At 45.3% G+C, this 71,468-nt stretch overlaps 5 protein-coding genes across 5 annotated transcripts; 3 read left to right on the top strand and 2 right to left on the bottom strand.

The window, feature by feature from the left end:
• The first annotated feature begins 25,274 nt into the window (after positions 1–25,274).
• Positions 25,275–26,709, top strand: LOC125527091 (GDSL esterase/lipase At2g27360-like). Its single transcript, XM_048691667.2, has 3 exons — positions 25,275–25,534; positions 25,610–25,825; positions 25,924–26,709. Exons 1-3 carry the CDS (start codon positions 25,276–25,278, stop codon positions 26,559–26,561), a joined length of 1,113 nt encoding a protein of 370 aa, XP_048547624.2. The 5' UTR covers position 25,275; the 3' UTR covers positions 26,562–26,709.
• Positions 26,710–30,580: 3,871 nt separating this feature from the next.
• Positions 30,581–31,469, bottom strand: LOC125527092 (galactosyltransferase family protein). Its single transcript, XM_048691668.2, has one exon. It carries the CDS (start codon positions 31,397–31,399, stop codon positions 31,022–31,024), a length of 378 nt encoding a protein of 125 aa, XP_048547625.1. The 5' UTR covers positions 31,400–31,469; the 3' UTR covers positions 30,581–31,021.
• A 3,538-nt stretch (positions 31,470–35,007) lies between these two features.
• LOC125530878 (small ribosomal subunit protein uS11x) lies at positions 35,008–37,291 on the top strand. Its single transcript, XM_048695300.1, has 6 exons — positions 35,008–35,172; positions 36,217–36,336; positions 36,428–36,473; positions 36,563–36,648; positions 36,732–36,861; positions 36,989–37,291. Exons 1-6 carry the CDS (start codon positions 35,170–35,172, stop codon positions 37,054–37,056), a joined length of 453 nt encoding a protein of 150 aa, XP_048551257.1. The 5' UTR covers positions 35,008–35,169; the 3' UTR covers positions 37,057–37,291.
• A 48-nt stretch (positions 37,292–37,339) lies between these two features.
• On the bottom strand, positions 37,340–38,258 carry LOC125530877 (early nodulin-like protein 18). The gene is made up of 2 exons (XM_048695299.1): positions 38,019–38,258; positions 37,340–37,922 (listed from the first exon to the last, which is right to left on the bottom strand). The coding sequence occupies exons 1-2, from the start codon at positions 38,194–38,196 to the stop codon at positions 37,480–37,482; spliced, it is 621 nt and encodes a 206-aa protein (XP_048551256.1). The 5' UTR covers positions 38,197–38,258; the 3' UTR covers positions 37,340–37,479.
• A 30,352-nt stretch (positions 38,259–68,610) lies between these two features.
• Positions 68,611–69,156, top strand: LOC147964372 (protein SODIUM POTASSIUM ROOT DEFECTIVE 3-like). The gene is made up of 2 exons (XM_087529948.1): positions 68,611–68,641; positions 68,768–69,156. The coding sequence occupies exons 1-2, from the start codon at positions 68,611–68,613 to the stop codon at positions 69,154–69,156; spliced, it is 420 nt and encodes a 139-aa protein (XP_087386074.1).
• Positions 69,157–71,468: the final 2,312 nt, after the last annotated feature.

Raw genomic sequence — 71,468 nt, 5'->3', positions numbered from 1 at the left:
ACCAAATTCTTCATATGGATCCAAGTCTTCATACGGACAAAACTCCTCACATGGATCATATTCCTCAAAAGGATCAAAGTCCTCAAATGAACATCATCGTGCTAACCCGTCTGTTTCGCAGGAAAGATCTAAGGATTATGGATATGTGCATTATTCTTCAAATTATTATGTCCATAAGTCCTCGAGGAATTTCTCTGCTTACTCTTATGCTTATTCTAACCCCTCTTATGTGAAACGAAATGGACTGGCTTCTATGTCATCCTTCTTGTATGGAGCTCGCAGAATGATGAACTCTTTGCCACTCCTTCAGATGTGGGTGGTGAAGAAAAAGAACTAATCTCTTCTGCAGGGTCAGGTCTCCAGACGTACGTAATCGTCTGAAGAATTTGCTGGAGACCTGAGTATGCCTGATAGGACGCAAGCTAATCATTAAGAAATGAACTTTCATTTCTCACGTCCTCATATTGCTTTATCTGTTCTTTTGCTTGATGAAATTGATCTGATGAATTGATGTCATATTCTTCACTGATGAAGTATATGAGTTTGTAAGCTGACTAATTCATCTGTGGGATGATCAACCCAAAGCCACTGAGTGGGTCCTCGATAGTGGATGTACAAACCACATGACTGGTGACAAGAATCTATTGATGGATGCTCCATTATCTCCGTCGCATCTGAAGCATATCATCTTTGCTGACAAAGGCAAAAGTCAGGTATTGGGTCTAGGTAAGGTTGCGATCACAAAGGATCGACACATGGACAAAGTCATGCTTGTTGAGTCCTTAGGATACAACCTTATGTCTGTCTCAATGCTTTGTGATCTTGATATGGTTGTTGTCTTTGGCAAGTACCGTTGTGTTGTGGTTATGGAAGCTGACAATTCCAAAGTCTTCAAAAGCTTTAGGAGAGGAGACCTGTATATTGTTGATTTCTCTACAGGACCACAACCAGACGTGTGCTTACTTGCAAAAGCTTCAGAAGGCTGGCTCTGGCATCTACGACTTGGTCATGCAGGCATGAGGAATTTGCACACGCTTGCAAAGAAGAAGCATGTCATTGGCATCGAGAATGTCAAATTCCTCAAGGATCACCTATGCGGAGCCTGTGAAGCTGGGAAGATGACGAAGGCCAAGTATCCAGCGAAGACTATCATGACCACCACTCGCCCATTTGAATTGCTTCACATGGATCTCTTTGGTCCTAACCATTATTCTGCTATTTCAAATGAAGCATCTCAATATGGCTTTGTTATTGTTGATGATTATTCTCGCTACACATGGGTACACCTTGTCACTTACAAATATGAAGTGCGGGAAGTCTTCAAACGATTTTCCTCGAGGGCTTCAACCAACTTTGGTGTGAAGATCAAGCACATCAGAAGTGACAATGGCACTGAGTTCAAGAATTCCGGTCTCGATGACTATCTTGATGAACTTGGTATTACTGATGAGTTATCTGCTCCTTATACTCCTCAGCAGAACAGCGTCGTGGAGCGTAAGAACAGGACTCTTGCTGAGATGGCTCGCACTATGCTTGATGAATACAAAACACCTCGTCGGTTCTGGACTGAGGCAATTGATACTGTGTGCCACATCATCAACAGAGTGTATCTTCACAAATTTTTCAAGAAAATTGCCTATGAACTCCTCGCTGATAAGAAAACACAATGTAAGTTATTTCAAAGTCTTTGGTGCTAAATGTTGGATTAGAGATCCTCATCACAACTCAAAATTTGCACCGAAAGCACATGAAGGTTTTATGCTTGGTTACGGAAAGGACTCGCACACCTACAGAGTCTTCAACAACGTTCTTCATAAGGTTGTTGAAACTGTAGATGTGCGGTTCGATGAAACTAATGGCTCGCAAAGAGAGCACCTACCTACTGTGATAGATGAACCAGCACCTGAGGAAACTATCAAGTTCAAGGCTACTGAGGATGTCATTCCCACTGAAGAATCTGCTGAAGAATTCATTCCAGAACATGAAGAACGTCGAGCTAATGCACCTGAAGAAAATGCTGAAGAAAATGGTGCTAAAGAAAATGTTGATCAAATTCTTCAACGGCAACCAGCTCATCCTCGCATTGCAAAAGAAGTGCAAGTTGAAAAGATCATCAATGACATCAAAGCGCCAGGTCCTCTCACACGCTCAAAAGCTTCACATTTGTCTAACTTTTGTGGGCACTATGCTTTTGTCTCTATTATAGAGCCCACTAAGGTAGATGAAGCATTTCTGGAGCCTGGGTGGATTCAGGCCATGCAAGAAGAATTACATCAGTTCGAGCTCAACAATGTCTGGGAACTGGTCAAACGTCCAGATCCTCGCAAGCACAATATCATCGGCACAAAGTGGATCTACCGCAACAAGCAAGATGAAAATGGCCTTGTGGTGAGGAATAAGGCACGGCTTGTAGCTCAAGGCTACACACAGGTTGAAGGAATTGATTTTGATGAAACTTTTGCACCTGTTGCTAGGCTTGAGGCTATTCGCATATTACTTGCTTATGATAACCATCATAATATCACTTTATATCAAATGGATGTGAAAAGTGCATTCCTCAATGGTAAGCTTGAGGAAGAAGTATATATTGCTCAACCCCCAGGTTTTGAAGATCCAAAGAATCCTGACAAAGTCTTCAAACTCAACAAGGCCCTCTATGGCCTCAAGCAGGCCCCACGAGCATGGTATGATACTTTGAAGGAATTCCTCATGATGAAAGGCTTCAAACCCGGTTCACTCGACCCTACTCTTTTCATTAAATCTTATGATGGTGAATTGTTTGTGTGCCAAATATATGTTGATGATATTATCTTTGGCTGTACTGACCAACGTTATAGTGATGAATTTGCCTATATGATGAGTGAAGAATACCAAATGTCTATGATGGTAGAGTTGAAATTCTTCTTAGGTCTTCAAATTTGTCAACAACGCAATGGCATATTCATATCTCAGGAGAAATACCTCAAGGATGTACTGAGGAAATTTGGCATGCAAGATTGCAAAGGCGTCAAAATTCCTATGCCCACAAATGGCCATCTATGCACTGATGAAAATGGTATTGACTTCGATCATAAGGTATACCGCTCCATGATTGGTTCTTTATTGTACTTATGTGCATCTAGGCCAGATATAATGCTTAGTGTTTGCATGTGTGCCCGATTTCAAGCTACACCGAAAGAATCACACCATAAGGCTGTGAAGCATATTCTTCGATATCTAGCTCACACACCAACACTTGGATTATGGTACCCCAAGGGCTCGGCTTTTGATCTCATTGGATATTCTGACTCTGCCTATGTTGGTGATCGTGTGGACCGCAAGTCAACATCTGGTACATGTCATTTCCTCGGACGTTCTTTGGTCTGTTGGTCCTCGAAGAAACAGAACTGCGTATCACTATCTACTGCTGAAGCTAAGCACATTGCCGCTGGTTCTTAGTGTGCTCAACTGCTATGGATGAAGCAAACTCTCAAGGACTACGGCGTCAACATGATGAATGTGCCTCTCTTCTGTGACAATGAGAGTGCCATCAAGATTGCTCACAACCCAGTTCAGCACTCGAAGACAAAGCACATTCATATTTGTCATCATTTTCTTCGTGATCATGTGTTGAAGGGCGACATTTCTATTGAGCATGTGAAGACTGAAGAACAGCTAGCCGATATCTTCACAAAGCCCTTGGATGAGAAGAGATTTAGCAAGTTGCGGTGTGAGCTAAATATCCTAGAATCTTCGAATGTTCTTTGAAAAGGACACTCATCCTAACACTTATGCAAAATTGATGACTTAGATGTGCAACACATGAAGAAACGTTTTTCTTCAATTCAATGAAGGACAACACTCTTAGTGTGAAGAAATTAACGAAGAATTTGATTCTCAGAACCCTACGATAATTGTACGCGGTGTCTGAAATCATTATTCTTATACGGTGGGTCACGCCACCACCAAAAGTTGAAATTCCTCAATTATTCATATTCTTCAACTTTGCATTGTCTTCACTGCTTCCGTCGTTTTTCTTCATTGACTATATATATATAAGTTTATGTCCTCTACATCATTCACTTATTGCTAATTCAAGTTGGTTCTTCTGCTAAGTGAATGTGATCAGACCCTTCCCCCTCTATGCTATACTCAACCCAATCTATTCACAAATTCTTCATGTGCGTTCTATTTGAAACTCGTTCAAAATCTTCACTGTGTCCTTGTCAGCTGAAGAAATTGCAAACGGAACTTTAACCATTCCGCATCCCACGTTATACTTATCCACTCACCCATGATCGCACACGATCTCCACCTCTCAGTACGTGGGTGACACATGTCAAGCGAATGAGAAGGGTCAGGGGCATGTTCGTCCAATTTCTTCGGGCGAGCAGTTTTTCACCGTGGCTATAAATACCCCTCCGCCCCTTCCTCACTTCTTTTACTCCACTCGACCTCTCTCTCCAGCTCGAGCTTCTCAAACCCTAGCGCCGCCTCTACTTCATCACCGCCGGTGAGGAAGAGTTTCACTGCCTCGACCTTATCGCCAACGTACTCGCGCCGACTGCGGAAATCTTCACTCCGCCGCCGCCGTAGCCGTCTTCCTCCGCCAAGTTAGGGCATGGAAGATCTGCACAGACGAACTTCACATCTCCTCACTCTAGTTCGTCATGTTCTTCGTCCAGGGTAATTAAAAGTTACTGCCCTCGTTGATTCGAATGATTATCTTCAAAATTTTCAAAGGTGTTTTTCTTCATAGTTTCACACACTATGTCAGGACCCCGATTCCAAGTCACATTGGTCTAGCCGGTAACACCTCATATCACTTTGCGGCCTCACGCACGGTATTCCCACGGGTGTCGCCTTATCATGGCCCGGGACCGTTTGCGCTTTTGGCTCACGTATATGATAGTGTCTCTAGCATCCATGTGACAGAGAACCCGGGCCGACATGGCTAGTCGTGAACCCAAAGAGGCACCAACCTATGGGGACAGGCATACATGAATCACATCGAGCATGTCGGTCAGCAGCGTGTGAATCCGGGCTATAGCACTGGGCTAACAGGACTCCAGGAACCCGGGCTGTAGCAGGCTAGGCAGGACTCCGAATGTCACCGCGTGACATTTCCCCGAAGGGGCAGACACAGGAACGAAGTGAAACACATGCCGGCCAGTCAAGTGTCCTGAGCAGTAGTGCTGGGCTAGCAGGACTCCGATGAACCGGGCTGTAGCGGACTACTATGGCTCATGAAAGCACAAGACTACATTTCCCCATAAGAGAGGCTACCAAGGATAAATAACTAGGTTGTCGGATCCCACACATACCAAGCATTTCAATCATACACACAATATGCTTGATATGTGTGAATACAACATGGCATCACAACGTAACTCTACGACTCAAGTATTTATTCATTAGGCTCCGAGGAGCGAGATATTACAAACATGGGTCTCATGACCCAACAATCATAGCATACAAATCAAAGCACATGCGGAAGCTTAACATGTCTGAGTACAGACATCTACAATGAAAGAGGCTAAGAAGCCTGACTATCTACCAGATCCTGCCGAGGGCACAAGATCGTAGCTGAGGTAGCAAGCTAAACGTCGAAGCCCACACGGAACTACTAGTGAGACTGACGTCTCTCTGCAAAACATAGTGAGTACAATTGTACTCAGCAAGACTTACATCAGAACTAACTACATATGCATCGGTATCAACAAAGGGGTAGTGGAGTTTAACTGCAGCAAGCCAGCTTTGACCCAGTGGCTAACCTGAACTACGACTACAAGCAACTCTTTTGAGGTGGCGCACACGAGTCCACATATTCACCATTCAATACACCACTATGGATCCGCTCCCGTCTCCCTACGAGAAGGCCATCCATAGCACTCACACTTATCTTGCGAGTTTTAGAGTATCCACTTTCACTTGTCTATGAACTATGCAAGGGGTCCAAGTTTCCATATCCGAGGAATCCGGCTATTCGAATAGATATTGATAACCCTGCAGGGGTGTACTTCTCCACACACGCTCCCACCACTTACCGTCGTTTACACGACATGTACTCGGCAACCTTCAAGCGGAAGCCCAACTAGGGTGTCGGCCACGGCCTACCTAAACACTTAAGTCTTTAGTCCAGGTTTATCGCCTATCCAGGTTCCATCCGCAGGGAGTCCGGCCGAGGTTTCCACATACGGCCCCGAACGATGTGAACAGGGTTCCCGAGACACCAAACGGGCGCCCGGTACACCGTGCCACGGTGTATCTACCACATCATAGCCCACCCCTAGGCTCAGCGCTACGCACGGCCGCCAACACATAACCTACAAACACCAGAAACTAGTTGCAACTCCTGAACAGAGTACTAGGGTGATTAAGAAGCCGAGAGGTTCAATTAAGGATCCCAATGAGTGGTAGTAGCTGTTCATGGATCACAGACATAGAACTCAGTTCCTGAGGACGGTTTCAATGAGACAATCCACCATGTACTCCTACATGGCCTCTCACCGCTACCTTTACCAAAACGTCTTCACACACTTAGCTCACACACAGTAGGACATGTTCACACACCTCCGATTCATTCCCGATGAATCAGACCTGACACAACTCTATGCAATAGCAGGCATGACAAACAAGCATGAATGAGTAGGCACATCAGGGCTCAAACAACTCCTACTCATGCTAGTGGGTTTCATCTATTTACTATGGCAATGACAGGTCATGCAGAGGATAAGGGGTTCAACTACCGCAACAAGTAAAAGATGAATCGTTGTTGTCCTAATGCAGTAAAAGAGAGCAGGAGCGAGAGAGTGGGATTGTATCGGAATGAACAAGGGGGTTGTGCTTGCCTGGCACTTCTAAAGATATTATAGCTCTTCATCGGTGTCATCGAACTCATCTTCCAAACCATGTCTATCGAGAGGGGACAAATACCGGCAACAGAGAAAGAAACACAATCAATGCAATGCATAATATGATGCATGATCATGACATGGTAAAATGAGTGTGTTGGGATAATGCAACTACAACCAGATGGGTTTGAGCTATTTTGAACCAAAGATTCAAAGTTCAAACTCATTTGTGATCTTAAATAGTGCTTATCATGTTTTTGCACTAAACAGCAAGTTAACTTGTTTAAACATGCATGAAACCAGTACAGATGGATAGATTGGATTTTTCTGTTAATTTTCCATATATAAATCTTTGCATTTGGAGTTACAGATTAATTTCTATGAATTTTTGAAGTTTGCAACATTTTCTGGAATTTCCTATATAAAAATAAATCTAGAAAATACTTATTGCGTCAGCATAGCATCACTATGACGTCAGCAGGTCAACTGCGGCTGACCAGGTCAAACCTGACCAGTGGGGTCCACTGATCAGTCACACTGTGCTGTCTGGGTCACCGACAGGTGGGGTCAGGTCAACAGCCACGTCAGCAAGTCAGCACTGACGTGTGGGGTCGGTCAACGTGTGACGTGGCCGGGTTAAACTGACCTGTGGGGCCCGTGTGGTTAGTTTAATCTAAACAAAAACTAAACCAGAGTTAATTAGGCAGCGGGGCCCACATGTCTGTGAGTCTGTGGGTCATTAGCTTAGTGCTAATGAGTTGTTAGGCCGGTGTTTAGCTGCCGGCGACAAGCAAACGTGGCGGCGAGGCTCGGGTTTCGCCCACGGGCGACCAAACCCGCGGCGGAGGGCATCTACGCGTTGCTCGTGCTCGCCCGCATCGAGCAATGCAAGCGGAAGTGGCTAGGGCGGCCCGTAGCAACGGCAACGGTGACAAGTGCGGTGGCCGGAGCTCGGTGGTGCATGAGCGTAGAGCTACGGCTCGCCCTCGAGGGAACCAGGTAGCTAGGCCGCATCTAGGGGGGGCTAGGAGGATGAAGGACGGCACTGCTGGGCCTGGTAAGCTCAGAGGTGAGAAGGAGGTCGGCCATGGCGGACGGCGGCCTCGGGAGCTCATGGAGCGGCGGCTAGAGGAAGCTAGCGAGAGGGGGAGGCGAGGGAAAAAGCTCAGGGGCTCACGGCGAGTGCAGGGGAGCAAACGGCGAGCTCGGGGAGGCACGGACGACGACGGGGCATCTCCGGCGATCTGGGGAGGCAGAAAGTTGAAGACGACGGCGTCGGCGGCGTTTGGCGGCGGCCGGGGTTGCTTGACTCAGCGAAGAGGGTGTTGGCGACGAGGCGATGGCCGTGGACACGTCGGCGAGGCAAGGGGGAGGCGGTGGCTGCGGCAACAGCAAGCAGTGGTGACGGCTGCGCTCGATGGAGAGAACAGAGGAGGGGGAGACCATTTGGGGAAGAGAGAGAAAGGTCCAGGGCAGTGAGTGGAAGCGAGAGGGAGCGTTGGGCGTCTCCGTGGCACGTCTGGAGGGCCAGGGTCGTGCGGCTGAAGCAGGAGGTGGCAAGGCGTCGTCGGCGCGCTCGCCACGCACCTGCCAGTCCTCCTGGCAGGAGGAAGAAGACCACCCAGCCCCTGGTGGGCTGGGCCTCTTCTGCCAGGTAAGGCCCAGGTATTCCCTCCTCTGTTTTCTATTTACTGTTTTCTATTTTTTTTCCTCTCTGTTTTGATTTAGTTTTAGCCACTAAATCATTTTCATAAATTCTGTAGGTTATTATATGGCTTGCTAAAATATATACAAAGCCACTCACAAACTTCCAGAATTATTGAAGTTATATTTAATATATATATTAAATATAAATCCAAATCAAATAATTATTGGATTAATTCAAATGGCAAAAATAAATGTTTCTGAGCTCATAAAAATATTGGTTTGAATTTTAGCTCCTGCCAATAATTCTATGGAATAACAGGAACATTTTATTGGACTCATTTGAGAAGATTTTTAAAGTTGGTTAGTTTTGAACTGATTTCTGAGGGTTTCAACAAACCTCAATTTAACTTTCAGAAATTAGACATGATGCATGGATACTCTCTTATGCAACTATTGCAAACAATTCTAGGGCTGTGACAACTCACCCCCACTAAACAAGAATCTCGTCCTGAGATTCAAGACGTGAGGTAAGAAGACAGAGGGGACACAAAACTAATGCAATCCTCATGACCCAACTGCTGTTCTCGAATATATTGATCCATTGCATCATATTGATCTTGGCGTCTTGCTTTGAGAACTACGTCCAACATGACAACGAGTAGAAAGGAACAATTTTTAGAAGAATCGATCTTCTTGAGGTTCGAGCAACTTAGGATCATCTTGATGATCACAAGATCAACTCACGGAATGAGACATAGAAACATCTCTGGAGCTGAGAGGCAAAACTTGCATCAGGAGCGATAGAAGAAACAATTTGACGAGGGTTTCAAAGTAGCGAGGGAAATTGCCATGATTCCAAAACGGGGCACCTCGGGGAAGGTGACTCGAAGAACTATTCCCTTAAGTGGCAAAAAGAATTACTTTTGATACAAGATCATTGAAATTCTTTATACCAGCCTAAGGCATTCACAAATGATTGTGTGAACAAATTCGAAAGAATGGCATACCCATACCAAAATGGATGATGTGGACTACCTTGTTGAAGACAACACAATGGATGATTTTGCTTATCATCGGGGATGGATGGGACCCATAGTAAGTCCACTTTTGAAGATGATCTTGGACAACAAGTGCTGAGGAGGGCAGCCCATGGGAAATTGGCACAATGGTGGTGCAAGCTGGGAACAAAATGCAACTGTTGGGAATGTTCCAACCATCATATCTGCCTGAGATTCAGATCTGGTTGGTGATAGGATACTTCAGACTCAGCATGTCTGAAAAGAAAGTTTGCAACACAAATCGACGAGATGACGTTGCGATATTCTCGGGAAATGAACTACGATAATAAGCTCCAAAAATGAGTTGGTTCTGCTACACACATGTGAGCATGTTGTCCAAGACAAGAATGACCACATGGTAGTCTTATAATAAAACACTATCGAGTTCTGGTCGGGAACCATCATCAAGGATTTCGAAGTCTTTACGCAAGTCCATGGATTAGATCCCAAGTGTAGACTTCTTTGCCTTGAACAAGTCAATCAGTGGCTTGGTGGGCTACGAAATACATATGGAATGGAGGTAATTAATCTACCAAACCATAGAATACATTCACACATGCATAACTGACTTGGGATGGTACCAGGGGAAACAAAAACAATCTTTCTCGAACTCACGGTGGCAACTTGCACCAAGTGCACATGAATTCGAGGAAGTCACTTCTTCCATCCAAGCATAAGATTCATGAACGGAACACGAAGGCATTGCTTACAAAGTTTCCAACACTAGGTTGATGTTCAACATGATTCATGGGGGAGACAAAATGTTGTTGATGGACTCAATAGCAACTCATCGGAATTTCCATATCACTGGACTTCCACCATCAGGTGAACACGGTGATAGTGTTGGTCAGACCAAAAGATGTAATGGTGTATGCTCGAGGAATCAGCCACAAGCAAGACAACATTATGAACATCGTTGGTTCTGATTTGACTTGACGATAGCCCATACTCGAGTCAAAGTTTTGACAATACAATAGATCCAACAACCGGTCACGAGGAACAATCGATGAAGATATCATCTTTCTTCAACACACACACACACACAAAGATATCCCTTAACACGAACTAAGTCAGACAAGGTTTTATCTTCCAACTCTCCAAGTTGTTGTCTAGCTCAACCAACTAGCTCAGGGATATCCAACACAGATTCTTGGAGAAGGGGTGATTTATAAGAAAACCAACTTGATCACGAACTCAACATAGCGGTTAGGTGACAGCCAGGTAATACTTCCGAGAAGATCTTCGGAAAATCACGAACCACCGATATGTTACTAAGATCGAGAACAATCTTGCTCTTCAGAGCAAGACGACATGATCAAATAAGCAAGGGATTGAATAATCCTAACTCATTGATCGAAGAGTGCATCGGAAAAAAAGACTAGGTAGCACGATCAATCTCAGAACGATGGTTCAGTAACCAACACGCTAAGGATGAGAATATTGTCCTTTAACTACCAAGCAACGAAGTTGCTAGGAGTATTGATTTCACACATCACGATTCACTTGTCGGCATTCCGGTTACGATAACACAGGAACCGAGGAATGAACAACGATGGCGAGGAGTATCACTATATCAAGAATTCATGAGAGGTTGTGCAATTCTCATGACATTCTTGGCATAAGACGGTAATACTTTAGGGTAGAACAGAATCAAAAGCTGGATTGGCATTTTGATCTGCGGAGCACAACTATTTTGACCCAATCCTAGATATGGATGAGGTACTGGAGTTTTTTTTCTCCTAGTCATTCCGAGATAGAATGGCTTGACGGACCACAAGAATAATAAGCATCGATAGCACGAATGCATAATTACTCCTGACTATCAATTGATAGACGAAGGTCAGAGTACAACTGAAAAGGGACAACTCAAAGGAACATATCACTTTCTGAGTTGTTGATGCATAGGTTAGCATGTCGAACGGGTTCAACATAACTCTTCTGGATAACCCATGCAGAAAGGTAGAACTGGCAGAGTCACAATGTAGAACGGAGAACTCATCGAGAGCACTCTTATTGTGATCTTTTGATCCAACAAACTTCTGCCATAAGTGGTTCATAGTATTTGGAAGAAGGAAATACCACGGACCTCGAGGACTAATGCAAAGGTTACTAATAACCTAAAGGAACGAGCAAACACTATCAACATGAAGTAAGTAGGGTGAATCTCGGGTTCAAAACCCAGAAATAGAAGGCCTACTAACTAAATGGCATCATGGGATGCTTTCGAGAATGGTGGCCAGAATCATCACACTGGGAACACAAAACATGGCTAAATTACTAGGTGACTCTCTAAACACCTAGGGTCATAATAATAGCTCCAACATATATGTTGAGGCAATAGAGTACCTCAACTGACCGGTTAGTTTGCTTATTCTGACCAAAAGGACATCGGGAACGGAAAGAAAGGATTTGTAAATGCATCAGACTATTTAGTAACCTGGGATGACTCGGACAGCATAACGGCTGTAAATGCTCAAAAATATTTGAGACATCCTACAAAATGGTGGCATAACCACTCAACAACACAATATCAAGGTTCCGAGATCAACTGTCAACATACGGAAGTAGTAGGAACGGAACTGAGGCTTGAAACTATCAATTCTATAAGTCTATGGATTAGTAACACGTCATCCTGATAGATAGATGAGAAGTCCTAGTTCTTAATCCCCGTAGAAAAGAAGAGGTTGACTCAGATCAGAAGGGCATAGGGTAAAGGAGTAAAAAGAGCCTTACGTTCCCTTCCACAATCAATTCCCTTACATAAATAAAGCATTTCTAGACTCGACTTCGACCAGTTTGGCTTGGTAATCCTACAGGCAGTCAGGCTCTAATATCAAAGCTGTCAGGACCCCGATTCCAAGTCACATTGGTCTAGCCGGTAACACCTCATATCACTTTGCGGCCTCACGCACGGTATTCCCACGGGTGTCGACTTACCATGGCCCGGGACCGTTTGCGCCTTTTGGCTCACGTATATGATAGTGTCGCTAGCATCCATGTGACAGAGAATCTGGGCCAACATGGCTAGTCGTGAACCCAAAGCGGCACCAACCTATGGGGACAGGCATACATGAATCACATCGAGCATGTTGGTCAGCAGCGTGTGAATCCGGGCTGTAGAACTAGGCTAACAGGACTCCGGGAACCCGGGCTGTAGCAGGCTAGGCAGGACTCCGGATGTCACCGCGTGACATTTCCCCGAAAGGACAGACATAGGAACGAAGTGAAACACATGCCGGCCAGTCAAGTGTCCTGAGCAGTAGTGCTGGGCTAGCAGGACTCCGGTGAACCGGGCTGTAGCGGACTACTATGGCTCATGAAAGCACAAGACTACATTTCCCCATAAGAGAGGCTACCAAGGATAAATAACTAGGTTGTCGGATCCCACACATACCAAGCATTTCAATCATACACACAATATGCTCGATATGTGTAAATACAACATGGCATCACAACATAACTCTACGACTCAAGTATTTATTCATTAGGCTCCGAGGAGCGAGATATTACAAACATGGGTCTCATGACCCAACAATCATAGCATACAAATCAAAGCACATGCAGAAGCTTAACATGTCTGAGTACAGACGTCTACAATGAAAGAGGCTAAGAAGCCTGACTATCTACCAGATCCTACCGAGGGCACAAGATCGTAGCTGAGGTAGCAAGCTAAACATCGAAGCCCACACGGAACTACTAGTGAGACTGACGTCTCTCTGCAAAACATAGTGAGTACAATTGTACTCAGCAAGACTTACATCAGAACTAACTACATATGCATCGGTATCAACAAAGGGGTAGTGGAGTTTAACTGCAGCAAGCCAGCTTTGACCCAGTGGCTAACCTGAACTACGACTACAAGCAACTCTTTTGAGGTGGCGCACACGAGTCCACATATTCACCATTCAATACACCACTATGGATCTGCTCCCGTCTCCCTACGAGAAGGCCATCCATAGCACTCACACTTATCTTGCGAGTTTTAGAGTATCCACTTTCACTTGTCTATGAACTATGCAAGGGGTCCAAGTTTCCATATCCGAGGAATCCGGCTATTCGAATAGATATTGATAACCCTGCAGGGGTGTACTTCTTCACACACGCTCCCACCACTTATCGTCGTTTACACGACATGTACTCGGCAACCTTCAACCGGAAGCCCAACGAGGGTGTCGGCCACGGCCTACCTAAACACTTAAGTCTCTAGTCCAGGTTTATCGCCTATCCAGGTTCCATCCGCAGGGAGTCCGGCCGAGGTTTCCACATACGGCCCCGAACGATGTGAACAGGGTTCCCGAGACACCAAACGGGCGCCCGGTACACCGTGCCACGGTGTATCTACCGTATCATAGCCCACCCCTAGGGTCAGCGCTACGCACGGCCGCCAACACATAACCTACAAACACCAGAAACTAGTTGCAACTCCTGGATAGAGTACTATGGTGATTAAGAAGCCGACAGGGTCAATTAAGGATCCCAATGAGTGGTAGTAGTTGTTCATGGATCACAGACACAGAACTCAGTTCCTGAGGACGGTTTCAATGAGACAACCCACCATGTACTCCTACATGGCCTCTCACCGCTACCTTTACCAAAATGTGTTCACACACTTAGCTCACACACAGTAGGACATGTTCACACACCTCCGATTCATTCCCGATGAATCAGACCTGACACAACTCTATGCAATAGCAGGCATGACAAACAAGCATGAATGAGTAGGCACATCAGGGCTCAAACAACTCCTACTCATGCTAGTGGGTTTCATCTATTTACTGTGGCAATGACAGGTCATGCAGAGGATAAGGGGTTCAACTACCGCAACAAGTAAAAGATGAATCGTTGTTGTCCTAATGCAGTAAAAGAGAGCAGGAGCGAGAGAGTGGGATTGTATCGGAATGAACAAGGGGGTTGTGCTTGCCTGGCACTTCTAAAGATATTATAGCTCTTCATAAGTGTCATCGAACTCATCGTCGAAACCACGTCTATCGAGAGGGGACAAATACCGGCAACAGAGAAAGAAACACAATCAATGCAATGCACAATATGATGTATTCATAACATGGTAAAATGAGTGTGTTGGGCTAATGCAACTACAACTAGATGGGTTTGAGCTATTTTGAACCAAAGATTCAAAGTTCAAACTCATTTGTGATCTTAAATAGTGCTTATCATGTTTTTGCACTAAACAGCAAGTTAACTTGTTTAAACATGCATGAAACCAGTACAGATGGATAGATTGGATTTTTCTGTTCATTTTCCATATATAAATCTTTGCATTTGGAGTTACAGATTAATTTCTATGAATTTTTGAAGTTTGCAACATTTTCTGGAATTTCCTATATAAAAATAAATCCAGAAAATACTTATTGCGTCAGCATAGCGTCACTATGACGTCAGCAGGTCAACTGCGGCTGACCAGGTCAAACCTGACCAGTGGGGTCCACTGGTCAGTCACGCTGTGCTGTCTGGGTCACCGACAGGTGGGGTCAGGTCAGCCACGTCAGCAAGTCAGCACTGACGTGTGGGGTCGGTCAACGTGTGACGTGGCCGGGTTAAACTGACCTGTGGGGCCCATGTGGTTAGTTTAATCTAAACAAAAACTAAACCAGAGTTAATTAGGCAGCGGGGCCCACATGTCTGTGAGTCTGTGGGTCATTAGCTTAGTGCTAATTAGTTGTTAGGCTGGTGTTTAGCTGTCGGCGACGAGCAAACGCGGCGGCGAGGCTCGGGTTTCGCCCACGGGCCACCAAACTCGCGGCGGAGGGCATCTACGCGTTGCTCGTGCTCGTCCGCATTGAGCAGTGCAAGCGGCAGTGGCTAGGGCGGCCCGTAGCAACGGCAACGGCGACAAGTGCGGTGGCCGGAGCTCGGTGGTGCATGAGCGTAGAGCTACGGCTCGCCCTCGAGGGAACCAGGTAGCTAGGCCGCATCTAGGGGGGCCTAGGAGCATGACGGACGGAACAGCTGGGCCTGGTAAGCTCAGAGGTGAGCAGGAGGTCGGCCATGGCGGACGGCGGCCTTGGGAGCTCACGGGGCGGCGGCTAGAGGAAGCTAGCGAGAGGGGGAGGCTAGGGGAAAAGCTCAGGGGCTCACGGCGAGTGCAGTGGAGCAAACGGCGAGCTCGGGGAGGCATGGACGACTACGGGGCATCTCCGTCGATCTGGGGAGGCAGAAAGTTGAAGACGACGGCGTCGGTGGCGTTTGGCGGCGTCCGGCGTTGCTTGACTCAGCGGAGAGGGTGTTGGCGACGAGGCGATGGCCGTGGACATGTCGGTGAGGCAAGGGGGAGGAGGTGGCTGCTGCAGCAGCGAGCGGTGGCGATGGCTGCGCTCGATGGAGAGAACAGAGGAGGGGGAGACCGTTCGGGGAAGAGAGAGAGAGGTCCAGGGCGGTGAGTGGAAGCGAGAGGGAGCGCTGGGCGTCTCCGTGGCACGTCTGGAGGGCCGGGGTCGTGCGGCTGAAGCAGGAGGTGGCAAGGCGTCGTCGGCGCGCTCGCCACGCACCTGCCTGTCCTCCTGGCAGGAGGAAGAAGACCACCCAGCCCCTGGTGGGCTGGGCCTCTTCTGCCAGGTAAGGCCCAGGTACTCCCTCCTTCTCTGTTTTCTATTTACTGTTTTCTATTTTTTTCCTCTCTGTTTTGATTTAGTTTTAGCCACTAAATCATTTTCATAAATTTTGTAGGTTATTATATGGCTTGCTAAAATATATACAAAGCCACTCACAAACTTCCAGAATTATTGAAGTTATATTTAATATATATTAAATATAAATCCAAAGCAAATAATTATTGGATTAATTCAAATGGCCAAAATAAATGTTTTTGAGCTCATAAAAATATTGGTTTGAATTTTAACTCTTGCCAATAATTCTATGGAATAACAGGAACATTTTATTGGACTCATTTGAGAAGATTTTTAAAGTTGGTTATTTTTAACTGATTTCTGAGGGTTTCAACAAACCTCAATTTAACTTTCAGAAATTAGACATGATGCATGGATACTCTCTTATGCAACTATTGCAAACAATTCTAGGGCTGTGACACACTAAACACCTCACAAGTCATCTGTTCTTGATTCGTTTCTCTAAGATCATTTTTCTTCAAGATTCCTCAATTGTGTGGATCTTCGATCTATACAATTCTGGAACCTAAGACAAAGAACGCTTAATGAAATTCTTCAAGACTCATCTGGTCAAATTCCTCAAACTTGTTCTTTTGAAAAACCCTCTGAGAACGCATATGACCTCTCCAAATTCCTCGCAACTATACTCTATTCACAGGTACACATGTTAGCCGCTGAATCACTAGGTTCTCATCAACTTAACTCATTTGCAGCGTTCCTTGAAGAAAAGTTGCATACTTCTTCAGAGAATTCAATTGTTCAAATTCCTCAACTAATGAAAATGGCTGACGGTAAGAAGCCACAGAAGGGAGGAAAGAGGCCTGAGGTAAATACAGCGTTTGAGATCCCTGATGAAATATAAGCTGGGTACTGCACACCTACTGAGGAAACCAAGAATGAGTGCAAAGTGCGCATTCAGAAGATAGAGAGGAGATGGGCAAGAGAATGGAGGGAGTACAGATATGTCACTCCTAAGTATATGAAGAAATTCGCACTCAATCCTCCATGCCCAAGAGCTCCATTGGCACCTGGCCAAATCGCTGATCCCACCAGCCTCAAGCGCGGTGAGGACTATCCTGATGAATGGGCCAAGCGCCAAGCCAAGTTGTCTAAGCAAGCCAAAGAAGCAGTGAGGAAATTCAATCAAGACTCTGCTGCTGCCGCTGCCTCTGCTGAGGCCTTTGCTGTCAAGCCAAAGAAGGCTATGTCAAAGAAGCCTGCACGCAAGCCAAGTGCTTCACCAACAATGCCCTCACGGCCAGAATCCTCAAAGCCCTCACGGCCAATTCCTCATGCTGCTCCTGTTCCTCCAAAGCCCTCAGTTGTTCCGACTAAATCCTCAGAACCTATGCATCTCGCCTCGTGCCAAAGGACTGCAGGCATCTCCATTGCCTCAGGTGTCTCAGCTAGTTCCTCAGCTGCACCAAGTTCCTCAGCTGGCCCCTCACTTCTGAAGACAAAGGCCACTGCTGGATGAGGTCCTTGCCCAAGTCCTCAAAAGAAACAAGTCGCTTTCCAAGTACCGTCTGAAGAAGACGAAGCTGATGATGATGAACTTGCAGAAATCATCAGAAACAGGCAAGTCAGGGCCGCTAGAGCCAAAGGATCAGATGTGCCACTGCTTTTGGATCCCAAGTTGATCCTCGACTACATCGATGTCTGGCACAAGGACCCCAACACTCACATGCCTGACTTCAAGCTGACTCCTGGCCAAAGTCACATGCTGACCCACTTCATTTAAGAAGAAAAGTGGAAATTTGAGAAGGCCGGGAAGATCAAGAAAGCGCAGTACAAGAAAGAGCGCTATCTGAATAAAAATGTTGTCTCTATGACAACTGAAGAACTTGTCACTATTCAGACTGAGATCAAGAAACTCAGTGATGACTTTGACGCATATCGCGCTGATTGGCTTGGAGCCAAGGTTTGTTTTGTGAAACTTGCGGATAACTTCACTTCCAATGTTGCAGCCCCAACGCAACAGGAAATTCCTCAGGCTGAAGCATCTGCTCAGCCTACTAAAGAAAATGCCAGCACCGCTGATGACAATCAGGCTGCTGAAGAAAATGTGAGTTCCAGGGCTGATGACTGCATTCCAGCCACTGAAGAAATTGCCAGGGCACCCACTAGTGGTGCGCCTGAAAAAACTGAAGAACTCAGGGCAACTGCATCAGTTGTGCCTGAAGAACATCAACCAGATTCCTCAGCTGCTCCTGCACCAACTTCAACTCCAATCCTTCCATCCGCATCAGATGTGAAGAAGACCAAGGCTGCAGAGCGTGCTGCAGTGAAGAAAAGAAAAGCATCAGTTGCTTCAGATTCTTCAGCTCCGAACAAAATGAAGCCTATGACAAGTTCATTTGCAAATCCGATTGATGCTGTTCTCATCCCAACCAGTCCATCAAAGGACCTTGTTTCTTTTGATGAAGAATATGTGATCCCCAGCGGATCTAATGAAGAAACTCCTTCTGCTGCTTTGTCTGAACCGTTGGATGAAGAAATTGAAGTGGATGCGATCCCTTCAACACCTATCATCTCCTCGCCTATGCCTCAGTTCACAGCTGAAGAGGCTGGCGTTGAAGAAATGGAAGATGAAGATGTGGACGTTGGCTGCTCCACACCCGTAATCAGTGATGAATTCTGGGAAAGTCAGCATCCAAACTCTCCAATGTTCACCCCTCTACAGCAAATTCCTCAGTCCCCCACACAAACTGCACAAATGGGCTCTGAAGAAACTCATCCCACTGCATCTGTCCATGAGGAAATTCCAGCCACTAGCGCTGAAGAAACTGCTGCTGCTGCTGAACAACCAACGACGCAGACTGCCACTGAGGAGGAACCAGAAATTCCTCAGCCTGAAGAACCTGCGATTGAGATTCCTGAGGTCGTGATGCAACTCACTGACACTCCTCTGCCGAAGCCAAAGGATCCATTCTCACGCAAGCAAAAGTTCAAGGCTGATGATTTCTTCGGCGAGCATGTATTCTTCGAAGATTACAACCCATATAACTCTGCCCACATTAGGAAGAGGTGTTTCTGGACTGCTAGTCAAGCCAATTTCTATTCCCTAGTGTTGTTCAACAAGGAGAAGATATTCTACCATGAGCATATTCCTCACGTGGATATGGAATCTCTGTCGTGCTTCACACCAGTCCTCGGTGTTCTTCACGATGCTGGACTGCTAAACTTTTGCTCTGACATCTGTGATTGGAATGAAGAATTGATTCTTCAATTCTATGCAATGATGCACATCACCGGAGATGCTGAAGATGTGAATTCATGGGTGCTGGACTGGATGTCTGAAAACACTCACTACACTGCACCAGCATCTGAATTGCTTCGTACTCTACCACTCAGTCCTCCCCTTGAAGAAGCTCGCTGCATCTACAGTGAACCTGAGCTCACACATCATTACATGCAGGTGCTGATGAAACCTTTGAAGCCAGGTCAAGCACCAAGAACCAAATTCCTCATGAAGGAATTGATGTACGTGCCCAGAACTGTCTATCGTATTCTTACGAGGACAATCAGTCCTATCAAAGGCCACGACTCATCTGATGAGGAAATTGTTGGCATCATGAAGAATCTGGTATTCAACATCGTTCATGGCATTCCTGTCAATTATCACGATTTCTTCATGAGGACTATGGCAAATGTTGCACTGTCTCCGTTTGAGCTGAAGCCTTATGCACCTTGGATTATGAGATTCCTCAGGACAAGGTCTTCACTCAACTACAAAGCTGATTTCCAGAATCACCTCAGCTACTTGCCCCCAATTGAAGTCCTCAAGCAGACATATTCCTCAGTTGATGGAAAGGGCAAGGCACCAGCTGTAATAGATGAAGGCATTCGTCCATTGGATGGTCAGTTTCGCAAAGCTGCATCTTATTCCACCAATGATGACTCTGCCACACATGACTCTGCCAATGCACCCAAGTCCACTCCTCAAGCCACTGCTCCGCGCGTGATGACTGACCGTGAACTTCTACTTAGTCTTCACCAGAAGGTGGATCGAAATCACAAATGGGTTAAGCGTCAGTTTGGTTCACTTCTTCACAACATGACTGCCACACACAATGCAGTGAACAAAAACCACTACTACCTCCATCAAGTCTTCGGTCGCACCTGGGTAATCCTGTCACATCTGTATGGTGAAGAAGATCTGAAGAACATGGGTCTAAATGAAGATTTTGACTGGTCTGCACCACCACCGAAGAAATTCAAGAAGGTCAAGGTTCCTTCTCTAGTGGCCAGCTCATATTCTTCATCGTGCAACACTGATGAAAATGAAGACTTAGACGACACTGCGGCAAGCCCTACTACAACAAACGACCCCAACAACGCTGGCGCTCCTTCATCAACTTGATATTCTTCAGGGGCGTTAGTCCTCATATTCGATCCTTTTGGTCATTTGATGACAAAGGGGGAGAATTTTGAGTTAGTCTTCAAGCGGGTCTTTCTATATGGGCGTTTTTTTTGTTAAGTTACAACTCTCGTTCTTCTAAGACTTTATTGGATCGAGTTGTAAACTTAAACCCGATGGTGCTCTGATACTTTTGATATGTTTTTCTGCATGCTTATTCCTCGTTAATATTATTGCACGCATGCTGAATTACATCAGTCGTCATATTTTATCATGCATTTCAAATTCTTCTCTGTTATATGTCAAATGCGTGTATGAATTACAAGATATAGGGGGAGATCTCCATGATTCAACTCTTCAAGTGTGCATTGCTTCAAAAGCAAATTCCTCACTATGCACATCTTCAGGGGGAGTTCTTCTATATCTTGCAATCAAATTCCTCAATATCAGTAGTTACACTTCATATGTTTATCCCCGTTGAAAACTTAACCTATACTGTCATCAATCACCAAAAAGGGGGAGATTGTAAGTGCATCTAGTGACCCTTAGTGATTTTGGTGTATTGAAGACTTATATGTTAAGGGACTAATGCTTTTGTGAGTGTACACAGGTCTATAAGCCTATGAGGAGTTTGATATTTACAGAGAAAGTCGACCCCTAAAAATGAAGTTCTTCAATTGAAGACTTTGAATCACTGAAGACTTTCTGAAGACTTTGAAAGTGAAGAAATTGGTGTGACCTTGAAGACTTGGTATTCGTTCGAGGAACATGAAGCGTGAAGACTTTTTGTTTTCGTAGTTTCATTTTCTCTTTCTTGAGTCATAGGAAACACCGTACTGTTAAAGGGGGTCGAGGAAATACTAAGGAAATTTTTTCATATGATGCTCAACTCAAAATCCTACACCTACCAATCCCTTCGAGTGAAGCCATTGGAAATCTCATACAGTTCAGTCAATTTCTTCAGTGACAGAGACGAAGTTCTTCTGGTCTCTGAGGAATTTGTCCTGACTGAGGAGTTAGGAATTCGCCAGTGCGGATTGCCTACACAGTGAGGAACATGATAGCCCTGAGGATTTTGCTACTCAAAATTTCGACCGTTGCTGTGCTATGCGCCAGCTATCCCAAAATATCTATCCACCTAACGGTCATATCATTGAAGGGCATTTATGTGTTATCATGTCGGGCCGCTCCCTAGGCTATAAATAGCCGCCTCCTACAACCACTAGTTGGTTGGCTGCTCCGAGAGAAACTAACACTTGTCATTTGAGAGCAACCCATCCTCTGAGGACTTTGAGTGAAAATCATCAAGTGAGGAAAAACCCAAAACCCAAACACCTACAAACCCCAAGTGATTGAGCATCACTAAGAGATTGATCCTGCGTGGATCCGACGCTTGTTACCTTTGAAGACTGTGCTTCTTCCAGACGGTTAGGCATCATGGTCTAGAGCATCCAAGAGGAATTGTGGATTGCCGAGTGACCGAGTTTGTGAAGGTTTGGAAGTTGCTAAAGACTTACCACGAGTGATTGGACGAGGTCTGTGTGACCTTAGTTCAAGGAGAATACGGTGAGGACTGGGTGTCCTGAGCTGCGTGTTCAGGACTGGTTGTCCGAGACTGTGTGTCCTCGAGTTTAAATACTCAGCCGCTCCAACCAGACGTACAACTGAGATAGCAGTTGGAACTGGTCTACCAAATCATTGTCTTCACCAAGCTTACTGGTTCTATTTCCTCAACTCTTCCATTTCCTCATAACTGTGTTGTGTGCTTTGAAGACTTTGACTGAAGACTTTCTCAATTTTCTCAGTTCAATTTCTTCAGTCTGTTTGTCTTCATCATGTGTTATCCTGTGCTTACGCTTCTGTACTCTGTGCCTGTCTTCATTTCATCATGATGACTATGCTTGTATTCTGTTATGTTTACTTTTGAGTACTCATTCCGCTGCTAGTAATTCTTCGCTAAGAAATTTCCTCACCGGCAAATTCCTCAGTGAAGAATTTCATAAAAATCGCCTATTCACCCCCCCTCTAGTCGATATAACGCACTTTCAGATAGCTGGCGGCAAGAGTTAATTCGATTAGCTGGCCGCCAAGAGTGCTTTGTTGCAGCTCCAAGAGAGGTCAGTTGTAGCGGCATGTCACGTGTGGGTTGATTTAAAAATGTTGTGAATTAAATCGTTGATAGTTATATGTGAAATTTTATAAATCTTTGAAATTGATTTTAAATTTGTAAATGTTTTTAAATCTATGAATATTTTTCTAAATTCCCACGCATATAAAAAATAATGGGTTTTAAAAATCTTTTGATTTTTAAAAAATAAAAAATAAAACCGGCTTTTTATCAGTTTGCAGTAGGGTGAGCGCAAAAATATATTACTAAGCGAGCGAGTGGATCAAAGAGTCGAGCTGAGCGAGTGGGAGATTCATTGACCATCAATTCTACAATTTCATCGTGGAATATAAGCTCTTAAGAGGCTCACACAATGATCACCGGCTGACATCAAGGCCAAGATATGCAAGGATATCACAATCATGCGCCGAAGTACTCCAATTTACTCTCAGAACAAATATCGTCTTTTTGGGCACCTTGACACGACATGCAAATTAAAAACCATTCAGAACATAATCAAAAATCCAAGTCAATGCAGATAAAGCCAAAAAATAATAATCAACTACAATAACCTGCTGGAAAAAAAACCGGCAAGTGAAAAATAGCGCGGCAAAGGGCGCGTTAGCCTCTACTTAGAGGTATGTATCCTCTTGCTGCTTATTGGATTCGTCTTTGTGATACATGCATGTGGCCACAGATTGATCACGGATTGATTTCACCCCCCTTCTCTCCCACATTATATATGTGTTAGGACAAAATTATCCTTGGTAAATTTGTTTGTTCGTCGCAAATAAATCTGTGAGTCTATGAACGTAAGAGATACATGCAATCGAGAGAGAGATTGTTTCCTTTTTCTTGATACAAGGAGATACAGGAAATCAGGAGAGAGATACTTTCCTCTTTTTCTGGAGGGATGAAAAGGGAATTATGATGATTTACAAGAAATGCATCTTGTGTAATTTTATCAAAAAATAAATACATATTATATAAAGGAACGGAGGAAGTACGTGGCTACGTGATTGCATATACATTGATGAGAGAGTATGGCAGAATGAAGCATGCCGCACCGGTTTGACCATGGGGACCAAAAGATAATGACATCACCCTGATCCAGTAAGGATGCCCTACTTTGTGCAATTTAGTTAAGCAGGGTTCCGTATGATTGATGAATACCGCATGTCCGCCTACGTATGCAGTGGTCTACATTTTTTCGTAAAACGTGGGGATATTTTGCAAGAGGAATTCCACACGCATAGAGTTGTGATAACTCAACGGATGAAACATTGAGGATCGAGGTGCAGGATAGGAATAACTGCAATCGACTGCTGACAAACTCTTCCTATACACACGCCTGGCACCAGCTGCATCTGATGCCCTCATATGTCATGCGGAATGCGCAACAGAACTGCTCGACCACACGGCCAAAGGGGTGCCAGACATAGACTTCGTCTGACTGCCCTTCTTCTCTATGAAAAAATCCTTAAGCTCCTCGACCTAAACCCCAACTCAATTGCAAGTTCCTTTGCTCTAAATAGGCATGCCAGAAGCTTCTAATCTCATTGTTCCACCGACTTCGTCGGAACAGAAGGGCCTTGAGCCACTCGGTCGACACCCCAACTCAATTATTGTAACCCTTGAAGCTTTCAATCTCGTCATTCCGCCGACTTCGCCAGAACACCGTCCACCTGTGCTCCACACGAGGTACGTCATCGTACAGTTTGCACAACTGGGACCACATGCCAAGCTAAATGCAATTTTGTTGTCAAATTTGCATTTTAAACTAATATAAGTTTGTGGTGAAAGCAAGATCATAATTTTGGATATCGGTGCTACAAACAAATAAGATTGATCCAAAAGAAAAAAGAAATAAGATTGTGAAATAAGTGAAGTGCTTTATTTTTCTTTTGAGAGAACTGTCGTATAGTGGAATTAGAGGACCGCAATTGGGGTAACCCATAAAACCAAACAATAATTAGGATGAACCCTAAGATGATTGAGTTTTAAATATATTTTTAGGTGTCCAAGCACATATCGATTTATTCTGCATCCATTCCAGCACATGGGCCCTTTGCTAGTAAGTACATTGTGTTTGGAACGATAAGAGAATGCATAATGGAACGATGCAATTTTTATTTGGAAGATAGAACATTGTGTTTGCTGGTTTGATAAATAACTTTTCACAAAAATGTTTTGTAATTAAATCTTAATCACCACTTGTCTTGGAGATACATAAACACTTTTTTAAGGAAAATATATACACTTTCTTTGCCAGCACTAAATAATTTGAAGAGAAGATTTTATTTTAGGCAATAGATTAGCTTCCTCTTTTTTTGTTTGTCCAAAGAAACTAGAGCGCGAAACATTGGCCTTGCCGGCCGATATATACATGGACGATGGACCAACGATGCCATAAAAACCATATCTCTTCTCCTTAATAAGGAACAATGCATGTATATATATAGAAGTAAATCAACCTTTTATATGATTCACCTCATGTATATACGTCCGCCGCCTTACATAATCCTTAATTGATGCACATATTGATATGCATTATTCCATATATGTCACCCACACGCATACCCCATGAAGTTCTATAAAAGGACTTGTTTTTTCGATTCGATGTAGTACACGTCCTTGATTTTCAGATATGGGTAGTCGCACGTGCTCCTCCGCCGTCGTGCTCGCCATCTCCGTCGTGGCGGTGCTTCTCAACGCGGACGTGGCGCTGTGCGGCTGCAGCTACAAGCGCTTCTTCGCGTTCGGTGACTCCCTCATCGACACCGGCAACTTCGTGTACACCATCGGCAACGGCCCGTCGCCACTCAAGGAGCTCCCCTTTGGCATGACCTTCTTGAAGCACCCCAGCGGCCGCATCTCCGACGGCCGTGTCGTCGTCGACTTCTATGGTGAGCCGCCGTCGCCATCATCGTTTACTGATATTTTGCCAAAGGCCTAAAGCGATGTGTGCATGCATGTTTCAGCGGAGGCGTTGGGCCTGCCGCTGCTGCCGCCGAGCATCCCGGAGGAGGCGACCGGGCAGTTCCCCACCGGCGCCAACTTCGCCGTGTTTGGCTCCACGGCGCTGCCGCCGGAGTACTTCAAGACCAAGTACAACTTCACAGTGAACCCGCCTTCCACCCTGGACCGGCAGCTCGCCTCCTTCAAGAAGGTCCTCGCGCGCATCGCTCCAGGGGACGGTGAGTAACATAGTACATGCATATCATATGCACGTGCATGCGTCGTCTATTTCACGTTCGTACGTGTGGTTCAATAGATCTCGTCTTGTGCCTTGCAGTCGCCACGAGGGCTCTCCTGAACGAGTCCCTGGTGCTGGTGGGCGAGATCGGCGGGAACGACTACAACTTCTGGTTCGGCAACCCCAGTAAACCCCGCGAGACGCCGGAGGAGTACCTGCCCGACGTGGTCGCCCACATCGGCGCCGCCGTGCAGGAGGTGATCGACCTCGGCGCCAGGACGATCGTCGTCCCGGGCAACTTCCCCATCGGGTGCGTGCCGGCCTACCTGAGCGCCCACCAGAGCAACGTCACGGCCGACTACGAAGAGTTCCACTGCCTCAAGTGGTACAACGAGTTCTCCCAGAAGCACAACCGGGCGCTGCAGCAGGAGCTCGCCCGGCTCCGGTCGAAGAACCCCGGCGTCAAGGTCGTCTACGCCGACTACTACGGCGCCGCCATGCAGTTCGTCCAGAAGCCGCAGGCGTACGGCATCGCCGACCCGCTCGTCGCGTGCTGCGGCGGCAACGGGCCGTACCACACCGGCGGGGCGTGCAACAACCAGACGAAGCTGTGGGGCAGCCCCGACGGGTTCGCCAGCTGGGACGGCCTGCACATGACGGAGAAGGCATACAAGATTGTCTCCGACGGCGTGCTGAACGGGCCGTTCGCCGACACCCCGCTGCTCCATCTTTGCTAGATGGGATTCTTGGTGATCCTAGATAATTCTTATTGGGATCGATTCGTATAGCTGCAGTATACATGATAATAAAAGAGTCATTATTATTCGAGTTTATTATTCATATTAATGAAAGACAAAAACATGCACACAAAAGATCAATGGACAATAGAGCAAATTTTAAAAAGGATTTGTGCATGAGCCGGTGAAATCCATTTTTTTTGAGCCGGTGAAATCTGTTTTTTTAGGAAAACTCTTCGTATCAGCTGGCGGATTTAACATTTGCGTCCGCCGCCTGCTTTGATTGACACGTGCCTTTCTGAAACCCACTTACATGTATGTGTTCTGAACCAGACCGTCGCGCGTCGCGTCTTCTCGAGAACGCTCTTTCCATTCCCTGGTATCTCTCTCTCTCTCTCTCTCTCACCACCAATGAAGCACACCGCCACCATCATGGATGTCCGCTGCCCCTGTTGTTGGGCTGCAAGCACGCCCTACGCCTCTCACCCTGGCTTCTCCTCTCTATCTCTCTCTTCACGTTTTCTGCAACATGATCTTTGTTGTAATTTTTTTGCAACTATAGTCTTGTTGCAGGAATAGGGATACAGAGAAGATGTCAAAAACGTTGTTGCAAACTTTGCAACAAGGATCTTGTTGCAGGAATACAGGGAAAAAATCGGAGATGCCCGTAATGCAAAAAAATATTCGGTCATGTTGCAATTTATTTTTCTGCAACACGATCTATGTTGCAAAAAAAAATCCTGCAACACAACCTATGTTACAAAAAAACCCGCAACATAATCTGTGTTGCAAATATTTTCCGCAACAAAACCTCTGTTGCAAAGTGGAGGAAAACGTGGGGCTGATCGATTGTGTTAGATCTGAGGGCTCGCGAGGCGGCGGATCTTTTTAAAATATCCGCCGGTCGACGCGTAGCAGGCCCCTTTTTTTAGCAACGTGAAATATGTTTACCAGATAAAAGGCGAGGCCCGACGATAAGTCAATGACACCCTCGCAGACCTAAAGGCCACGAGAAACAACACAACACAACATATGGTCACCGTATAGCGACCAAACAAGTACCCCTGAGTTTCGCGGACGCTCACGGCTCGGGGTTCCTATGCGGCGCGTAGGTCGCCCGCTAGCGAGTGGGCGCTAACCCCCCAGAGCGTCCACAGCTTTTTGGGCCGGCCCATATAGGGATTCATCCCCACCGGTTTTGGGAAGGTTCGGTTTTTTCTTGTTTATTTTTACCGGTTTTTTTATTTTGTATTACCTTTTTCTTTTTACCTTTTCTGATTAATTTGTTTCTTTTTCTCTTTTCTTTAATGTCCTGTTTCTCTTTTTCTGAAATCGTGAACAATTTTTTTGAAATCATGAACATTTTTATTTTTCTCTTTTCTTTAATGTTCTGTTTCTCTTTTTTTGAAATCATGAACATTTTTTCAAATCGTGAACATTTTTCTTGTTCTCTTTTCTTTAATGTTCTGTTTCTCTTTTTTTGAAATCATGGACATTTTTTTTGAAATCGTGAATATTTTTCTAAAATTGTGCACAGTTTTTGAAATCATAATTTTTTTGAAATTATAAACATTTTTTGAATAGACTAACATTATTTCTGAAATTGCGAACATTTCTTGATTCCTTGAGAATTTATCATTTCCTGAAAAAAATTCAAATTGTGAACAATTTATGAATTCACGAATAATTGGACAATTTGTAACTTTTTCTGAAATACTAATTATATTTAAAAACAAAATAAAGCTGAAAACAGAAAAAAGGCTAAAAAAACAAGGGGCTCCCCGCCCTACACATGGGCCGGCCCATGATGGCGAGCCGGGGAGCAGGGCTCCCGTGGCTGCGGGCGCGTACCGCGCTGTATAGACGCTCCCCTCATGGCTCCTATTTAGCTCGTAGGTCGCTGGATAGAAACCAGACGTTTGCTACGTCCCATATTCGGCGGCCCAAATAGCCTTGTATGAAAGACTTGCTATTCCGGTTTGGGAAGTTATAGAATTTTCCAGTTTCTGTTCTTTCAAAAAAAATCTAGTTTTTTCATTTTCGTTTGTTCTTTTATTTTTATTTTTATTCCATCTCTTCCGTTTGGCAAACATTTATTGAATTCACGTATATTTCTTGAAATAGTAAATATTTTGAATTGGAGAACAATTTTAGAAAATCATGTACATTTTTCTCAAACTTGGGAACATTCTTTCACAAGTCGTGAACAGATGTTGAACTCACGAGTATTTTTTGACTTCGTGAACATATTTTTATTTCACGAATAGTTTTTTGAAATTCTTGACAAAATTTCAAAGATTTTTGAAAATTAGTGAACATTGTTTGAACACACAAACTAAATTTTAAATTCGTGAAAATGATTTTGTTTTTTCACATAAAAATCAAACTCGCGAAAAATTTGTAAGTTCTTGAAATTTTTCATAATTTAGAAACTATTTTTGAAATACGTCAAAAATATTAATTTTGTGAACATTTTTTAATCGATGAACACCTTTAGAAATTTGGGAACAATTTTTTAAATAAGTATGAATATATTTTGAATTATTGAATATTTATCAAATTTTAAAATATTTTTTGCAATTTGTGAACAATTATTTAATCAACAATGATTTTTTAATCGATGAAAACTTTTTAATTTTTGCAACATTTTTTAGAAAAATCTGAACTTTTTTTTAGTTTGTTAAAAAATTTTAAATTTTGCAAACATATTTTAAATTCATGAAAAAATTATAACTTTGGAAATTTCATAATATTTAGAACATTTTTTCAAAATCATGCCTTTTTAAAAAAATCCTGAATTTGATTGGAAGCAACAAAATGAAACAAAAGGGAAAAAAACAAAAAGGGGGGGTCTTACCCGCAAATGGGCCGGCCAAAAATGAAGCGGAGGGGGGGGGGGGGGGGTGCGCATCGCGTCTTCTTAGCTTCCACTGCACGGAATAGGAGCTCCCTTCTCTTCTTATGCCCTCGATGCAGGCTTAGGCGGGTGGGTTGGGGCTACCGACAATGATCCAAGTCAATTCTCATTTTGTTTCTCGATACAAGCTTCCCCTTTCCATCCATTGTTCCCTTCTATCAAGTGAAGCAGGGTGTTTCTTTATTTTTGCGGGTTGCTTCCTCTCCGATGAGCGATCGATGGGCGAAACCGACGTTCTCCCCCCTCATTCTTCACCACCATGGAGGTGGAAGGAATGGACATGTGCCCCGATATTCCTACCGCTAGAACGGGCCCCTCATTCTTCCGCCAGAACGGGCCCCTCATTCTTCCGCTAGAACGGAACTCCACTGATCTTCACATTCATACCTCAAGTACACCAACCCCGGCGTACATGTTGGCGAGCGCGGAGCAATGCGCGTCCAAGCCCGGGGTTGGTGGCAGAGGTGGGAGACGCTTCCTCAGGGGATGGGGAGCAACGGCGACATCTCCGCTGATGAGCTTAGCGAGGGCAGGGAAGGTCATGCGAGTGGACCTTTGCGTCGATCTGGTCTACTGCTGCAAAAAGATAGCTCAAAAAACTAGATTAAAAAACATCTACGTGGCACCTAGTCAGCACAAAATGGAGAAAAATGTGGCACATGCGGGTAAAATGTGGTATAAAGTGCATCAATGCATGGGATATAAATTGAGAATTTTTAAAAGATATGTAAAATCTGTCACAAAAGCAAAAAATGGGGTAAAAATGAATTCTACTCTAATATTTATTACATGTTGCAAAAGATATAAATATTCTGGGACGTTAGATCCTGATTTACCTTCCTATATTAATGTAATTGTAGCAATAAGCGATTGTTAAATGAAAATTTCTGGTGATTTACCTGCCCAAGTAAAAAATAGAATTTTATTGTATTTGGCAAGGCCTTATTTGCTTGTCAAAGAGAATATTAGTTTTATTTGATAAGCCATTAAATGGAGGACAATTAAGTCGATTTTCAGGGAAAACTAATGAAAAAAAGTTAGAGATATGACAAAAAATCAAAACAAAAAGAGAAAGAAGAAGTAAGGTTGGATGAATGGCGAGGACGACAGAACCTTATTTTCATTCAAAGAGAGATACTTATATACTCTTGCATCCCTCATACGATAGTTTATAGAAAATGCCGAATCCACTATTTTTTTTAATACAGAGCAAATGTAGGTGCTTGCGTATACGCATACACTCATCCATACAATACACAAATGAACGTTCTATCCTACGAGCACCTTTGAAATATTGCGCCAACACAATATTTCTTTAGATTGACGAAGTTATTGCACACGTCTCATAATCGACGGGTCTCCTCTCACTAAATAAACATCATCAAAAATCCATAGTCACATCAAAGCTTAGCTACGCATGCTAGCATACTAGTACTACTATTAGTCTTCGGAACGGGACAAGGGCACACTAATGAGATTGATCGAGCTAGTAACAGACATGGATGTGGACGCCCAAGTTCAGCAGCAAGCCTTGTTCGTTTGCTTAATTTGCATGCGTCCGGTGAGCAAACACGGCTCGTCGGCCGTGCCCTTTGCTGCGCGTGCTCTCCCAGCCGCCACCGCCCGCCTGGCCGTGGACGCCGTTGCCGGAGAAGCAGCTGCTGAGCTCCCTCATGAACCCGGCACCGCCAGTGCGCGCGCCGGCCGGCAACGCCCTCTTCATCGACGCCGCGGAGGCAGTAGCCTGATGATGATGATGATGATGATGATGATGGTCGCCGTAGGCCAGCTGCTGCAGCTCCCTGTCGTCCTCGACGATCGTGTCGAGGCTCCTCGGCACCTTCCTCCGCCGCACGACCGACACGAGCTGCGGCGGCGCCACCTCCGTTACGATCCTCGCCCTCACCTGCACCTTCGCCATGACGTCGATCGATCACGCCGTAGAGTATCAGTGCGTAGGCCTTGGCGTTGCGTGTGGCCACCCCAGGGCTCATGGCGGGGCGTATTTATACTCGCGCGAGACCAGCTCTATGCCATGGGCCACACGGCAGAGCTAGAAGCGGACGGTGGCGTCGCCGTCGTCGCGGCCTCCGCGACAAGACGGGTCGCACAAGTGTACGGGTCTAGGGGCCATAGCTCGCTCTCCGGCCTCCCATGCACGCACGGTGCCGCGCGCTCGCCGACGCAGCTTTCCGGGAAAAGGCGGGCGTGATGGCGCCATGCATGTCCCGGTCGCGTCGGGCCAGCGTTCAACGTGGAGTTAATGCGGCCCCTGCCGGCTACTGTAGCTAGCAACGCGCATGCCGGAGCGCGCGCCCGCGACGGCGACGGCGGGTCGGCGACGTGTCGCGCGCACGGGCGGCGAAGAGGAACTTATTTCGTTTTCTGTTCATCTTTGCCATGCATGCATTTGTGTGGTTTTGCGGCTGGGGCTGGGTACGTGTACGTTGGCGACGCTCTTGTCCGGCAGGCCGGACGGCCGACGTTGTCCATATACGGCGCTGGAAGAGCGTCTGAGAAGCTCAGCAACGCCGTGCGCAGCCGGGCACGAAGACGGTATACATACACATCTGAGAATTACGTTTTCGTCTCAACTTTTGTCCATATATGGCCGGTGACGAGACGGTGACCACTGGCCGTCGAAAGAGGTGACGCGTGGCCTGAAAATTGTAGGAAGGAAAAAGAGGAGTCCACTTATGCTCAATCAAATCATTTTGAAATTGACTATGAGTTACACGATCACGTATTTTAAGATTAAATTAGATGAACTGTACAAACGTTGCCACTCTACTCTCAGCCTCAACGTTTTCACTATGGTAATCCATCCTAAAAAAATATTGTCATCACGCTTATCCTCTACGATCATGTTGTGCACTCTTTTCCTAGCACTCTCTTGTTCTTCGGCAAACCTAGCCCTCCTCTCTCCTTGGGGTTCAGCTAGGTAGTATCCCTTATTGTGTTGGTGGCAAGTGATGTTATACTTGACCTATGGGTCGTTGCTTTCCGAAAGCCTCGAGAACACCGGAGAGCACTGAAGCACGTTGATGTCATTGTGAGAACCTACCATGTCAAAAAAGGGGTGCCAAATCAAGAGATCTTATGATGCCAAAACTTCAAGTATAGCCGTGCAACCATCGACATGTCCCTTATATTGCCCCTGCCAAGCAAATGGAGAATTCTTCCATTCTTAGTACATACAATCTATGCCTCCAACCGTGGAGGTGGTGGTGGTGTGCGGAAGGGCGGCGACGCCCCTTGGTAGGGTACGGTCCGCGAGCTACACCATCTGCGGCAAAAAGTGGAGCCAACGTCGACGGTGGATGCGGTGCCGAATGGGTGGGGTGCCGGAGGTGGCGAAGAGGCCGGAAGCTGGGTGGTGGCGGCTACGACGACGAGGCTGGGGAGCCCAAGCTCATTTTGGGAGGGGGTTGGAATGGCATGTGTGCCACCAACAAGCGGGTCAGTGGAGGACAAGAGGAGGACGTTGCGGGTGTCCGAGGAGTGTTTTCGCGCGGATCCAAAACCAGACCAAATTTGTGCTGGAAATAGGTCGAAGTGGACATGAAAACGAGCATCCATCCATTTGTGTTGGTGCATTGGGCCGTGTTTCTGGTCCGCATGGATCAAAACGGACGCTGGCGAATGAAATGTGTTAGCCCTTTGGAGTTGTGCTTGTGCGTGCATGCCGTTGCAAGCAGCCTCAAGGTTCTCAAAAATTGTTAAAGAAAATAGAGTGAATTTCAGTTTTAACCTCCACTACTTGTGTGCTTGTGCGACATATTTGTACACCTTTTAAACAATGCCGTTCAAGGTCACCTATGGTGCCAAGGCCTCGTGGTTAATAGGAACATTGGCTCCCATTGAAGAGCATGACCTGAAAGTATAGGATAAATCATGACAAAATGACCACTAGCATCAAGTCTAAGATTTGAATCCGGGAAAGTGGTTCCTTCACAAGAAATCTAACCAATTAAGTTCTCATAAGTACAAATGACATGCACATAAAGATAATGTTTTTCTGAATATTTTGATATTTTATTTGCATTTTTATGAGCTCATATGAAATTTTTAATGAATTTTTGAAGTATTGGTCAAACAATCAAATAGCACACAGACAACCCCAGAGACAAAACAAAGGGCAAAACTGAGCAGAGCAAAAAAAAATTTAAGGGCAAAACCCACAGGCTGACACAACTAGGGGCAAAAGTGTAATTCTCCTTTTTTTTATTTGACTCTCATCTATCACTGAACCCATGCTTCCTCGAGCAACCGCAAAGATGAGCATGTGATTTTAAATCCTTGAGAAAAACATGAAGAAGCCCAGACCATGGAATTGTGGCGGAACATATATAACACATGATTTTCTGCATTAGCCTATTAGCATTCTGCATTAACCTTAAGATACTGCATTGCAGTAAAAAAAACCTCCTTATTTGGAGCTAGGATGCACCAAACGGGTTTATTTGCGAGAGATACAAAAAAAAACTAAGCTCAGTTTTCTCAAAGGACTAAAAACAAAGCAAGCTCATTTTTCACGAAGGACGACATACATAATAGTCAGATTGATATTACTTTGTGTCTTCAACATACTTCAGTGTCATGCATATTCCTTTCGGAGCACATATTATAAGACAATAAGAGATATTAATTATTTATGGTTGAATTTCCCTTCAAGTATAACTCTAATCTATCCTGCAACATCATGAGTTCTGCGCAAGTTCAGTTGAAGACACAATGTTGCAAGCCGCAGAAGATATATGCCATTACCATCATTTTGAAGACACAATGTTTCCAGAGATATTTCACCTCTTTTCCATAATTAATCCGTGTTTATGAAAAAAAAATGATGGAAGGATGGACCTGATACACAAAATGGGACATTATTTTGCAAGTGCTGAACTAACCAAACCTTATGAATACACCGAAGCAACTTTTGCAAATATAGAGCCAAAAATGGTACAAATAATACACTGACCAACCATCTGACTAAATACTTCATGAAAGTTCTTTGAAAATTGACATTTGGAATTTGGATAGTATAGTTTAAAGAGAAGCAACATCTACCATTAACATGAGAATTTACGCATTCTTTTCCAAAAAAAATAAAACCATGTATATTGTGCCCTGCACACAAAAACAAATCGTGCAACGTGCATACTACAGCAAGTTTTCACATGAACAAATTTTTAGTACATGATTACATGATAGAAACACAAGTGTGGTAAACTTAATGCAAGCCTCATATGCACGGGCGTACGTACATGTGTCGACATCTCCTTCACAACTCGATGCACACATGATAGATTGTAACCCTTTGGGGGTTAAAAATAGGCCAAAATATGAATTACTTGTTGAATAAGAGATAAATTACCATTTTCAGTGTACCTTCATGAGGTGTGAGCCCAACCGTACTAATAAATGAGCCCAACCGTACTAATAAATGAGCCCATTTGCTGCCTTTTTTTTCTGGCCTGGGCGGCCATCTAGGCCCATGCGATCACCGGTCCCACTTGCAGACACTGTTTCAGCCTCCGCATTAAACCCTAGTACCCGGCATCCGCCGCCGTCGCATATAACCTCTCCCGCTAATACCTTTCTCACACTTAACGAAACTCCGGCGGCGGCGGCGGCGAGCTCGCGACCTGAAGCACAAGGAGAAGGCGCCTCGATCCCTCGTCGCCTCGGTCCACCATGGTATGCCTTCGCCTCCGTCGCCCCTCACCTGGCATTTCCATGGCTGTCGAGTTCGCGCGACGGATTCGCTGTGCGGACGCTAGTTCAGTTAGGGGAATCCGGCAAGATGTGCAGCTGCAGTTTGTGATCTAAGGCGTTCTGCCATTTTTATGGAACTTTTGCAGTATCATTCAGTGCTGGCGTATGATGGAACTGGCTGGCTGTAGCTCTGCGATTTAGGTGCCTAGAGAGTAGAGACTGGAACTGTAACCTGGTGCTTTGATTTTTTAACAGCTGAACGTATTCGAGAAAAAGAACAGCTGAACTGGTAGAGAGATTTCAAGTTCGATCTGGATGAAGGGTTTCTGTGTTTTGTAGGTGATGATCTTAGTGGCGAACTGTTTGCGTGTGTTCCAAATGATTTGGGGCGCTCATATTGGCAGGGGTTAAATCTGGTTTTCGTTCACAAACATTCCCAAGAGCCACAGTCTTTTACTAATTCATTTATACACACTTGCCGTTCACACTTAGATGATTACTGAAGAGGCTAAGATTTAACTTAAACTCATTTGACATTCCTTTTGTTTACTTGCTGAGAAGAATACTGCATTGGCAGATTTTGAAAGAATTCTCAGTATGCTGCTCTGATTAGTTACATATTGTCTGCTCATACGCATTTCCACTCTAGTTTTTGTTGTCATCATGCTACAACATGACAAGTTTTGGCATGAAATTAGTTACACTCAACTTGGGATATAGTAGTGTAAGTGAATACAATTTTGCAGTTAATACCTTTTCCATTTAGTTGATGTGAGTTCTGCATTTGGCAGGTTGTAGAAACAATTCTTAGTATGCTCCGTTGATTAGTTACATTACATGTTCAACTTTCTGTTATGCAGTTTCCACTTAGTTTTAGCTGTCATTGTGCAACTGCATGACAGGTTATTGCATGCAATTTGTTATACCCAACTTGGAATGTTGCTACTGTGACAGTGAAATTTAATTCAATGTTGTTATGCAATTATGTCAAGTATGTACTCAGCTAAATCTGATTTGCCTTGCTAGTCGAAGAGGAAAACCAGGGAGCCTAAGGAGGAGAATGTTACTCTTGGACCTGCTGTCCGTGAAGGGGAGCATGTCTTCGGAGTTGCTCATGTCTTTGCATCATTCAATGACACATTCATCGTATGTACTGGTTTGCCTATTACATGCTTTATTATGGTTGTCACCGTCATGTGCTGTTCGGTTTCTTACTGGTGTTAGCCTCCATCTGCAGCACGTCACTGACTTGTCCGGGAGAGAGACCCTTGTTCGTATCACTGGTATGCTCCATACTTAAATTTTCTTTTCGTGATCTAGCTATATTTTTTATGGTTTAAAAGTAAATTTGATTGTCCCATAATCAATGCAGGTGGAATGAAGGTCAAGGCTGATCGTGACGAGTCATCACCATATGCAGCTATGCTCGCTTCTCAAGATGTGGCGACACGTTGCAAGGTTTGTATGGGCTTTCATTGGACTATTTTCTGTTCAGGTGCCTACATCCAGGATTCTTATATGTTTTCCACTCGCGCTTCCAGGAGCTCGGCATCACTGCTTTGCACATTAAGCTCCGTGCCACTGGAGGCAACAAGACCAAGACTCCTGGACCTGGTGCTCAATCCGCTCTCAGGGCACTCGCTCGTTCTGGCATGAAAATTGGACGCATTGGTAAATTCTGACTTCCCGCCGCATATATGCAAATGAAGAACACATATCTTGTTACTTTGCTGTTTCATTGTGGTCTCGTCCTTATTGGGCATAGAACTAATAATTGTATGTCTGATTCTCTTTGCAGAGGACGTGACCCCCGTTCCCACTGACAGCACCCGCAGAAAGGGTGGTAGGAGAGGAAGGAGGCTGTAGACGCCTCTTTTTCATCGTCTCTCATGGCCGTGATCGAGAATTCGGTGTTCGAATAGCCTTATAGATCCTATGTAGTTGCCGATCAGTTTACTCCAAGTTCGGATTTGTTTACTGTCAGTTTCAGAGCTGTGCTTCGCTTCAGAACATCTCTGATCGTGTATTTATGCAAAAATATTCTAGTCCGAACATGCCTTATTATGGTTTCTGATAATATGGTTGGCTCTTATTAGTAATATATCTGATAATATGTTGTGCTGGAATGCCAATGCTGAGTGCTATCTCATTCAGGAACCATCATATTGCATTTGTCATTGACCATAACGGAAAAGAATATGAGCAGAGAGACACATTGCCCTCTGAAAAGGAGCAAATAGTTTCCCGGCTTTGAAAAGGAGCAGTGAAAGATAGGTTTGGAAAGCAGTACTAGAAAGCAAGCATGGCGTATCCAAACAATGCCGCGAACGAGCCGGCGAGGCCTGCCACCGTGAGGCCGGCGCCGCTGGCGGCTCCAGGAGGCGCGTCCTTGGCCGGCGTTGAGTTACCCGCCGGAGCATTTGGGGCTGCTGGGGAGTTTGGCGGGGCGCCACCTGAGGGAGAAGACGGCGGGGTCGTTGCTGTTGCTGCGGGTGACCCCTGGCTGGGCGTGGGAGCGCCCTTGGCGGCGGCGGCGACCATGACGATGAGCTTCTCGTTGGCGCGGCAGTTGGCGTCGACGCCGCTGATGAAGAAGAAGGCGCCGGCGCGGTCGAGGTCGAAGACGGTGTTGCCGTCGGTGAACTGCTTGTCGTACGTGTTGGTGTTGCAAGCGTTGTAGTCGGCCGGCGCCACCAGCAGCACCGAGTCCTTGTCCTTGGGGTACACGAACACTGCACACGCAACGCATGCATGCATGAACCACACACACACACATCAAAATCACGTCGCCGAGATGCAAAATGAAAGGTGGTCGTGCGGTTACGTACCGAGCTGGTCGCCGACCTGGAAGGTGGTCTTCTCGGCCCAGGTGTTGTAGGACTCGGCGCCGGCGCCGGGCACGCCCCAGCCGTTGTCGCCGCCGACGTTGTACTGCGCCGCGCCGGCCACCGCCGCCATGAGGGCGGCGCAGGCGAGCACCAGGCCACAAGATCTACGGCTCGACATTGCTAGCTAGTACAAAGTAGAAACTGCACTCTCGATGATGCTTGTATTGGTCGATGGGTATAGGCGGCCGGGGTACGTACGTATTTGTAGTCGTAGGCACATGCATGCCGCGTACGTGAGCTGATCGAGCAGGCCGGCTTTACACGCTGTGGGGTGCCTTGCTTTTGGCGGTCGCCTCAAGCTACGTACTACTACGTAGAGGAGGAGGCATGCACGTGCCGGTGGTCTGTCTCCTTTTTCGTGCGGCGCGCCCCTGTGCCACCCCATTGCGACTGCGTGCGTGCATGCGTGCGTGCTGTGTGCCTTTCGAATCGATGCTTTGCCGGTTGCACTTGCACCCGGAATATCGGCGTCGTGGCTTAGCTTGTGAACGTTGGGATCCACGCGACGTGATGGCTGGCTGGTGCCATTGGTCGGGTCAGGTGCAACGGTCTGTACTTTTGCACCCTGGGCTAGCGGTGACTTGGTGATTGATGTATAGTAGGAGAAGATCAACGCACATCTACACAAGACAGATCGATCTACCAAAGCTGTTTACACTCTTTAATTTGAAAGAAGAATAACACTTTTGACTTACAAGAGGCATAATGACTCTAATCCTTTTTCCTTCATTTTTAAACAGCAAGGAATGTCTTTCCAGCTTTTTCATAGGTCACTGTGTTTTCATATATTTTCCGGTTTTCGACTAGCTTTTGCTAAATCTTAGTAATTGCCTCCTATTCGAAAAAATTTCTCAGCGACTTACAGTTGCACACTACTAAATTCGAAATAGCAAACGTTTGTGAAACTCCAGTTGCATGTTACTGTAAAATTATGTCTATGAGTTTTAAATGGAGTGATATGAAAATAAGAACAATAAGGTGTTGATCACCTACCCCTCTTGGCGGCGGACAGGGCGCAACGGCGGGGAGGTATTGATCGGGGGCAACTTGTGATGGAGGTGTTGGAGGGTTGCTGTGTGACGGTGAAGGTGATGTGTGCTCGAGTGGTGGCCTTCGTCAGCGGTCATGACTACAACATTGGTGAATCCGACGGCAGTCGGATGGATTCAGTGCGGCGATCCCAGTCTGGCTGGAGCCATGGAGGAGAGATCGTCAGGGCATGGTTCTGGACGGTGGCAAGCTCAACATCAGATCTGGATCTGTCATACATTGGCATGGGTGAACTTTTCATGTTTTCTTTACGAATTCTTCATGCTTTGTTTGGGTTTGTTTCATTTGGAGCGGTGAAGCGGTGGCGCTGTCTCAATGTAGGAATAATGTTCTCCCCCGCCCTATTCTCGTTCGTTTGGTGTGTTCTTCGCCGGTGAAGGGCGTGTGAGCTATGTATCTTGGTTGGTCTAGGTTCCTAGTGAATTTGTTTGGATTCGTCCGGCTTTCGAGATCTTTGAAGTTTCTACAGGCCCTTATTGGCGGGGTTTTTCTTTCCTCCAGGGCGGTGATTTGCTTCGCAACTCATGGCCGTCGCGTCTCCTAGTATGCATGGACGACTTCCTAGCCGCTGCTTCTACAAGCTCCCGATTTTTAAAAAGTTTGCTCCACCATGGTAGAGACCTAGAGGCGGCATCGGGCTATGCTCACGACACGCCGCAGGTGGGCATAGGAGGAAGAAGACTTAGGCACCCCACGAATTTGAATGTAATTCCATTTTACTGTAAGGGTCTGTTTGTAAGGACCTATGCTACTTAATATATGCCCCTAGACCTTTTTCGCAAGAAAAAATAGATTATATACGCAGAATAAACAAAGTTTTCTTTTATCTTCCTAATGTAAAAGAAGTTCGGATAAACCAAAATCCTAGTTAAAATGGGAAAATCAAGATGCACACCTATTTTGCTATGACTAGACCATGGTGAGCCCTCACGCCGTGGGTTATCTTTTTTTAGAGAAGCTGACACCTGGAATTGATGTTGGACGCCAATAACCACCACACGTGTGGCGGAAGCAACACCCGACCACACGCTCCATGACCACGGATTGCGCCACGTCACAGCATACATGCACAAGTGACGAAACTGATGATGTCAGGAGGAACCTTTCGGGTTTTTAGTTTTTAAAATGTTTTATCTCTTAAATGAAAAATCCGATTAAAATCCGTTTTCACCATTAAATCCGTCACGGCGAGATATTCGAAACTAGATCCCATATCGATATGTTTTGACGACTTTATTTTTGTTAAAAGTTGCCATGTATATTGCACATAAATTGTCATGGTGTTTACACTAAAGTTGCCATCATATATTTCAACTACTTTTTCTTCTATGTTTAAAGTAAATTTTGACATGTTGTAAAACGGGGAATTAAGAAACTAAACTTGCCATTGTGAATTACTAAAATTTGCCATAATCCATGAAATAACTTTGACATGGTTCATAATTAAAAAGAAATCAGTTGTCAGTTACTTTAAAAATGCATGGTCAATGACTCAAATTTGCCATGAATCGTAAACTAAAATTGACCTGGTGAATTACTTAAATTTACCATGATACATGCACTAAATTTTGCAATGGTTCATACAAAAAATAATTTCCATGTTCAAAAATATGAAAATTGCCATGATCTATAAACTAAATTTGCCATGATGATTTACTAAAAATTGCCATAACCCATGAATTAAATTTGCCATGGTTAATTACAAAATTTCCATGGTTAATCAATAAAATTGGCCATGAAAAGTAGTTAAAAATACAACGGTAGCTCTAAATGTAGAAGAAAAAATAGATGAAATGAAACATATAATGGCAACTTTAGTTTAAACTCTATGGCAATTACAGTGTATGCAACATGGCAACTTTTGGCAACAAAAAAAGTCGACGAAACATATCAATATGAGATCTAGTTTTGAAGATCTCGTTGAGACAAATTTAATGGTGAAAACATATTTTTAATCGGATTTTTATTTAGAAGATAAAACATTTTTAAGTCTGAAAAACTAAAAAGATTCTGCTAATGTCATCTGTTTGATGTGGCAAGATGAATGGTAATGAGTATGTTTGGACCATATTACTTCATGCCATACACGTGTCACTTGTCATTTGAGTATGATGTTTCCTTTTTGCGCTTATAGCGCTGCTTACAGCGTTATCAGTAGAAGGTGCATATCCCCCTCCCTCGATCGATTCTCTTATGGGCTGGCCTGTGGAAGGCACTCACGACAAGTTCCCTTTCCCGGCCGTGGGAAGCTTCTAGAAGCTTCCTAGGTCATTATTGGGAAGCTTCTAGAAGCTTTTGATCGCCTTTTCTTTTTTGGTTTTGGTTTTTCTGGATCAGTTTTTGTTCTTTTATTTTTCCTTATTCACCTTTTGTATTTTTTAAAGAAAATTCAAATGCGTGCATTTTCAGAATTCAAAATATTTTTTCAAATCTGTGAAGTAAGTCATAATCCATGATTTAAAAAAAAATCATGAACCTTTTTTCAAAACATGTGAACACTTTTTTGAATCTGTGATTTTTCGAACACATAAATATATTTCAAGCCCATTAACTTTACTCGAAATTGTGATTATTTTTTTCAAAATGCTTGAATTTTTCAAAGCTGTGAACTTTTTTTTTTGCAAAATCCATGATTTATTTTTCAAATTCATGAACTTTTCGTAATTTTAAACATTTTCATATTAGTGAACTTTTTTGCAAATATAGGAAGATTTTTTAATCCATGATTTTTTATCAAGTTTATTTTTTATGAATTTTCCATATTCATTTTTTTCAAAAGTCAAATGGTCAACTTGGCCGGTCAACAGTTGATAGGTCAACCATAGACAAATCAAAGCGAACAAAGGAGACATGCGCATCGAGCGACTAGGTCTCGTCGTTGTTGCTGCGCCAGCCCCAGGTGGATTTTTGGGCCTCTTTGATTCACAGGATTGTCCAAATGAAGGAATAGGAAAAAATGCAGGAATAGGATGGCATGTCCCATAGTATCCTACAAGATTTGAAAGAACGTTTGATAGCGCGGGAAAAACAAAAGAATTCTACAAAGAGGTTTGAGTGGATGGAAATTTTCCTTCAAAATGTAGTACAAATGGATCCTATGGAAAAATTCCTAAGGATGCCAATCCTACGAATCAAACGAGCATCACAGAAAAAATTCCTAAGGGTTCAAATCCTTCAAAAAATTTATGCAATTCCTTTGAATCAAAGGAGCCCTTAAATAGAAGGCTTTGAATGATGCTCTTTGTCTACACCTAAAAGGGTGGCCTTGAATGCCGGCATCAACATCTGAGTCTACTGATCAAAGTGATATTGGTCATTCCAACTTTTTCCCATCATGCAAGAGGCCAGTGAGCAGGAACGGAGGTTCAGGTCAGGCCAACTCCCGGTGACCATCAGCGAGCAAGCATGTTTAGCGCTAAGATGGGTTGGTACCAGGGGCGGACCCAGGAAAAAACTTGAGAGGGGGCAAAAATATATCACCATTTTTTTTAAGAACCTCATTCGACGGCAGGGGTTTTGCAGTCGTTAAGCAGAGGAAAGATGGTCTAGTTTATAAGGAAAACATGACCAAAAAATAAACATTCCCAATTAATCAGGGAAAAGCCAAGCGAAAACCAAAAACACAAAAATATATTCGAGTTTGGGGACTATGAATAAAAGACGCTAGCGACATCAAGAAACATCATCTGAGCCAGACACAAGAGCGCCAAGACCCAAAGCTAGCAAGTGTGGCCCAAGAGCAACCAACCCCAATATATGGATATATTCACGTTCAACATGGCAAACGCATTGATATAAAGTAAAACACTTGCCATAATCACATCATTCTCCACATGGTAACCAAGTTAATTGAGAAGTGAAACAAAACTAACCATTTATGACGACATCTTGTTCCGAAGTTGCATAAGAGAACATTATTGAAGCATTGTTCTATCAATCTAATTTACAACTTGCAAGAAAAAAAAGCACTATCGAAGTAGGGAAGAATGGAAACACCGAAGAAGGCCGGTATTAATAAAACAGAAAAGAGCTTTAGCACATTACCTTCCGTTTCATCAACCAGCAATCTTTCACGGCATGAAAATGTATAACAATCACTTCACTAATTAGACGCTTGTCCAAATCAACTTGTTAAGGCATCTTGGGCATTGTTGTTTTCTGAAAGAGAAAAACTCTCCATTAGCTTCCCATAAACGTTAAGTGACAAAATTAAAATGCCAAATGAATTGCCAAATTTCATATGTCATACATGAAGAAGAAATGTGAGGAAACTAGGAAGTACTAATAGTTGACCTGAATAAATTTGAGTTTTTTGTCAGAACTAGCCAATAATCTGAAGTAGAAAGTTGCATACTGAAATTTACACGTCACCGTTTTTTTAAACTAACCTAATCACCCGAATTGATAAATTATACACATCAGTAAACTAACATGGCTGTTAACATATAGGAATTGTAAACAAACAAAAACTTTGGGGGAAAAGGATACTATATAGTTTACCTTTATGTCAATTAGAATTAGAGAAGAATTGAAAATTAGGGCCCCTCTTTGGTGATTGGGTTGTGCGGCCGCTATTGTGGTATCATAGTGCTAGGCCGCGATGGCGCGAGGGATGGCCGACACAAGTTAGGGGATTGCAGCAGCTACGCGGCGCGTGAGACAAGAGATCGGGGGATTCCATTAGGTAGGCATGCGTGTACAAGGGAAATCTAGCAATTGAGTCTTTTTTAGGGCATCCGGCGATTGAGTTAGGCAACGATTAGACCCGTAGGCTGCAGCCCATGAGACAACCTGCGAGGGAATTCCTATTCAGTGGGCTACATCTTAATTTGGAGTTCGGCTTTTAGAAATAATACAAAGAATTGGGCTGAGTGGGGGCAGGGGTAATGGGCTGAGTGGGGGCACATGGCCTACTACGTTGTTAAACTATAGGTGAACGTAAAAATCAAGTGGGGGCAGCTGCCCCCACATCCCTGAACGTGCGTCCGCCCCTGGTTGGTAGGATGGCTGGCATGTTTACATGTTGAACATAAAAAGAAGAATCGAAGAATCTAGCTCTAATAGATTCAACCTTGACTTTTTACAAGGTTCATACGAGATAAATACGTACGCATGTGCATGTGACGTAAAAGTGGTTGGATTCATCTGAACCCAATGATTGTATGTTGGCTTCGCCTCTACCTTAGTTAGCATATCATACTCCCATGAGGCCTTGTTTGGCAGCAAGGGATTGTGGAGGTTTTGAGAGGAGAGGATTCCAGGGGATTTGGTGAATCCCCCTCTTCCACCCAATCCTCTTGAAGCCTCAAATCCTCCTCTAGCCACACATCCTTCAAATCCCCCTCTGTACAAAACAACGTTTGATAGGAAGGGATTGCCATATTGAATTAAAATAGTGTAAAACAGTTAAAAATCTAGCGATGAGGTGAGGACGAGGCGGAGGGAGGGTGTGCAGGAGGTGGCAGCCATGGCGCAGACTTCTCCCGGGAGAGGAGGGGGGAGGGGAGGGGAGGGGTGGGGCGACGATGACTTACCACCGGGGAGAAGTCCAGCACGCCGAAGGAGATCGCCGGCGTCGAGGCGTCGAGCGGCGGGGAGGAGTCGGCGGCGGCGTCTTGGGGAGGAGTCGACGGCGATGGTGTCTTGCGAGGAGTCGGGCGACCAAATCCCTGCGCCCCCCTCGAGTCTTCTGAAGCGCGTGGGTAGAAGGGGATCGAATGGGAACCGCGCGGTTTGGCCCATCTAACCCTTCGTACCAAACGGGCTGCCTGGGCCTCGCGGGGATTCTAGGCCTCGCGGGGATAATCCCCTCAAAACCCCTCCGCCCCCTTGTGCCAAACGAGGCCTGAAGGGTAGTATGTGAAAGTGCGTTATATCGACTAGAGGGGGGGTGAATAGGCGATTTTTATGAAGGTCTTCAAAACGTGGAAGTTTCGAAGACAAACGATAGAAATAAACCTATTACCATGCAGCGGAAGGTAGACTACACTAGGCAAACCATAGTGAAGTATTCAATGAAGTGAAAGCACAATGACAAATAGCAGCTAGGTAGTAAGGATCAGGTAGGAAGATATTATGAAGCCGATCAGAACAAGCAGTCACTCAGTGAAGACAGAAGATAATGCAATCATACAATGACTTCACAAGGACCAATAGTAAGTAAAGGGAAGGGAAGGATGAAACCAGTGACTCGTTGAAGACAATGATTTGTTGGACCAGTTCTAGTTGCTGTGACAACTGTATGTCTGGTTAGGGCGGCTAGGTATTTAAACCTGAGGACACACAGTCCCGGACACCCAGTCCTGAACACGCAGCTCAGGACACCCAGTCCTCACCGTATTCCCCTTGAGCTAAGGTCACACAGACCTCGCCCAATCACTCTGGTAAGTCTTCAAGGTAGACTCCCAAACCTTCACAGACTTCATTCACCGGCGATCCACAATGTCTCTTGGATGCTCAGAACGCGACGCCTAACCGGCTGGAGGATTCACAGTCCTCAAGTGTAATAAGTCTTCAGATCACACAGACAAGAAGACTTAAGTGATGCCTAACACTCTTTGGCTCTAGGTGGTTAGGGCTTTATCCTCGCAAGGAATTCTCTCTCAAAGGCTTCGAGGTGGGTTGCTCTCAAACGACAAAAGCCGTACTCTAACTCTGAGCAGCCAACCGTTTATGGTTGTAGGGGGTGGGCTATTTATAGCCACTAGGCAACCCGACCTGATTTGTCCGAAATGACCCTGGGTCACTAAGGAACTAACACGTGTTCCAACGGTCAGATTTCAAACACACACGGCAACTTTACTTGGGCTACAAGCAAAGCTGACTTGTCCGACTCTGGACAAGATTCGCTCTCATAGTCTTCACTCGAAGACATAGTTTTGGTTAAGCATCACTTCAGTCATTCTGACTGGTTCTCTTGGACCCCACTTAACAGTACGGTGGTTTCTATGACTCAATAAAGAAGAAAAGGAACTATGAAAGATCTGAGTCTTCGAGCTCCATAGGCTTCATGCGATGTCTTCTCTTATCATAGTCTTCAATGAGAATATCTTCATATACCACCTTTGACATCAATGTCTTCATACATTTTTAGGGGTCATCTCTCGTAGGAAAACCGAATCAATGAGGGACTTCTACCTGTGTTATCCTTCAATTCTCACAAACACATTAGTCCCTCAACTAGGTTTGTCGTCAATACTCCAAAACCAACTAGGGGTGGCACTAGATGCACTTACAATCTCCCCCTTTTTGGTGATTGATGACAAACTAGTTGAAGTTTTCAACGGGGAATATAATATGTGAAATTGTAAAGGATAAGGAATTGTCTTCATTAGTTGCAAGGGCTCCCCCTGAAGATGTGCATATAAGTAATTTGCTTTTGGAATGCAAATGCACATGGCAGGTTGTACTCGTGGAGATCCTCTTCAACTTATGATGACAATTCATTATGCATGTGAAGGTATGTGAAGATAATGACATGCATAATGGAAAATGGACGTCTGCAAAATGATCTAAGTGCGGAATTTATCGTCGCACATGCGGAATTTATCATTGCATCACAAAGTAGCAAATAAGTAGCAGACGACCATCGAGTTTAGGTGTTACAACTCAAAGAACCAAATGTATCAAAACAAGAGTTGTAAACACGAGGCAAAATCTAAAGCAACTGCCCATGTGGACCCGCTTGAAGACTATCAAACTCATATGCTTCTCCCCCTTTTGTCAGTAAGGACCAAAATGAAGGAAATATGCCCTAGAGACAATAATAAAGTTATTATTTATTTCTTTATATCATGATAAATGTTTATTATTCATGCTAGAATTGTATTAACCGGAAACATAATACATGTGTGAATACATAGACAAACAGAGTGTCACTAGTATGCCTCTACTTGACTAGCTCGTTAATCGAAGATGGTTATGTTTCCTAACCATAAACAAAAGAGTTGTTATTTGATTAACGGGATCACATCATTAGGAGAATGATGTGATTGACATGACCCATTCCATTAGCTTAGCACCCGATCATTTAGTATGTTGCTATTGCTTTCTTCATGACTTATACATGTTCCTATGACTATGAGATTATGCAACTCCCGTTTGCCGGAGGAACACTTTGTGTGCTACCAAACGTCACAACGTAAATGGGTGATTATAAAGGTGCTCTACAGGTGTCTCCAAAGGTACATGTTGGGTTGGCATATTTCGAGATTAGGATTTGTCACTCCGATTATCGGAGAGGTATGTAACGCCCCGGATGTAACTTTCCCTATTTGTACGCCAACTCTTGCCATTTCTGGCGTTAAGTTATATTTATTTCTCGGGTTTGGGTCTTTGTCTCCGTGTGTTGTTCTCGTTGTCATGCATCTCATATCATATCATCATGTGCATTGCATTTGCATACGTGTTCGTCTCATGCATTCGAGCATTTTCCCCGTTGTCCGTTTTGCATTCCAGCGCTTCGTTCTCCTCCGGTGATCATTTCTAGCTTTCTTTTGTGTGTGGGGATTAAACATTTCCGGATTGGACCGACACTTGCCAAGCGGCCTTGGTTTACTACCGGTAGACCGCCTGTCAAGTTTCGTACCATTTGGACTTCGTTTGATACTCCAACGGTTAACCGAGGGACTGAAAAGGCCTCGTGTGTGTTGCAGCCCAACACCCCTCCAATTTGGCTCAAAACCCACCAAACTCTGCTCCATCTCCTAGAGCGTTCGATCACGATCGCGTGGCCAAAAACCGCACCTCATTTGGACTCTCCTAGCTCCACTTATGCCTATAAATAGACCCCCCCCCGTTTTTGGATCTCCTCCTCTCCCCGAAACCCTAATTTCATCTCCGCGCGCCGGACACGTCCGCCCGGCGCCGGACACGTCCGCCGCCGCCCCCTCGCCCTATCCCGTCGCGCCACGTGGCACTCGCCACCTTGCCGCCGCCGCGACCCGGGAGGCCCAGATCGGGCCCCCGCGAGCCCGAGCCGCCCCCGCGCCTCCCCGCCTCGATCGGCGCCGCCTCCCTCGGCTCCGGTGGGCGCCGCCGCCGCGGGCTGCCACCGCCGCCGCCGCGGGCTGCCACCGCCGCCGCCGCGGGCCACCGCCGCCACCGCCGCGGGCCACCACGCCGCCGCCCGCGCCTCCTCTCGCCGCCCGAGGACGCCGCCGCCCCGCCGACCACCGCGGCACCCTCGCCGCCCGAGCCAGCCTCCCTCTCTCCGGCTGCCTCACCGTCCAACTCCGGCGGTGAACAGTGCTCCCTCTGGCGAACTCCGATAACCGTGCAGATCCAGATCTGGAAAATTCGACGGTTGACTTTTATCCCCGAAACCCTAATTTTTATGCTAACTTTGACCGGTGATATCTCCGCATCCGTAGCTCCGATTTGGACATATAGTATATCAAAATGTTCTTCTCAACGAGAACATCATTTCATTACATTGCATCATTTTCATTTGAGTTCATCTTGATGCCCGAAATGCTGCTAGAAGGAGGCTTCATGAGTTATTTGTCAGATCTGCTAGTTCATCTTAGACTTTTGTCATTTTTGCCATGATTGTTGTGTGCATGATATGCCTGTGAGTCCTTCATATGTTTTGTTAAGCATCTTGTTATATTTCCAGAGGTGGAACCCATGCATTTTTAGGATGTGTTTGGTGACTTGTGCAAGCTTGCAAAGTGAGGCACCCGGTAAATCTGTTTTCAGAGACTTAGTAGTTTTCCCTAAGTCTGGGATTATTTAGTTCATGCTGCCATATGTTCTTGCTGTTTTCTAGTGATCCGTGCCTCTTTTGAGGATGATCAGTAGAGGAGTTTTGTTAACCTTGTAGTGATCTTTCCATCCATATCTTTACTTGCAATTATGGAGCACCCTAGCTTGAGTCAATCGAGCTCTACTTTTGCTTCGTTGTGAATCTGGGCAGATCGTCAACTTGTTTGCGATTTTGCCGATGTTATTGTAGTTGATCCGTGCATGCTATGCCATTGTTCTTGCCATGTCTAGCTTGCATTTTATGCCTTCTTAATGGATGTATGCTTGCGTTGCCATGACTTGCACCGTGGTGAGTGCATCGAGCTTGTTAACATGCCTTCGTGAGTTATGTTTCAGCATGTCCCAGTTTTCACTAAGTCTGAAAACTGATTATGTTTTTGCTATGTTCGTGTGCTTGTTAGTATATTTTTTGATCCCTTTTGGCTCAAGGTCACTAAGGGAATTTTGTTAAGCTTGTTGAGTAGCTCCATGCCATGCCTTTCTTTGTCATGTTCAGGTCCTGTAGCATGTTGTTTTGTTGCTCCGAAGAGGGCTATATGATCTGAAATTCCAGACAAGTGTTAATTTCACTAAGTCTGAGATCTGTTTTACCATTTGCGTTTTTGCCATGCTTGTTTGAACCTCCTAATGGATGAATTGGCCGTAGCTCAGTGCTAGAATTTTGTTAAGCATCTTGTGTGCATCCCTGCCGTGTATTTTGTTGTCTTGTTTGGGGGCTGTAGCATGTTCATCTCATTGCATTTAGATGCCTACTTGCTGTAAATCGCAGACCGGTGTCATTTTTGAATCGCTTGCCATTTCCAAACCGTAACTCCGATTCCGGTGTTCTTTATATCGTTTTCAAGCGATTTCATCTCATCTTTCCAGTGGCACCCTTGGAATTCCAAGTTGAGGCCAGGTTCATGCATTTCCTGTCATATCTTGCATTTTGCATCCCGCATCGCATCCCTCATAGCATATCATCTTTGCATCGTGTTGTTTGAGTTTGCACGTGGTTGATTGTATCCTTGTTGCTTGTTTGTCTTGTTTGGGTAGAGCCGGGAGACGAGTTCGCTAACGAGGAGCCCGTTGAGTTTGCTCTTGAGGATCCAGTCAACTCTGACAGCTGTGCAGGCAAGATGATCATACCCTCGAAATCACTACTATCTTTGCTATGCTAGTTTGCTCGCTCTTTTGCTATGCCAATGCTACGATGCCTACCTTTTGCTTGTCAGCCTCCCAATTGCCATGTTGAACCTCTAACCCACCATGTCCTAGCAAACCATTGATTGGCTATGTTACCGCTTTGCTCAGCCCCTCTTATAGTGTTGCTAGTTGCAGGTGAAGATTGGAGCCGTTCCTTGTTGGAAAATTTATTTACTTGTTGGGATATCATTATATTGCCATGTTATCTTAATGCACCTATATACTTGGTAAAGGGTGGAAGGCTCGGCCTCTCGCCTAGTGTTTTGTTCCACTCTTGCCGCCCTAGTTTCCGTCATATCGGTGTTATGTTCCCGGATTTTGCGTTCCTTACGCGGTTGGGTTATAATGGGAACCCCTTGACAGTCCGCCTTGAATAAAACTTCTCCAGCAATGCCCAACCTTGGTTTTACCATTTGCCACCTAGCCTTTTCCCTTGGGTTTCGCGGACTCAAGGGTCATCTTATTTTACCCCCCCGGGCCAGTGCTCCTCTGAGTGTTGGTCCAACCTAGAGCACCGTGCGGGGTCGTCCATTGGTAACTTGGGTTACGTTGGCTCCCGTACGCTTAGCTTATCCGGTGTGCCCTGAGAACGAGATATGTGCGGCTCCTATCGGGATTTGTCGACACAGCGGGCGGTGTTGCTGGACTTGTTTTACCATTGTCGGAGTTGTCTTGAATTACCGAGATACCGAGTCTGATCGGAACGTCTTGGGAGGAGGTCTATTCCTTCGTTGACCGTGAGAGCTTGTCATGGGCTAAGTTGGGACTCCCCTGCAGGGATTGAACTTTCGCAAGCCGTGCCCGCGGTTATGGGCAGATGAGATTTGTAAATGTCCGGTTGTAGATAACTTGAACCTTAATTAAATTAAAATGAATCAACTGAGTGTGTTACCGTGATGGCCTCTTCTCGGTGGAGTCCGGGAAGTGGACACGGTGTTGGAGTAATGTTTGCGCAGGTTGTTCTCTAGTTTCTCGCTCGTGCTTTGCCTCCTCTTCCCGCTCTCTTTTGCGAATAAGTTAGCCACCATACTTGCTAGTCGCTTGCTGCAGCTCCACTCATATTTTTCCTTGCCATACCTATAAGCTTGAATAGTCTTGATCGCGAGGGTACGAGATTGCTGAGTCCCTGTGGCTCACAGATTACTATTACACCAGATGCAGGGCCCGATGATTCCGCTCCAGGTGACGCGTATGAGCTCAAGTGGGAGTTCGACGAAGACTCTCAACGATACTACGTTTCCTTTCCCGATGATCAGTAGTGGTGCCCAGTTGGGGGTGAACGGGACCGTTGTCGCATGTTGGGTTTTCTTTTATTTTGGCGCCGTAGTCGGGCCATGAGTGTTTGGATGATGTAATGTTATTTATGCACTTGATTGACGTGGCGAGTGTAAGCCAACTATGTTATCTCACTTTTATTATTATATTACATGGGATGTTTGTGAAGATTGCCTAACTTGCGACATATGCCTTCAATGCGATTATGTCTCTAAGTCGTGCCTCGACACGTGGGAGCTATAGTCGCATCAAGGGTGTTACAAGGTATCTCTGGGCCCTCTCGGTAATACACATCACATAAGCCTTGCAACTAATGAGTTAGTTGTGAGATGATGTATTACGGAACGAGTAAAGAGACTTGCCGGTAATGAGATTGAACTAGGTATGGGATACCGACGATCGAATCTCGGGCAAGTAACATACCGATGACAAAGGGAACAACGTATGTTGTTATGCGGTCTGACCGATAAAGATCTTCATAGAATATGTAGGAGCCAATATGGGCATCCAGGTCCCGCTATTGGTTATTGACCGGAGACGTGTCTCGGTCATGTCTACATTGTTCTCGAACCCGTAGGGTCCGCACGCTTAAGGTTTCGATGACAGTTATATTATGAGTTTTGATGTACCGAAGGAGTTTGGAGTCCCGGATGAGATCGGGGACATGACGAGGAGTCTCGAAATGGTCGAGACATAAAGATCGATATATTGGACGACTATATTCGGATATCGGAAAGGTTCCGAGTGATTCGGGTATTTTTCGGAGTACCGGGTAGTTACGGGAGAAGCAATGGGCCTTGATGGGCTTTAGTGGGAAGAGGAGAAAGGGCCAAGGGGCTGCTGCGCCCCCCTCCCCTCTGGTCCGAATTGGACTAGGGAAAAGGGGGCCGGCCACCTTTCCTTCTCCTCTACTTCCTTCTCCCTTCCTCCCCTCTTGGTGGACTCCTACTAGGACTTGGAGTCCTAGTAGGACTCCACATCCTGGCCGCACCAATTGCCTTGGCCGGCCTCCTCCTTCTCCATCCTTTATATACTGAGGCAAGGGGCACCCCATGAACACAAGTTGATCCACGTGATCATATTCTTAGCCGTGTGCGGTGCCCCCTTCCACCATAGTCCTCGATAATATTGTAGCGGTGCTTAGGCGAAGCCCTGCGACAGTAGTACATCAAGATCGTCACCACACCGTCGTGCTGACGGAACTCTTCCCCGACACTTTGCTGGATCAGAGTCCGGGGATCGTCATCGAGCTGAACGTGTGCTAGAACTCGGAGGTGCCGTAATTTCGGTGCTTGATCGGTCGGGCCGTGAAGACGTACGACTACATCAACCAAGTTAACGCTTCCGTTGTCGATCTACAAGGGTACGTAGATCACACTCTCCCTCTCTCGTTGCTATGCATCACCATGATCTTGTGTGTGCGTAGGAATTTTTTTGAAATTACTACGTTCCCCAACACAAAAAGGTTTGAAGACATAGAGCATCTACTCGTTCCCATGAAGAGTAGGTGAAGCAGCAGGGTCGTCGGTGGTGTTCGGCGGTGCAGAAGAACTTGGAGCAGTGTCGAAGCATGCTGAAGGAGGTGGCGGTGAAGTAGCATCGTCTTCGTCCTCGATCACTCTGGCATTCACAGTTGCAGCAGAGGAAGAGAACTCAGAGTTTTCAAGAGATGGAGTTCGTCGCAGCACTGCTCTTCGAGGAGGTGTGGAGTCAAACTTGAAGCGTTCAGAGAAACCATCCTCGTGAAGATCATCTTCAGAGCACATAAGCGTCAGCCCTTTCCATGTGCGTCGAGAAGTTTCATGGGCAACAAAGGCATTCTTGGTGGCAAGATTGCGAATGCGGTTAACATCCACCAAAAGGCTTTGCATTTGGCGCTTTAGCCAGTCATGATGCCTATCCTGTTTCTGATGAAGAGTCACCAGAAGCTCTCGGTCATTGAGAACACGAGATCGCTTCTTGGGTCGTTGGGCAATAGTGCTTTCGGTGGCTTCAGTAAGGGCACGATGAGGTGCACGTGTAGTTCCAGCCAGAGGATAAACACGAGTGACTGCTTCAACTCCTTCAATGTTCTGAGAGAAATTTTGATGCTCCGCATTCTGAAGACTAAGAGGCTCCTTGGCAAGCTCAGGATAAATGGCTTCAACGGACATATCCACATCAGGCAGAAAGATCCGATGATTGCGAGCAGATGGCTGATATGAGATAGCGGAGTGGAGTTTAATCAGCCGCATTATCCATGGAGCGTAGAACTTCAAGCCAAAAAGATCAGAGCCTGATGTAGCAAGTTGGCGGATGAAGAAGTCCTGTGCATTGAAGCATTTGCCATGAAGAATATAGAAGACCAAAGTCTTCATTGCACCTTCCAGCTTGGCATGTGGAGAATGTCCTTTGATGGTCCAGAGAGTTCTCCTTATGATGTGATAAATAGTCCTTGGCAGATACTCAAGGTCTTCAACAAAGAACTCCTTAGGATATGCAGCATCTTGTGGCAATGGCTTCATCATACTAAGCATCTGACTCATGTTTGGTTCAGGCTTCTGAAAGATGCTCTCCATAGCTTCACTGTGAAGCTGACAGCCAGGTTCGTAGAGATCGCCAAGAGTGGGTAGACCAGTGAGCTCAATGATATCAAAGGCTTTGGCTTCGTGATGAACATTTCCTGTCATCCACTCCAGGACCCAAGTTTTCGGATCTCAGTTGTACCCACAGATGTGAAGTGTGGCATAGAATTGGAGCAGCAACTCTTCATTCTAGTGCTCTTGGTCGGTGACAAACGGCAACAATCCAACCTCTTTGAAGCAATCCAGAGCTTCTTCCAGACAGGGCAGACCAGCTATTGCTTCGATGTCAAGACGCTTATGTGGGAAGATGCGACCTTGATTGTACATAATGCAGGAGTAATAGCTTCGCTGCGGATAGCTCCAGAACCGATCAGAAGATATTCTTTCCCTTGAGTAGGGGTTCTTGGAGCTATTGAAGAAAGTGTTGTCTGCTTTGAAGCCATTGATATTGAAGGATCCAGGTGCTAATGCAGGACCTGGAAACCTGGGCAACCTTGGAATTGGCTTCTGTACCTGAGGCCTGTGCTCAACATGATAGTCAAACTGAGGACCAGCAGCAGGCGCAGGAACAGAAGCAGTAGCATCATTGGCTTCGCTGACTTCTGGTGCTTGGGTTGGTGTAGGCTCCACATTGGCTTCAGCCATGACAGTGTTAGTGGCGTCGGTGGCAGCCTCAAGATTCTCAACCTCCACTTGATGAGCTGGAGGGTCGGTCACAATCACGTTCTCCTCGAGAACAACTTCTTGGTGAGATGGGACTGTAGCAACTCTTGGGGTTTCTTCTTCATGGCTGATGCAGCCGGAATGTCTTCAGCAGTTTTAGCTTCAGACTCGGAGACTGGAGGCCTTGGTCCTTTGCGAAGCCTGCGTAACGCTGGCGACGCCTGTGAAGTTGGAGTTGGCTGGGCCTCAAAGTCATTTTTCTCTTGTGCTTGTGGGTGATCAGCCCATGATGCATTCTGAGCAATTGGCGTCAGAGGACGACCAATGCTGATGAGTTCGCTGTGCGTTAGCACAGGCGATAATACCTGTTGGTGCTCGATCTGAGGAAGAACTGCATCATCTCAACATGGTCATGGTGACCAATGTCTTCAGCAGCGGTGGGATCAGCTGCTGAAAAGTCTTCAGCTTCATGAGCCTCTGTGAAAGCAGGCTCATGGACAGTCAGTTGGCGCTCTTGATGTTCAGTGGCTGGGCGAACCATGGAGATGGGTTCAACAATTAAGGGCTCTGTGGGAGCAGCCCGTTCCTTCTTAGTTTTCCGCTTCTTCTTGGAGGGAGCAGTAGCAGAGGCTTCAGGATGTTTCCTCTTTCTGGCTTCAGCCTCAGCAGTCCTCGTCTTCTTCAGTTCTGAAGCGGTTGACCTGGCCTTTGGCTTCGAGCCAGTCATGCTAGTTGGGAAGACAATGGGATCTGCTTCCTGCCTTGGTGCGTTGGGTTCGACCACAGTGGGCTTCTTCTTCTGCTTAGCAGCCATCCTGGGATCAATGCCCGGACGCCCAAGGGCCTTGCGCTTCTCAGCCTCGTTGTAGCCTTGCACACACTTGTCAGCCAGGCTCTTCATGCGCTCACGAGAACCCTGAGTATCTGCACGTTTCTTGAGAAAGACTTCTTTGAGCTCGTGCAGCATAATCTTGAAGTTTTTCACCTCTTGCACGCGAGCTTGGCCATATGCTTCTTTAACTGAGCTTTCTCAAAGTTAATATTTTGCTTCAGTTCAACAATGCGCTGGGCGATAGCTAATTCTGAAGCAATGGCACCATGGGAGGCGACACTGAGGTCAATTGGAAGTTGCAGATCTTCGAAGCTGAGGTTGGGCGTGTCAAACCACTCATCAATGAAGTTGTGGATGATTGCCACGTCAAAGAGAGGCACATCATTGAAGATTTCTGCTTCTTCTTTGCTCTTGATCAGTTGCTCAAGAGCGTCATCTGCAAGATCTTCATCACTGGACAGATCGATGGCATCATTGCGCAGAATAGCAGCAGCTGTCAGTTCTTGGCCGGTGTGTGGCAGAGGCATCTTGACTTTCTGGGGCTTGAAGATGCGTGACAAATCTTCAGACTGCACACTGTCTTCAGGAGGTGCAGTAGCCAGTGGCTTCGCCCGTGAGATTTTTGGTGCAGAGGCAGGCTTTGAGGCTTTAGGCTGCTTCAACTTCTTTGGCTTTGGCGCTGCAGGCGCTTCATCTGATTCAGCGTCATCTGCAGGCTCATTCACGGCAGTCCCTTGAACCACGATATGAGTGATGAGACCTTCCAAGTTGTAGAAGGGGCCAAGAAGATTGGGTTCAACTTCGCGAGTTCCATCGGGACGGGGAACAGAGGGACCAGGGTTGAAGTCTAATCCCAAAGACTTCTTGTTCTGCTTCGCTGAGTTCTGGGAAAACTGGAAGTTGCGCTTGAACAGATTATCATCACGACACCATAGCAGTGACGATGGGTCAGCATCCGCAGGCTGTGGTCCACGGACCATGCAGGGAAAAAAGCCTTGTTCAATGGCTTCATCTCTGGACCTGTGTTGAAGATTTTTGTAGAGGATGTCTCCCCATGGATGCTTGATGGAATCTTTTCAGCATATTCCTTTGTCACAAATATTTACTTGAACCACTGTTCTGCCCAATAGCGTCGAATCCATTGGATTCGTGTCTTGCGCTGATTGTAATCCTCTTCAGGATCTGTCTTGTACAGCTCTGAGAGGTCATCGGGCAGATCTCTTGATGTTTCTCCTCGATGCTTTCTGCCACCCTTCCTTGCTGATTTCTCTGTAGCCATGAACTTTAAACTGAATGGCTTCAATACGTTCAAAGGCTTCAAAGGCTTTCGCTTGCTGGACAAACAGGAACTGGCTTCGGGAGAATTTATGTGATACTATAAGAATTCTGCAAATGAATGCAGACTATGAGAACCAAGGGATTCTCCCACTGACATGTACCTGTGACAGCATTAAGGTGCGAGGGAAGGGGAAGAGGTCATATGCATTCTCAGAAGATTTTGAAGATAAATTAGTTTAGAAGATATTGACCTCATCATGCGAAGACATTCACTCATAGATAAGGAGTTGGTTCCAGATTTGTATGAATCCACAGATCAGTACAAGTGAGGAATCTAACTACTTTGTGAAGCATAAGTGAATATACTAGGCATATTATGAGATGCAGTATGAAATAGATCCAATTTGTGTGAATAGAAACTGCTTGTGGTAGAAAGTGACGGATCTATAGGATCAAAGGGGGCCGTAAAAGGAAGTTTTATTTACCACACGAAAAACTGCTAGACGGAGTGGGAAAGGAGGCCGAGCAGTCCGATCGTCTGTGCCCTAACTTGGCGACGGAGGACACCTACGGCGACGGCGGAGAAGACGATGTTCGCGGTCGGCGTGAAGACGGCGTCGGAGAGGTTGCGGCAGCTAAGCGCTTCGTCGCCGGTGTCGTCGAGGGCTAGCGGTGGCGCTAGGGTTCGTGCGAGAGTGGAAGAAGAGATAATGACTGTGGTGAGGAGTGTATTTATAGGGATTGGGGCGGCTCAGTGTTATTACACAGGTGCCCCTGGCGATTCACATCTGAGGAACACGTGGCCATCATGCAGCATGTCGGAGGTTGTTCCACGTCCCACGCACGCCTGGATTGTCGGGTGGTCGTTCCCACTTCTCCGGGTTTCAGGTGAAGGAATTAGCATTGAAAGCGGACTTAATGTTTGTCTCTGTATCTTCTGCTGACACGGACGCAGAGAAGACATTTAACAGTTGCAAAAGAATGCATATGATTTGGAGAGATAGAGTTTGAGATAGAAAGCATAGATAGGTTAGGGTCCGATCACATTCACTTAGTTCAAAAGATTCAACAAGAAGACATAGCTATAAGTGAATGTTGTAGAGGACAGAACACTAATATATATATAATCAACATAGTGAAGATAATCATGAAGACATGTTGAGATTGAAGTCAAACCAAATGTGAAGACATAGCAAATGTAACGCCATCAGTGAAACACTTCAAACAGAACATTTGGTGGTGGCGTTACCCACCGTATAGGAAGTATTAGACCCAGACACGACGCACAATTATCGTGGCGCTCCGAAGTCAAATTCATCATTAATATATTCACACTTAGAATGCATGTCTTCATTGATTGAAGATATACTTTACTTCGTGTGTTGCACATCTAAGTCATCAATATGCATAAGTGTTAGGATGTGTGTCTGATCACAGGACATTTGAGGATTCCAAGATATTTAGCTCACACCGTAACTTGCAAAATCTCTTCTCATCCAAGGGCTTGGTGAAGATATCTGCCAATTGTTCTTCAGTGTTGACGTGTATGATATCAATGTCTTCCTTCACAACATGATCTCAGAGAAAATGATGACGAATCTCAATGTGCTTTGTCTTTGAGTGCTGAACTGGGTTGTTGGCAATCTTGATGGCGCTTTCGTTGTCGCGGTAGAGGGGCACTTGCTTCAGATGAATGCCATAGTCTTTGAGTGTTTGCTTCGTCCACAGAAGCTGAGCGCAGCAAGATCCAGCAACAATGTATTCAGATTCAGCAGTGGAGAGAGATACACAGTTCTACTTCTTTGAAGACCAACATACAAGTGATCGTCCCAGAAAATGACATGTGCCTGATGTAGACTTGCGATCCACCTTGTCACCAGCATAATCAACATCCGAGAATCCAACCAGATCAAACTCTGAGCCCTTTGGATACCATAATCCTAGAGTTGGGGTGTGAGCCAAATATCGAAGAATTCGCTTCACAGCTAAGTGATGCCATTCCTTTGGTGCCGCTTGGAATCGAGCACACATGCAAACACTAAGCATAATATCTGTCCTAGATGCACATAGATAAAGTAAAGAACCAATCATGGAGCGGTATACCTTTTGATCGAACTCTTTACCATTGTCGTCGGGACCCAGATGATGTTTGGCTGGCATTGGCGTCGTGAAGCCTTTGCAGTCTTGCATACCGAACTTCTTCAAGCAATCTTTGAGATACTTCTCTTGAGATATGAAGATGTCGTTGCATTGCTGTCGTATTTGAAGACCGAGGAAGAACTTCAGCTCTCCCATCATGGACATCTGATATTGCTCTTGCATCATATATCCAAACTCTTCACTGTACTTCTGATTGGTGCAGCCGAATATAATGTCATCCACATATATTTGGCACACAAACAGTTCACCATCATATTTCTTCGTGAAGAGAGTGGGGTTGAGGGAACCAGGTATGAAGCCTTTGCTCTTCAGGAAGTATTTGAGTGTGTCATACCAAGCCCGAGGGGCTTGTTTGAGGCCATACAGTGCCTTGTTGAGCTTGTATACCATGTCAGGATGTTTTGGATCTTCAAAGCCAGGCGGCTGTGCAACATACACTTCTTCTTCAATCTTGCCATTGAGAAAAGCGCTCTTCACATCCATTTGATATAGAAGTATGTTATGATGATTTGCATAGGCCAGCAGTATGCGTATGGCTTCAAGTCGAGCCACAGGAGCAAATGTTTCATCGAAGTCAATTCCTTCCACTTGAGTATATCCTTGAGCAACGGGACGAGCTTTGTTTCTGACAACTTGACCATGCTCATCTTGCTTGTTGCGGTATATCCATTTGGTGCCTATTATATTGTGCTTCCGAGGATCAGGACGCTTAACCAGTTCCCATACATTATTCAGCTCAAACTGTTGAAGCTCTTCTTGTATAGCTTGAATCCATTCAGGTTCCATGAAGGCTTCTTCAACTTTCTTGGGTTCTGTTATTGAGACGAATGCGAAGTGCCCACAGAAATTTGCTAGCTGTGTTGCCCTTGAACGAGTGAGCGGACCGGGTGCATTGATGCTATCAATTATTCTCTCAATCTACACTTCATTGGCAACACGAGGATGTACAGGGCGAAGATTTTACTCTTGTTAATCATTGTCATTGTTAGAGGGATTGTCTTCAGGCTGAGCATTGTCTTCAGGTTGATCAGGTGCGAAGATGATAAGTTCCTCTTTAGGTTGAGCTTCAGAAGGTATGATTTCTCCAGTTCCCATTAGTTTGATTGATTCACTGGATGGAACTTCATCTAGCACATTTGGCAGGTGCTCTCTTTGTGAACCGTTAGTCTCATCGAACCGCACATCCACTGTTTCAACCACTTTATAATGAAAGAGATTGAAGACTCTGTAGGAGTGCGAATCCTTTCCATATCCAAGCATAAAACCCTCATGTGCTTTTGGTGCAAATTTTGAAGTGTGATGTGGATCCTTGATCCAGCACCTGGCGCCAAATACTCTGAAGTAACTGACATTTGGCTTCTTGCCAGTAAGGAGCTCATAAGATGTCTTGTTCAGAAGCTTGTGAAGATAAACACGATTGATTGTATGGCATGCAGTATCAATGGCTTCAGGCCAGAATTTTCTTGGAGTCTTGTATTCATCATGCATTGTTCGGGCCATCTCAATGAGTGTTCTGTTCTTGCGTTCAACGACGCCATTCTGCTGTGGCGTGTACGGAGCTGAGAATTCATGTGTGATGCCCAAAGCATCAAGATATGTATCAAGGCTAGTGTTCTTGAATTCAGTGCCATTGTCACTTCTGATGTGCTTTATCTTGGCGCCATAGTTGTTCATTGCTCGATTAGCGAAGCGTCTGAAGACATCCTGCACTTCAGTCTTGTAGAGGATTATGTGCACCCAAGTATATCTAGAATAATCATCAACAATGACAAAGCCATAGAGACAAGCAGTATTAGTAAGAGTTGAGTAATAAGTGGGACCGAAAAGATCCATGTGGAGCAGTTCGAAGGGTCGAGTTGTTGTCATGATTGTCTTCGAGGGATGTTTGGCCCTCTTCATCTTTCCTGCTTCACAGGCACCGCATAAGTGATCTTTCTTGAACTTGACGCCCTCGATGCCTATGACATGCTTCTTCTTTGCAAGGGTGTGGAGGTTCCTCATGCCAGCATGCCCTAGCCTCCGATGCCAGAGCCAGCATTCTGAAGCTTTTGCCAGAAGACATACGTCAAGCTGTGGTCCTGCTGAGAAATCTACCACGTACAAATCATCCTTCCTATACCCTTCAAACACTAGAGACTTGTCAGATTCCATTAGAACAAGGCAGCGATATTTTCCAAACATTACGATCATATTTAAATCGCAAAGCATTGAGACAAACATTAAGTTGAAGCCAAGGGATTCAACAAGCATGACTTTATCCATGTGTGTGATCCTTTGAGATTGCAACACTACCTAGACCCAATACCTTACTTTTACCAGTGTCAGCAAATGTGATGTGACTCTTGTCGGATGGACGTAAGGTTGATTCCATAAGAAGGCTTCTCTTGCCAGTCATGTGATTGGTACACCCACTATCAATAATCCATTCTGAAGCTGCTGGTGTCGTACCATACAGTGCAGTTAGGGGGATAGGCTTCACGAAGAGAATTGTGAAGCAAAAACATTTGACGAACCAGTGGGTTATGAAAGCTTAGATCGAGATTTGGATTGATAGGGAGAGTAGCAAGTGATTCAGGAACGAAGTACATAATAAGACCATTTGGGCATTTTATCTTGCGCCCTACAAGATGTTTAAGGTCCCCAGCAATAGCGTCAGACGATTTTGGTTTTCTGCTGGAGACCCTTCCCTGCAAAAGAGAGTTAAGCTTTCTTAGCCACCCACATCTTCAAGGGTGGCTTAGAAGCAATAAGTCTAAGTGCAGCATCTGAGAACTTTGGCTTTGGAGCCCTAGCAAAAAGTCTTGCAGGCGGACAATAGTACTCATAAGAATAAGCAGAATAGTTCTTGGTCTTATGAACATGGCGGTTTGATGAACCGCGCTCATATTCATAGGCCTGAGTATGGTTTCCCTGCAAAACATTTGCGTTAGTGCGACTCAGGTGAGTCCTTTGTCTGTATGAAGCCTGTGGTCTGGGGTTTGTCTTCTTCACCTGTGGTGTCATGATGACATTCACAGGAAGATTCTCCAAACACTTTTTCGGCACCCAGATCTTCTTCATAGGCGGCCCATTCCTGCAGTTAGTACCAATATACCTGGCAAACACTTCACCATTCTGATTCTTAAACAGTTTATAGTTTGCATCAAAGGATTCATCAATGACAATGGGGTTAGCACAAGTGAAGCCAGATAGAGTGGATGGATCTGCTGAAGGTTCCTTTGCAGCAACCCATGTGGTTTTGGGGTACTGCTCAGGTTTCCAGTAAGAGCCATCAGCATTCATTTTCCTTACGAACCCAACACCCTCTTTCCTCGGGTTTCGGTTTAGGATCTGCCTTTTGAGGACATCACATAGTGTCTGATGCCCTTTAAGACTTTTGTACATCCCTGTTTCAAGCAATGTCTTCAACCTAGCATTCTCATCAGCAATAGCAGTGGTATCCTCAGCAGAGGGGTTAGTTCCCACATCAACAGTTGAAGATATTGCAACAGTAGCAGCAGTAGAACATTCAGCAACAGAGGTAGCATTATCACGCTCAATGCATTTAAGACATGGTGGTTCAAATCTTTCCTGAGCTGAACTGATCTGTTCGGCGCGAAGCGACTCGTTTTCTTTCTGAAGATCTTCATGAGCCGCTCTCAATTTCTCAAGATCTTGCTTCCTTTGAAGATAATCATAGGAAAGCCTTTCATGAGCTGTTGAGAGCATTTCATGACGACTTTCAAGTTCCTCATACTTAACGTGAAGATTTTTTATGTCTTCAATTAAGGACTGAGATCGAGTCATTTCAGCGTCTAACAAATCATCGCTTTTGTCTAACAGTTTTTGAATGTGTTCCATGGTTTTCTGTTATTCAGTTGCAATTTTAGCGAGTGTTTTGTAGCTGGGTTTGGAACCACAATCAGAGTCATCGTCACTAGATGTTTGATAGTGAGTAGTGCGTGTGTTTACCTTGGCACCGCGTGCCATGAAGCAGTAGGTAGGAGTGGAGTAGTCTTTGTCATTTGCATAGGTGTCGGTGATGGAGTCATTGTCTTCAGTGTTGAAGATGGACTTGGCAACGTATGCTGTAGCCAGACTTGCAATGCCAGAATCGGACTCCTCCTCAGACTCCACCTCCGCCTCCTCAGAAGCGGACTCCTCCTCTGAATCCATTTCCTTGTCAACAAATGCACGTGCCTTGCCAGATGAGCTCTTCTTGTGTGATGAAGACTTTGAGGAGGACTTGGAAGAAGACTTTGAGTATTTCTTCTTCTTGTCATCAGAATCATACTCCTTGCTCTTCTTTTTCTTCTTGTTCTCAATGTTCCACTGCGGACACTCAGAGATGTAGTGGCCAGGTTTCTTGCACTTGTGGCATGTTTTCTTCTTGTAGTCATGAGCAGAAACTTCATCATTCTTTGAGCTTGATCGTGAAGACTTTCTGAAGCCTTTCTTCTTGGTGAATTTTTGAAACTTCTTCACAAGCATAGCGAGTTCCTTTCCAATGTCTTCAGGATCATCAGAACTGCTGTCAGATTCTTCTTCAGATGAGGAGACAGCTTTTGCCTTCAAGGCACGAGTTCGCCCATAGTTGGAACCGTAGATATCTCTTTTCTCAGAAAGCTGAAACTCATGTGTGTTGAGCCTCTCAAGTATGTCAGATGGATCGAGTGTCTTGAAATCAGGACGTTCTTGAATCATCAGGGCTAGGGTGTCAAACAAACTGTCAAGTGATCTCAGGAGTGTCTTGACGACTTCATGCTTGGTGATCTCAGTAGTGCCGAGGGCTTGAAGCTCATTCGTGATGTCAGTGAGTCGATCAAACGTGAGCTGGACATTCTCATTGTCATTTCTCTTGAAGCGATTGAAGAAGTTGCGAAGGACACTGATTCTTTGATCTCACTGGGTTGAGACGCCTTCGTTGACCTTGGAGAGCCAGTCCCAGACTAGCTTAGATGTTTCCAAAGCACTCACGCGGCCATACTGTCCTTTGGTCAGATGACCACGGATGATATTCTTAGCAGTAGAGTCCAGTTGAACGAACTTCTTGACGTCAGCAGCAGTGACACCTTCTCCAGCCTTGGGAATGCCGTTCTTGACGACATACCATAGGTCGACGTCAATGGCTTCAAGATGCATGCACATCTTATTCTTCCAGTAGGGATATTCAGTTCCATCGAAGACGGGGCACGCAGCGGAGACTTCAATTATCCCTGCAATCAACATAGCTAAAACTCCAGGTGGTTAAACTGAATCACACAGAACAAGGGAGTACCTTGCTCTGATACCAATTGAAAGTGCGTTATATCGACTAGAGGGGGAGTGAATAGGCGATTTTTATGAAGGTCTTCAAAACATGGAAGTTTCGAAGACAAACGATAGAAATAAACCTATTACCATGCAGCGGAAGGTAGACTACACTAGGCAAACCATAGTCAAGTATTCAATGAAGTGAAAGCACAATGACTAATAGCAGCTAGGTAGTAAGGATCAGGTAGGAAGATATTATGAAGCCGATCAGAACAAGCAGTCACTCAGTGAAGACAGAAGATAGTGCAATCATACAATGACTTCACAAGGACCAACAATAAGTAAAGGGAAGGGAAGGATGAAACAAGTGACTCGTTGAAGACAATGATTTGTTGGACCAGTTCCAGTTGCTGTAACAACTGTACGTCTGGTTAGGGCGGCTAGGTATTTAAACCTGATGACACACAGTCCCGGACACCCAGTCCTGAACACGCAGCTCAGGACACGCAGTCCTCACCGTATTCCCCTTGAGCTAAGGTCACACAGACCTCGCCCAATCACTCTGGTAAGTCTTCAAGGTAGACTCCCAAACCTTCACAGACTTCGTTCACCGGCGATCCACAATGTCTCTTGGATGCTCAGAACGCGACGCCTAACCGGCTGGAGGATTCACAGTCCTCAAGTGTAATAAGTCTTCAGATCACACAGACAAGAAGACTTAAGTGATGCCTAACACTCTTTGGCTCTGGGTGGTTAGGGCTTTATCCTCGCAAGGAATTCTCTCTCAAAGGCTTCGAGGTGGGTTGCTCTCAAATGACAAAAGCCGTACTCTAACTCTGAGCAGCCAACCGTTTATGGTTGTAGGGGGTGGGCTATTTATAGCCACTAGGAAACCCGACCTGATTTATCCGAAATGACCCTGGATCACTAAGGAACTGACACGTGTTTCAACGGTCAGATTTCAAACACACACGACAACTTTACTTGGGCTACAAGCAAAGCTGACTTGTCCGACTCTGGACAAGATTCGCTCTCATAGTCTTCACTCGAAGACATGTTTTGGTTAAGCATCACTTCAGCCATTCTGACTGGTTCTCTTGCACCCCACTTAACAGTACGGTGGTTCCTATGACTCAATAAAGAAGAAAAGGAACTATGAAAGATCCGAGTCTTCGAGCTCCATAGGCTTCATGCGATGTCTTCTCTTGTCATAGTCTTCAATGAGAATATCTTCATATACCACCTTTGACATCAATGTCTTCATACATTTTTAGGGGTCATCTCTGGTAGGAAAACCGAATCAATGAGGGACTTCTACCTGTGTTATCCTTCAATTCTCACAAACACATTAGTCCCTTAACTAGGTTTGTCGTCAATACCTCAAAACCAACTAGGGGTGGCACTAGATACACTTACAATATGCCACACTTGGATCATCATTCCTTCTTCCTCCAGCCATTTTGAGCAACAACATCCCAAACTTGTAAACATTGGACTTTGCTTGATATGAAACCAAAGCTCCTACATATCATCTCGTAAGGCGCTTAGTGGCATGAAACTATTTTGTCTTGGGTACAGTTTGATGAGATTGAAATCAGCAATTTTCAGGACAAGATTATTGTCAAGCAAGATCCTATGAGAGTTGATGCCAAAGTGTAAAATCTAGATCTCACACCCCTGGTGTAGGTAGTTGATATCCCTAGCAATGCTCAAAGCAACCTTAATGAGCTTGTCCAAGGAGAAACTGTTATTGTCATGTACTCGACAAGTATCCTCATTTCTTCTGAGCAGAACCTGACCCACATTGACATGGAGGATCGTGCCAATAGTGGAGAATTCACTTATGAAATCTTCTTCATTGCAAGTAACCCTGTATCATTTTGACAGTGACATGGAGGCCGCCAGGGAGTAGCACACCCTTGTACATATATTTGTAGACACCTTGGGCCCGCTTGTCTCTAAAACTAGATGAATGCCTCACGCGTTGCTTCGGGAGTTTGTGTGAAGTACAAACATTTATACACTACAATTTGTAGATGCGTGAATAATGAGGAATATCATTTTAAATATTTTTTGTCGTATTCTAAAGTAAAAAACAAAAATTAAATAACATCAAACTTCTTTGTATTGTCTAGGGAGGGATTACTTTTTTTTACAAACTTAGGCACACCAGATGCATTGAGTAGCACCCTTAGCTTCGATTGGCAATGACATATATCTTGTGAGATTTTCTTCCAAAAAAGCACAACAAAAAAATAATCGCTAACATATCAATCAAATTGAAGAGGTGGCAGGAAAACGAAATAGTTGAGATGTGCCATCCAAGACCTTTATGCATGCACACATCTTAGAAATGAGGAGTATAGAGGGAAATCGGTGCAACCAATTCCACACAATTTACATCGAATGGCAAATAATGACTGAGGTGATGTGGAAACACGCATGCGCAGAATAATAGCAATTAGTGACTTCTAGCGGGGTTTTTCTATATAAGATATATAGATGGCTTGTGACTGCATCAATGTATGTGTAGGCGTACCTCATGGGGCCGATCATTTGCTTTATCCAAAGAAACTTTTCAACCGCATCCATTGTGATTGTTTTTCAGTATTTGTATGCAAGGAAGATCAATACCTTCACCACCAGAGGTGTCAGCACGAGCATGCATTGTACTGCCCAGACTAATTGGGATATTATTAGTTTGATGATCACATGTATGTACACAAGATTATAGATGTGATGATCAAAAAGGGTAATTATGACATACTAGGGATTTCAGGGGATATTAATAGAAGATACTATAGCGGTAATATCCACATATGTGACATTCATAATTGGCATCGTTGCTAGTGCATGATAACCTTTTAAGAATTTTAAGAATCGTACCTCACACCAAAAATAACATAAATATGACTCATTGTGTTTGAACTAGATATTTGCTTTCTAAAGTCGTTGCAAGTCCAAAGGGAGGCCCTCCTCTGTGAACGTTGAGCTCAATGGTTGTTGTTCTCCCTCCTTAACCTCCACTCCGGAGGATGGCTTGGCGGCTTTGGGATACAATAGTTACTCGAGTCTGAGGCAACATTTCTCCACTAGTGCTTGGAGAAGCTTGCCCAATGCAGGGACGCCTTACTACTGAGAATCACCAAAATTCATTGCTTTTCAGCTTCAACCTTCAGATCCCATGTGAGATCATCTGGAGGCCCCAATCCTGGTTCTCCCCTTCGATGGATGGTGGCGGCTGGAGTTCGTCTTTGGTCGGCGTCATTGGAGCGTGCTGGGCGCGTGTGCAATTGCGTGGCATCCACAGAAAGCACCTATCAACACGTGGCTAGTTCCATGGATAGTTTTAGCCACGTCCTTTGTAAGGGCGGCTTGTACTTTTCATCTTTGTTGGCCCTTTGTAATTTTATGGGTTGTAATCTTCTCCGGGGCATGTCTGGCCCCACACAATGTTAATGAAAGCAGATTTTAAGTTTGCCAAAAAACATTTGATGCAAGTCACCATTGAATAGAAATTGATTTAAGGAGGAATGAGTTCATAGTTGATTACAAAATAAACCAAATTTGGGGCAAAATAGGCTGTGGTGTTCTCATACCCGCATATAGAGGCCAAGGACAGAATCACCTTGTTGAATTGTTCACACGTCCTTTCATAATCCTAGAAAGGTTATTGATCCTACCATCGAAAAGTAATTGAACAGGAAATTACTTCCTTGTCAAGTGCATGATATCAACGTAACTTGCATAGTTGCATTCAATAGTTGTTTATGTGGGATTGATGAACCATCAAAGGGTGCCATGGCCAAGTATCAATAATAATGCTGAAGATATTAATCTTACAACGTGCGTCATCCCTAACATAAGAAAATGAATTGTTCGCACTCAAGCAAGCAACATGCATGTATTGATCGTTATTCCTTGTTACATCAACATGACACAGGCCTCAAATAGCAAATGTCATTAAGATATCTAATCATACATCAAAGGCTCTGATATGAAGACGAGACATGCTACAAATATCAAATGCCACTGGGATAACAAATCATAATTTATTACATCAAGATGCACTCTCACGGATGTTGAGTTCAAGATGCAGTGTAGTAGGTTCTCAACCTGGAAAGCAAAGAACAACCGGATAAAAAACGCTCACTAATATGTTGTATCTGTAGTTTTCTCATCTCATGGTCAGCTACAGTTCTAATACTTATCCCCTTTCTCGGTGCAGTCCTTCTTGATGAAAGTCTCGGTGATCCTTTAAATGCTTCAATAACACGCACACAATGGTGGAGCTATACTAGCTCAAGAGGGAGGGAGTGGCGTGCCTTGCCCCTCCCCCACCCGTGATATAGTTAATGAAATAATATTTTAGAGTCTCAGATTCCCCAAACCTGCATATTTTCAGTTGCGACCTCAGATATATTAGATCCTGGCCCCATATAGTCCTTCTTGATGAAAGTCTCATTGCCCCTGTAATATCAATCGATGCATGTACATTATGTAAAATCACTTGCTTTGCTATGTCTGAATGAAACAATTTGAAGATAATAGCATTCCAGGTACCCTAACTTGCACATAATGTGATGATTCAGTCTCAAACTTGTAAAACTTGACTCCACCATACCCCAACTTGCACCTCATGTGATGATTTAGTCCCAGGCCAATCACAACTCGACAATTGGCAGACAGGTGGCTGGACCGGTCAGCGCATGCACTTTTGCAGAAACCCCCTGCATTTTTCCCTATTCAACCCGCACTCTCTCCACCTGAATTAAATCTGTCGGAACGAATCCACCTCGCGTCCGCCTCTGTTCCCCTCGTGCTCATCTGCCCTCCTCAGCTCCAGCTCCATCTCCACGCCGACAGCAAGCTCGCCACCGCCGTCCAGCTTCAGCTCCAGCGTCATGGTCTCCTGGTCGGACGGTTCGTCCTCGACATCGACATCCCGAGCAAGAAGGTGACGGTGGTGGGCGACGTGACGCCGCTGGGCGTGCTCACCAGCGTCTCCAAGGTGAAGCCCGCGCAGTTCTGGCCGTCGCAGCCGTGCCCCCCGCGCGCCTCCACTTCCTTCTGAACGCTCCAACCAGTGATCTCTCTGCTCTCTCTGAATCACAAGTAGATACGAGGTCCTAGCTGCTCGAGTGGTCGTCCTTGGCGGGTCCCTCGCGCGCAGGCGATCGATGTACGTAGTGGCCGAGATGGACAGCTCGTGGCTGCCACGCACGTAGTAGCTCCAAATTTCTTTCCTTTATTTTTCTTCAGAGAAACTGCACTGAAACTCCTCGTCTTGCATGTGCACCCATGGATTTTCTATGCCTGTATTCTGAATTGAAATATACTATAGTTCCTGTACTAGTAATTTTTTTTTACCTTGCCTGCTTTCTTGTTTTATTTTCCGGGTGTTTCTTGTTCTGAATATAGCTCACTGTTCATGCCAAATGCAGCTCTGCAACCAAAATATCGAGAGAAAACAGCCTAAAAAAATATCGAGAGAAAACAAGAGGGAAAATTAAAGGTGAGTGGAGGAAGAAAGTGTAGAATCGAACATGTCCTGGTGGTGCCATCCCGCTTGTCATTGTTTAGTGGAGAGCCGTGCTATGCTCTGATTCTGTTCCAATGCACTGAGACCGATCAATCGACCACAGATTAAGATGACTATGGCCTATGGGTATCACAATTTTTGGTTTTAACTTATGCTCTCACTGTCTCATAATATAAGATGTTTTGAAAGCTAATATAGCTTGGCAAAGAGATCACTGGTTCGTCCTCGACCACTAGAGCAGTTAGGACCAGTGGCGGAGCTACAAAGAAAAGCCTGGGCGCAGTAGCGGAGCTACATCAGAATGACTGGGCGGGCCAGCTTGAAGAAAGCCCAACGTTTTTTCCCTCTATGGCCCATTTCTGCCTAAAGGCCCATTGGTTTGCAGCAAAACTGGGCGGGCCACAGCCCAGTTTTGTGCCCAGTTTTGCTTGCACTAAGCTCCGCCAGTGCCTGGGCGGGCCAATCTAAAGAAACACGGAAAAAAAATCAACCCAAGGAAAGGATGATGAGCTGCTGCTGAAAAGTCATCCTCAACTTAATCTGTAACGTACATCTCTGTTTTCACTTGAAAACCAAATCGATTTTGCGTTGATCAGCCTTGCTACCCAGTGCCTATGGCAATTATCTACTATCCAAATTAGGATGTGTATTATCAATTCACTGAGTTTCAGAGTGCTATAGCCTATACTTTATAGGAAAATTAGACTGTCTGGGAGATGAGAGTTTGCGGGTTGTGCATGTGCCTATGCTAGTGCAGTAGCGCTCGTCGCCTAGGTCTGAACTTGCCTTCACCCGACTGGGCGCAGCCGCTGCTAGCTGCCGCCTGGGGCGTGGCCAAGCTACCGCGGCATGAGTCGCACTGGAGCATCCGCAGTCCTCATCGCTCTACGCTGCTACTCGCTGCGGCCGACAGTTGCACCTTAATTTGCGGCTCCGCCCCACCTCTCTCTGTCCCTGTGTGCAGCTGTACGTGTGGTTCGTGCCCTAGCATGGAGGGCGACTGAGGCTGGATGCAAGGAGAGAAGCCTGACGAGGCGAGACAGCATGCGAGCGAGGCTGTCGTGGGCTGGCCTGCACGTATATAGCTATATTTTTACCTCAGTGGCTGGGCGGGCCATGACACACTTTTGCCCTCACGAAGCTCCGCCAGTGGCTAGGACCTCGTGTCTACTTGTGATTCAGAGAGAGCAGAGAGATCACTGGTTGGAGCGTTCAGAAGGAAGCGGAGGCGCGCGGGGGGCACGGCTGCGACGGACAGAACTGCGTGGGCTTCACCTTGGAGACGCTGGTGAGCACGCCCAGCGGCGTCACGTCGCCCACCACCTTCACTTTCTTGCTCGGGATGTCGATGTCGAGAACGAACCGTCCGACCAGGAGACCATGACGCCGGAGCTGAAGCTGGACGGCGGCGGCGAGCTTGTTGTCGGGTGGAGATGGAGCTGGAGCTGAGGGGGGGGGGGGCAGGTGAGCAAGAGGGGAACAGAGACGGATGCGAGGTGGATTTGTTCCGACAGAATTAATTCAGGTGGAGAGAGTGCGGGTTGAATAGGGAAAAAGGCAGGGGGAGTTCTGCAAAAGTGCATACGCTGACCGGTCCAGCCACCTGGCTGCCAATTGTTGAGTTATGATTGGCCTGGACTAAATCATCACATGAGGTACAAGTTAGGATATGATGGAGTCAAGTTTTACAAGTTTGAAACTGAATCATCACATTCTATACAAATTAGAATACCTAGGGTGCTATTACCTCAACAATTTGATGGATTACTCATGTGCTTTTATTCTTCCACGGACCCCATCCTGCGCTGACCACAACATTTGACATCACCGCCGTGTAGAATAGG

Source organism: Triticum urartu, chromosome 6A (genome assembly GCF_056163025.1).
Source record: "Triticum urartu cultivar PI428250 chromosome 6A, HENAU_Tu73, whole genome shotgun sequence".
Taxonomy (NCBI): Eukaryota; Viridiplantae; Streptophyta; class Magnoliopsida; order Poales; family Poaceae; genus Triticum; species Triticum urartu.
The sequence above is the reverse complement of the archived record's forward strand: the minus strand, read 5'-3'. Positions and strand labels throughout refer to the sequence as shown.

Coding starts and splice junctions, on each gene's coding strand:
- LOC125527091 (XM_048691667.2), top strand. CDS start 25,276: ATGGGTAGTCGCACGTGCTCCTCCGCCGTCGTGCTCGCCATCTCCGTC. Junction 25,535..25,609: donor TGTCGTCGTCGACTTCTATG/GTGAGCCGCCGT, acceptor TGCATGTTTCAG/CGGAGGCGTTGGGCCTGCCG. Junction 25,826..25,923: donor GCGCATCGCTCCAGGGGACG/GTGAGTAACATA, acceptor TGTGCCTTGCAG/TCGCCACGAGGGCTCTCCTG.
- LOC125527092 (XM_048691668.2), bottom strand. CDS start 31,399: ATGGCGAAGGTGCAGGTGAGGGCGAGGATCGTAACGGAGGTGGCGCCG.
- LOC125530878 (XM_048695300.1), top strand. Junction 36,337..36,427: donor CATTCAATGACACATTCATC/GTATGTACTGGT, acceptor CTCCATCTGCAG/CACGTCACTGACTTGTCCGG. Junction 36,474..36,562: donor GACCCTTGTTCGTATCACTG/GTATGCTCCATA, acceptor TAATCAATGCAG/GTGGAATGAAGGTCAAGGCT.
- LOC125530877 (XM_048695299.1), bottom strand. CDS start 38,196: ATGTCGAGCCGTAGATCTTGTGGCCTGGTGCTCGCCTGCGCCGCCCTC. Junction 37,923..38,018: donor CCAGGTCGGCGACCAGCTCG/GTACGTAACCGC, acceptor TTGCGTGTGCAG/TGTTCGTGTACCCCAAGGAC.
- LOC147964372 (XM_087529948.1), top strand. CDS start 68,611: ATGAAACAATTTGAAGATAATAGCATTCCAG. Junction 68,642..68,767: donor TGAAGATAATAGCATTCCAG/GTACCCTAACTT, acceptor GACAATTGGCAG/ACAGGTGGCTGGACCGGTCA.